We start from the raw sequence: 72,089 nt of genomic DNA on the forward strand, positions 1-72,089 counted from the left end.
CTTTCTGCCATGGTTGTTACAATGGTGTCACTTCTATGCAGTTATTAATTAGCCTAGCAACAAAATATGAGGGCGGGATGAAGACTGACTGGGAGGTTTGAGGGCAGCTACACTGTCCCTCCACTCCTGTGGCTGTGAGCTGTGCTAAAAATGCTTCCCAGTGCCAACACACGCCATTACAGAAAGGGCATCCACAAGGTTCTATGACTCTGAAAGCCTCTCAGGAAACATATGGATTCAATTTGGGAAAGACCACACACGTTACAGTACTTGTGCCACCTGCTACACTTTTCTTGCCAGTCACTGCTTCAATTTGCTTTGCTGGTTCTGGTGAAGAAGGTGATCTTGAAAAATCTTATTTTGATAACAATACCACAGTAATACATATTCTTCTCCTTATTAACATCCAAGAGTGTATTGCAGGAAGAGCACAGGCCACTGAACCACTGAAAGCCAAACAGCTGGTAATCAGTTTCTGCAGCAGGTTAGAAGGTTCCCAGCAGATTAGGGCAGCCACTTGGAGGTTTTGGAGGTTATTTTTGTCCTGGAATATATAACTCATGCTGCAGCAACTGTTGTTTGGTTTTCCCAGCTGCTGCTCTGCTGAGAGCACCCTGCGAACAGAGATGGGGAAGTCGGGGGATCCTCTCTGCAGCACTGGTTGTGCTTCACAGCACTGTGTCTTCTGCTGACGCTGGAAGACCTGCTCGCTGCTGCTGAGCGCCAGGGAAGTGCTCAGAGAGAACGGCAATGCCCACGTGCCACCACAGGTGCCCTGGGAACAGCTTGTGCTGTGTCACTGCTGACAAAAACTGAGCAAATGTCCCAGCCATCCCCTGAAGGAGCCCAACCTACTTAAGTTACAGATAGCAGGGTGTTAATGTAAGGTGGATGCCACTAATGACAACACTAATGCTGCCACATCTAGGATGCCTTGTATCTTGCTTCCCTGGGAAAATTATCTTGCAGATAGAAACTGAGAAACAAGTGCTGTGCTAGCATGGCAGTCCTGGCAGTAAACAGAAACTTGCTGTATTTTGAACAGCAAGGGACCGTGTACTCTACTCATGCTTTGAAAGAAGTACAGGTTTGCTGTTCCTTCGTCTAAGAATGTGCTTGGTTGGGGATTGTGTAACACAGGGCAAAATGTTGTTGGTGGTTCTCCTCTGGATGTGTTCAGACATCCCACATATGCTCTGAAATCTGGTATAATTTTCTGGAAGGTTTGCATGAACGTCTCAGGCATTTCCAAAGTTTTATCAGGCTGGGAGTGGCATACCTGACCTAAGGTGCAACCTCCTATGTGTCCCCTCAGGCAGAGACCAGGATGGTCACCTGCAGTCAGCAGGCCCTTCGAGCATTTCCTAAACTCGTAGGCAAAGTGAACGATAAATGTGGCAGGAAAGTAGGGAAGACTCACTGCAAAAACACCCCTAATAACTAAAAAATGAAGTATCTGAAATAAACTACCCTAAGGTTGTCTTGTTCCATTTGAGTAAAACAGCAGAGCAGCAACGTATCCCACTTCGTGGGGGTGCAGGTGAACAGCTGGACCTGGAGAGCGTGGGACAGGGCTCAGAGCAGGTTGTGTGGGCTGGGTGAGGGCTCAAGTCCCATCGCAGTGGCGTAGCATTCAATGCTGCTGAACAAGACTTAACCCCTGCAGATGAGATTCACGAAGGAACCATCATCTGAGAGAAACTGAGATCTCATGGAAATTAATAGTGGGTTTATCACTGGGGCCAGAATAACCAGGAGTATTCATTCCCCCTTTTTATCTGCTGTTGTCTAATGCAGCACCGTTTATATGCATACATTAGGGCAGGCCAGGAGTTGGGATGACATGAAAGGATTGTGGGTGCCAAATACAAGAACAACCAACCCTGCTTTAACTTTGCTTTAGTCCTACTGAAGCATTTCACCTTTCACGACCCTAACTATTTAGATACACTATAAAATAAACCAAATATCCAAGCTTAAGTGATGTTTATTTTTATTTTCTTCAGCCTCTTATTTCTCTCTATGTAGACGTTTTAACTATTTCTAAAGCCTAAGAGAAAAGAAATCCACAGGCCTCAAAATGTATTACTACTTGATTTCATAATTCAAGAGTAAGCTCTTTACCAATCATTTGGTCTTTATTTAAAGCCTATTTTGTAAAATAGGATTGTAGGCATTAAAAAGCAGACTCTTACATCAGAAAATATGCATGCTGGAGCTAGAATTCTATTGTTTATCTCTAGAGTCATTAATACATGTTTTATGAGTTCCTCAGGAATAATTTGTGCATTGTTGGGTTTATTCAGATAAGTGGACAATTCTTTTATGACTCTGCTGGAAAACAAACAAAGCTCCCTGGTGACTCACAGTCCTTGTTGTAGACTATTGGCTCCATTCTTAATTCCCCCAGTACCTCTTGCCTTTTCTTTTACCAGTCAAACTTAAGAAGCTTTATAGCATTAATAACTTTACTGTCCCAAACCCAGAGATCACCAGTGCCCTCTAAGCTGGCTTCTCTATAGCACCTTTCATGTTGTCTCCCCTCCTTTTAAGTTTGGCCATAATTGCCTACAGCCCCCAGGTTGGGTCAGATATGCTTTATATTTGCACCTCCTCCTCTGCCTCATTTTGCACTCACTGCTCCACACTGATCTTAGCCTCTTTGTCCATGTCTATAGATTAAGACAAATCTTAACCAAATTATAGGTAAGAAAATAGCTATTTTAACAGGGCAGGTTCACTTGCTCATGCTTTCTGGAGAAACCCAGCTTGTGCACCTCAGGGGAAGCCTCAGCGATGCCCTGGCCAGAAAGGGGTACTGAGGGGTGGCACCCTCCATGCCACCCTGTGCCTAACCTTTCCTTGTGGTGACATCCCATTCAACTGATCTCAGGCAGAGAAGACATCATAGATCCACCTCATCTGCTGTGAAGGCAGATGGGAAAGCGACAATTAGGTTTGGTGTAAGGGAGGAATGGACACCGGGAACCACCAGGTCATGGGAGGCTTCCCAGCTTCAGGCCACAGCTGATGCTGTGTCTTGGAGGAAGCAGAGGTGTATTCTGGCAGGCACCTTCACTTTCTAAGATCCTTTCATAGCGTTTAGCAATGCATATTTCTGCCTTACCTTCCTGTAACAAGTTTTTGTGGGAAACACTTTGTTTCACTTCTCCAGCTGTTTTTACTTGGTTGTAGCAACCTGACTTTTAGATTTGCCCTCAGTCCTTCCACAAAACCCCGCCTGTCTGCTGGGTAGGAGGCTGAAGGTGCAGGCTTATGATTGTGGTCATCTGTCTCTGTTTCATCTGTTGTAATTGTAGCATGTATTTTTACACCCCCAGTACTTATTTGCTTATGTTACAGAATAACAGAGACCTTTTCAAAGCAAAATAGCATTTATTTGAGTCAGATGAAGAAAGTAGTGAAATCTTTTGGCTAGTTTTATATATTAATGAAGAAACATGAAATAACTGAGGGGTTTTTTACATGCTCAGAAAGAAAGTCTTACTGTAATTAGCAAGGGAACAAATTGTAATGAAATCAGTCCAGCTCTATTAATTACCGAAGTTTGTTGGGTTGAAGTTAAAGGCTGAAGTAATGCAGAACTCCCAAGGTTTTCCTTTGTGTCTGAAACTTGTTCTCAAAGCAGGATATGTTTTACAGGACTATCAGCTAGCTTTAAGGGACAACTAGTGTCCACACTTAGACCAGATATGGATTTGAAATGCTAATCCTAGGTCTTCTCAAAACCAAATGAGGTAAGCATGCTCAGAGCATCCTACAAACTTACTAGAGCCATCTGAGAATCAAGTTGTCGCCTTTTCTTTTGCCGCATATTGACAACAACCTGGCTAAAATCCAACAAGAGGAGACATCTCTCCCAGGTGGGCCCTTTGTGTGCCAGATTCCAGCCTGTCCCACACAGCTCAGGCGAGAGGTGCCACTCTGCCCACCGACTACCTCTACCCGGGAATGGGGGCACACCACGAGCCCGTGTACTGATTGCCGCTCTCACAAGTATGAAATACCTGCCATCTATTTTTTTATATATATAATATTTGTAACCATATGTTGTATATATGATACATATACTAAATAAAATATATATTATATGTAATATATATCTATGTGGGCAAAAAAAGAGACTATTTAATTATAAGTGTGTGGTCTATTATTACAGTCAGATGGTCAGATATAAACGCATGCATACAGTAACCTACATTTTTGTTTAGCTCAAAGAAGTTGCCTCTGTTTCTTCCAGACAGCGAGCTAGTTTGCTTTCTGTCTGCATGAAACAGAGATGAAACTTCTTAAAAGCTCTATGCTTGTGCAGTGTCAGAGCAAGGGTCCAACCCTTCAGCAACTCCGTCAAGCCAAGGTGTTGCCTCTGCTGAACACAGCAGTATCGCTCTGAGGACAAATTTGCTTCTAGGTAACTATTTTGTCCAAGAGCATTTTAGAAATGGTGATGTCCTGTGGGCAAGGCCAGACAAAGCTACCTCCCAGCCAGACACCAGACAAAACCACTTAGCATAGCCCTTAACTTGACAATAAACAAAGTGAGGCCTCACAGTACATAAAACGCCCTTGCAGACTGTCAAGGCCACAGGCAAACTTCAGTACATTTCACTTTCTACTCTAAAAGTTAAATTCCATACCAACAATTAGCAACTGTATTACAAGTTCTTGTGTTGGAAAGCAATGGATACAGTTTATTACTACTCTGCTTTTGGTACGGGCTGACCACGATGGTAACCAAAACAGCTTTGGACCAATAGCAGGATGAAGGATCAGCATTCTCACATTTTATCTTTTTCTTCTCTAAGTGATACACATCCCATGTGTCTTAGTAAATGTGAGAAATAAGCCTGTGCTGAATGATAACAATGCTGGCTTTTTACTAGAACAAATACTTCTTTGGTTCTTCTTCATCACACTCCCAGCAAGATCTGTCTTGAACATGCAAACACGGAATTTATCTTCTAGTTATTTATTTTTACAGAAGGAATTGTGTACATAGATTCTACCTGTAACACCCTGGATGCTGTACATCAGCAGTGGCATAGACCAGAGGAGATGCTGAGATTTCCCAGAAGCAAAGCTGTTTCTCTCCTGCTCCTGTTAGTACAGTGGAGCGGTCATATTAAGGATCTGAAATACTATATTCCTGTCATCACCATAGATACGTGAAAGCAATATCCCAGTGGGGAAAACTGGGGTTCTAGATGATAAGAACTCTCTGCTTCCCAGCTTTTATCTAAAATACAGTTTATATATAAATATACATATATAAAACTGTTACCTACAGATACCTTGCTCTCAGGACAACAAAATAAAGGTGGTGCTGCCTTCGCTGAGTACTCGACCCAAGCTGAACACATGAATCCAATCCTGTCTTTTTCCTCTAACTTTGAATTTCTTAATTTTTGATGACTCGGTGGAATGTTGTTGGTAATCCTTGCCTGCTTCATTTTCTTTTCAGTTTGGGTGCTTGAAGGACTTACCCATCTGTGTTTAGCATTTTTTGTTCTTGTAGCTTTGCAGAGGCCTGATGGGCACTGAAGACACCGGGAAGTGGCAGCAGATACAGGAGGAGAAGAGGCTCCACACGGTGCAGGGCTCAGAGCAATGAGTGTTTCTGAGGGAGCACTGTCGCAGTGTCAAAGCTGGGTTTGGAGGCTGATTGGTACTAATGCAAACTGGTTTCTCTGATTCTCAAATGCCCGATGCACTTTTTACACAAACTATTTCAGCCTAGGAAAGTGCAGCTGTGCCTTGCCTTGAGAATCCCTTCCCCTCGTTTGGGCGAAGCCACCATGCTTCAATTCTTCCTGCATGCAAGATGTGGACACAACCTGCAAGCTGAAATGAGGCAGACCAAATTCTTTGAAATACACATGCTCTTTTCCTCACGACACAGTAACAGTACCAGTGGTAACTTTTAACCACAATTACTTTCAACCATTTAATGCAACTGTAATTATCCCACAGACTAGGAAAATATGCCAATAAATGTTAAAATGCGAATCTGCAGGAAGTAAGTCAGCTCAAGTGATGAGTAATGACTCTGAAGTCCATTATGGCTATCTATCACTGCATCGCTTCCATGCTGCCTTGCTGAACCATTCCCATGCACATTGCCAGCTCCAGGGATTATCATCAGGACTGAGTTGAGAAGCATGCTTTCTGGTTTTAAAAGTTTAAATGATCTTAATTCTCCCTGTCCTCAATCTCATATGGCTGAATGCAGCTCAATTTGATGTTTCTGTGAGCACCATGGTTGTACTCGGACTGGGCCAGTGGCATTTTGGGGCTTTTAGTCCTTTTTAGTGTGATTGTACTAATGTCAGTGTTACTCCCAGTTTCTCACCCTTCATTTTTCTCCAAGTTACTGGCTGTTTGATCTTTCAATTTTTCTCCATTCCCAGTTTCCCGCTGCTGATTGATTTCAGACTGCAGTCACCTTTCTGGATAAATAAATATTAACAATTCTATTACTCATTTCTGAAATGAGTAGCTTTAAACTTTGCTCTGCTTTCTAAACTGTGATTCCCAATAATGAAATGACATAAAATGCATTGCTCTTCATCACTTGCATTACTTCCCATCCTGACTTCTAAACCAAGTCTTACCATTGCTGAGATTTCTCCCTGCCTGAGCTACTTGTTGAAGCACCTGAAGCACCTTCTCTCGTGATTATTGTGACATTGCCTTTGCTGCATTTCTATAAGGATGCCAACATCTTTACCTGACAGGTTCAGACATGCTTGAGTGGCCTGTGCGCAGACTTACCCTAGCACCAGAAATGTGGTACAGGGACTCACAGGCTCATGGAGCTCTCTTGCACTTCACTTCTTGCTGATTTATACCTTGGCACCAGCTAGTATCTTTATACTGCTTGGAAAATGCTATGTTTAAACAGTACTCTTACTTTTGGTATCAGAGATTTTCTCATATCCTGTGCCATTCTTTATAGCTTTTCAACCATTTCCAAAGGAAAGCTCAGAAAGCTCTCCTGCTGTTCATAACTCCAGGGTAAGGTTTGCTACACTCCTACACTTTCTCTATTCATTACTGATAACATGGGCCTAATTCCTGTCCAGAGTGAGACCCCTTCTGTCAGACAATCAATGTAAAGGTATCTTACAGCTGATGTGTACTATGTTGCAGCCTGAACAATTCCTGACACTGACAAGGTAGGGTAAAAGGACATTAACCTGAAGGAAAACCTGGCTCTGGTTTCTTCTCTTGAGTCCTCCAGCATGGATTAAGGATGTTCTCTCACTTCCTTTTCTTCCTCTCACTACACGTTCTGCTTATGGGCATTTCATCTTACAAAACCAAACCCCAAGCAGTTAGGAGGACCACCACTTTTTTCATACAGATTTCTATTCTCCCTCAATACATGTAGCCCCCAAGGTTTTCAAATCCTTACTGGCTGATTTCAGCAGGAGAGTTCTCCTCTACCCATCCTCTATAATCCAATTTTTCACATTACAGGTTCTTTACGGAGATCTGAAGGGGCAATATTTTGGTGTGAAATGTTTGACGAAGCCACATCTTCAGTATGTTTCAGGTAAGAAAAGGGTCTTTAATAACCAGACCAGTTATCCCCAGGGCATTCAGCCCCCTGAGCTGGAAGACAGGGACGGGGAGCAGAATGGAGCCGCCATAATCCAGGAGGAAGCAGTTAACGGCCTGCTACGCCACCTGGACACTCACAAGTCTATGGGGCCTGATGGGATCCACCTGAGAGTAGAGGGAGGTGGCAGAGGAGCTCACCAAGCCACTCTCCATCATCTATCAGCAGTCCTGGTTAACAGGGGAGGTCCCAGATGACTGGAGGCTTGCCAATGTGACGCCCGTCTACAAGAAGGGCTGGAAAGAGGATCCAGGGAACTACAGGCCTGTCAGCCTGACCTCAGTGCCGGGGAATGTTATGGAGCAGTTCATATTAAGTACGCTCAACAGGCATGTGCAGGTCAACCAGGGGATCAGGCCCAGCCAGCATGGGTTCATGAAAGGCAGGTCCTGCTTGACCAACCTGGTCTCCTTCTACAACCTGGTGACCTGCCTAGTGGATGAAGGAAAGGCTGTGGATGTCATTTACCTGGACTTCAGTAAAGCCTTTGACACTGTCTTCCACAGCATTCTCCTAAGCAAGCTGGCAGCTCATGGCCTAGGCAGGTGTACTCTTCACTGGGTAAAAAACTGGCTGGGTGGCCAAGCATGGAGAGTTGTGGTGATTTGAGTTAAATCCAGTTGGTGACCGGTCACAAGCGGTGTTCACCAGGGCTCAGTCTTGTTTAATATCTTTATCAATGATCTAGATGAGGGGATTGAGTGCACCCTCAGTAAGTTTGCAGTTGACACCAAGTTGGGTGGGAGTGTCGATCTGCTCGAGGGTAGGATGGCCCTGCAGAGGGACCTGGACAGGCTGGATTGATGGGCCATGGCCAACTGTATGAGGTTTAACAAGGCCAAGTGCCGGGTCCTGCACTTGGGTCACAACAACCCCATGCAACGCTACAGGCTTGGGGAAGAGTGGCTGGAAAGCTGCCTGGCCAAAAAGGACCTGGGGGTGTTGGTCGAGAGCTGGCTGAAAATGAACCAGCAGTGTGCCCAGGTAGCCAAGAAGGCCAACAGCGTCCTGGCCTGTATCAGGAATAGTGTGGCCAGCAGGAGCAGGGAGGTGATTGTTCCCCTGTACTCGGTGCTGGTGAGGCCACACCTGGAATACTGTGTCCAGTTTTGGGCCCCTCAATACAAGAAAGACATTGAGGTGCTGGAGCGTATCCAGAGAAGGGCAACAAAGCTGTTGCAGGGTCTGGAGCACAGGTCTTATGAGGAGCGGCAGAGGGAACTGGGGTTATTTAGTCTGGAGAAGAGGAGGCTGAAGGGAGACCTTATCACTCTCTACAACTACCTGAAAGGAGGTTGTAGTGAGGTGCGTGTCAGTCTCTTCCCCCATGTAGTCAGCGATCGGATGAGAGGAAATGGGCTCAAGCTGTGTCAGGGGAGGTTTAGATTGGATATTAGGAAAAATTTCTTCACAGAAAGAGCAGTCAAGCATTGGAACAGGCTGCCCAGGGAAGTGGTAGAGTCACCATCCCTGGAGATATTTAAAAGACATGTAGATGTGGCACTTTGGGACATGGTTTAGTGGGCATGGTGGTGTTGGGTTGATGGTTGGACTGATGATCTTAGAGATCCTTTCCAACCTTAATGATTCCAAGTTTCTATTTTCATTAAAAAATAATCCATCCCCCAAGCCAGGAAACATGAAATTATTACTCTACCCTTAATTGGTTTAGTGGTAGACTTGGTAGTGTTACGTTAATGGTTGGACTGGATGATCTTAAGGGTCTCTTCCAACCTAAAGAATTCTATGATTCTATGATTATACAACAGAGTAAGGAGAATGCAAGGCTATTTCTCTGGAGTCAAAATGAGTCAAAAAATGTTGGAGGCTTACTTACAGAGTGGCTCTGTCTTTGGTCCAGCAGCATAAGATCATATAAAGGAAACAAATATGCACACCAGATAGCTTTAAGCAGGTTATTTCCCACCTACTGGGTATTCCAGCCCTAAAATAGTCTCACTCTAGTCCACTTCAAATGCAGGCACTTCAGGTTTTCTCATAAGGAAGCATTTTATTGCTCCAGCTGATTTTAATTCACTTGGGCAAAGTATTTTGCTCGTCTGTCCTTCTCAGCAAGAATCCAATGTATTCACTAGAAAGCCAGGCCTCTGGATGTTTGGTTTCAGCAAAGGATTGCCAACTTGTTTCAGACTGCTAAATCACACAGTAATAGCATTTCTTGTCTCAGATTGTGACCTTCCTGTGTGTCACACAGGTGAGGCACAAATCAACCCTCCTGGCAAGAACTCTTGGCGATGTCCTGGTTTTGGTGCAAGGAGATGGTACTGTTGCCTGACCCATGCTGCCATTCACTTTGAGGAGCAAACATTGCCAGCACTCCTGAGCAGCAGGAGATGAGCTGGAATATTTACCCTCACTCTCAGAAATATTTAATATACAGTCCTGAGAGACAGAAAAGGTGCCCACGTATGCCTACAGAACTGTCCATATCCCGAATGAAGAGCAGGTGGTATTTCCATACAGATTAAAGGGAAATGGGTGATGAAGACTGGATACAGATATACACCCATCACAGTTTGCAGATACTACGTTCGCAGCCAAAGAATCAATTTCAGCAGTTAAATTTATCCATGTTAACTGCTATGTGTGAATTTAAAAATTCACATGATGACACTTCCAGTTAACATATATGGACGTGTCTAACCAGATTGCTTCTAGAGATGGCTGAAATGGCCCAGCATCTTCACCTCAGTCTACACAATTCTTTTCAAACATAACTGTGATTTTTATTCCAATTGATACTACATGTCTTAAGTTTCTTAAGCTCCATTCTTTTCGTACTTAGACTCTTATTACATATTTCTATCACATGGCAATTAAATAATCAGTCTGATGATTTCCACAGGTTAACTAATTCAATGCTGTGACATTAGCTAATATAAAATACCTTCTATCTGTCTTTCCATATAAAAACTGTTGACCAAAATTGGGTTTTGTTTGCATATTAATGAGCATACAGGTGGATTAACTGTTTTCTATCCACTGTTATTTCTATATCTGCTCAGACCTGCACCTTCATGAAGCTTAAAAGCCAGGCTCTAACCCTGCATCTTTACCTGAAACTGCAGGAAACATCTTTTTTGAATTTCTGTGTTTTCTTCCAGGAACTGGCCAGTTTTGGTTCTGCATAGGACCAAGAGAGTCCTGCTCCATATCCCAACCACCATACAGTTTTCTATCACCCTTGGTTTGCACAGTTCTACTCTCACTACAATGGAAATGACCATTTCTCTGCCAATCTATCCTAATGGCCCTGGTAGCCTGTGAATGCATACCAAACCCAGGAGCAACTACCTAAACCAATGTATCATAGATCCTAGCGTCTATTCAACTACCTATTTGTGTGCAAACTACCCAGTAAATAATGTGTATTTGGTAATTTTTTCCTTAAATCCAGCCAGTTGAAAATATTACAGATCAACTTTAATAATGGCTTTTACATTCTAAAAATGTGAATAATTTAGTTAGTTGTATGGGTGCATTTACCTTTATAAATGGTATTATCACACACCATGGAGTCTGTCAGAAGCGTTTGCATTACCAAAATCACTTCTGTATGCCATGACGTGCATTGGCTTCCTAATAATGTGCCAATACTGGATTTAGATCCACACTGGATATCCAACCTGTCTAGTCACTCTGATTTGTGGAAGACCTGTTGCTAAGAATTTTAACAGGCTGCGAACCTGCTACAGCTAAGTCACAGAAAATGAAGTAAAGCAAAACCACTTAGCAATCTGGAAATTTCTTAAGGCCCACCATGAGATGGTCCTTCATGCAGGCAAACTATGCAATGGCGTTAGGGTCAGCTTTGGATGCGTATGGTTATCTGTATTTTCCACCAGAATGACAGCTGCTAAATGAGTGAAAGAAGGAAAGACTGAGGGGGAAAAAAAAAAGAAAGTTGTAAGTTAAAAGCTCAGGAAAGATTAAATCCCTGTCCTGAGAGGCTGCTGTGTACAAATGTCTCAGAGTTCTGTTTAAAGAGGCTTGAAAGGCTTAAAACTATAAATGCTGACTACTTTGCTTCTGCTGTAAGCGTACTGCTGTTCCTTTTCACTTAAAACTATGCATTTAGGCCCGGTTTACTTGTTAAAAAATGTTATTGCTCACTGCCATCTAGTGTTAATGGTACAGATTGTCAGGAACTTGAAATTACTTTTCTGGCTTTAAGAATTAAAAATTTACATTTTTCAAGTTTGGCCTTATCCTGAGAACCTGCAAATTCCTGTTTCCACTGACAGAGGGAGCTGCAGATGCACAGTAGCTCAGAAAAATCCAAACACCTAGGAATAGATTGGAGTTCAGAGGCCACAAAGCAACTTCAATGACTACAGTTCCCTTCCATGTTACTTCCTTGATTCTGACTCCGCTTACTGGTCCTCTCACTCTGTTTCACTGGGTCACACCAGACTGGGTCCTGAAGCAGAGCCCACAGCTGCTCCTCCTGCAGCCTGCAGGGCAGATGCAGCGTGCTTTGCAGCACATGTTCCTCATCCTTGCCAAGAGAAAACTGGAGATGCTGTTATGCTCCCACTACCTATGCGCCGCATTTCTTTCCACCTGGGTATGTGAGAGCGATGGTACACACCTGATCTCAACAGCACAGTTAGAACGTGATCCAGAGGCAGACTTCAAGATGGGGCCTCTGGGGCACCCAGGAGTACGTTTGTGGACGCAGTCACACAGCAATGCGTATGTCCATGCCCCCAGTTTGTTGTTTGAATGGAGTAGCCAAGTGCTTATTTCGTGCCTCAAAGTATGACTTAATTATTACAGTCACACTTAAATGCAAAATGCCTATGCAGATTCTGGGAGGCAAATCTAGAACAGAACTTCTGTTTTAATAGCAAACATCTTCAGTTACAACTGGCGTGGATTTATGCCACGGGACTCACACGTACCAATGAATCTTGCTAGTGAAGAGAAACAAACTCCAAATGATTCCTGAATCTCTACACATGCCATCCACCATTTGACACTGAGCAACTGTTCACCTCAGCAAGTGTAGGAGAACAGGCAAAGCCAGCGATAACCTCCTCCTTTCTCTATTTTAACAGGCAAGGATTTGAAGTCTCAAAGCTGAGATAAAGCAGTTGGGTGAGAAAGCATTTTCCCTACTGAGCAGCATGTCATCCATGGCAAGTTTAAGGCACAAGTCTCAATAATTTACAGTGCATCTTCCTGAGTTTTCTGAAGATTGGACAAGTTCTGTACAGTGTGAATTACCTTCTGGTGGCTATCTTTTAAATAAACAGGAATCGTAATTGTTCTTTACATGGAGAACTAATATATATTAAGATCTTAAAGAAAATGCCTGAATTCAAAAGCAGACCACAGAGTGTTACAACCACATACAGTCATAATTAGTTTATTAGCGCTGTTTTTGAAACAAATATACTCAGGTACTTAAACACAGTTTAATTCATGTTTATTTCCACATTTGATATAGTACTCTATATTACATAATGCACTGAATATCCAGTAAATAAATAATAAAACCAAAGTGCAGATTAAAGTAGCAAGGTCAGTTTTTAGGTTATTGGGAAGGCCCAAATCACATTAGCAGTATAAGGACAGCAAGTTGTAAATGACTAATATTTACCATGTCATTCTATCGTTGCTATATGCATGCTAGTACAAATGATCCCTCTGAGAACTGCATATAGTTATCTACAAAAGAAAACAGTCCTTCCCTTACATTACATTTTCGTGATCTTTTTATTTCTTACCTTTCAGGCCTGATCCTGCAGTCCTTACTCAGCAAAACTTCCAATGCAATCTGTCAGGTTAGTTTCTTACTTTTTCTTTAAGCTACATAAAGCCCATTGGCTCTCTCAAAACATCTGAATACTAAATGATTAGAGTTTGAATTTCTAAAAATTCAGAAATTCTAAAAACATTCGTAACAGAAAATAACATAATTAAGTACAGACCTAAGAGTATTAGCGCCAAATCCAGAAACAGATCTAGACAGAAGCCTTGGGAACTGTCAGGACAGCAAGGTTGGCATCTGGTGAGTTAGGCACTTTCCTGATTAGCCAGCCACTTTTAGGATCACAGTTTTGGATGTAGACATCTTCAGTCTCTTTAAATACTGTTTTCAGCACCTGCATCCTTTTTTCAGCTCTGGCCTTTTTTTATACTTGAATACATTACGTATCACATTAACGTTATGCACAGACAATAAGAGAAGTGACCCTAAAGTAAACCAAAATGATAATACAACATGATATCACAGCCATGTCTAGAAGAAGCTATTGTTCTTTTCTGTGCTTGGGTTAGGCACATTTGTTTTAACGGCTTTTAACACTGTATCCCATTTACTATTCTTGTGCTCTAACTGCCTTTTCCTAAACTTGTGCTGAAATAAGTCATTGCTGTCTTCATCCTCAGCCTCTGACACTATCTCCATTTTTTGGATGATCAGTTTAATGAGGTCATGTTGCTTTTCCAACAGTGTTGATATATCTTTGAGCCTAAAAAAACAAAAAAGAAAAAAATATGCATACAGCAGGCTTTGTTGTTTGGTTTCAAATGACATTTCAGTCATTAAAATCACAGATGTAAAAGACCTGACAGTCCTCAACTTCACCCTTCTGCTAACAAAGAATATTACCTGGAGTACATGTAATTTTTCAAGCTGTGATAATCCTCCAGGTTTCAGTAAATTGGATTAAACAACAAATTCCTGGTTCTTGAGAAAAGTAACTTACTATATACTTAAGGTAAGAGCAACTTCACTCTCAAAATAAAATTCTAAACAGTTCTATCAAAAGTTTTTCCTATTGACTGAAGTAGTCTGGCAAGAAAAAAGGGCCAGATTTGCAATGGCAATTAAGCATCCACAAGCATTTTTACAACTACTTTAACAACATATGAGAGATACTGATGAGGCACTTAATGATCTCTCTTAAAGTACTATCCAAAGTGCAATTGATAAAGAGTTAACATCAGTTAGCATCATGCCTACAGAGCACATTATCCGTTATCTTTTAAGAAACAATGAAAGAAATTGGAAATGTGTCTAGAAATTGTCTTCATAAAACAGGCTTTTTGAAAATCTACTTTTCAGAATGTCTAGAATCAGAAAATTACAGCATGAAATATACATTGTGACTGAAAAGGTTCTCCGTGAAGGACAGTTTGGGGCTTCTTTAGATGTAGTTGCCTATTTTTTCCCACAAGAATTAAAATAGTGCAGCAATTAGCTAACATGAATACAAAGCAAAAAAATTCCCACCCCAAATCAAAACCCAAAAATATATACACTCAGCACTGATTGCAGCTAGCTTCAGTAGGAACTATTCTGAACTCTGACAATAAAAACATACTGGCAACATAGTAAAACAAAGTTTTCAGCCAGTATTTTCAAAGCAGTAAATATAACTTGCCATAGTGAAATGGCTACAAGTTATTCTATTCCAAATAATTTTATAAAATGATAGTTTTCCTCCCTCTCTGTAGGGAAAAAAAAAGAGTATTGTTCTATGCTGGTTCCTAATGCATTGATGTAGCATGGATTTGAAGACAGACTTGTTAAATTCCATGGTTTGCCTACATTTGTAGGGTGTATTCTCACCCCTTCAACTCTTCCTGACTCCTTCGTGCAAAAAAAAAAAAAAAAAAACAACCAACCAAACGACTTAATCAGAATCTCTGCAGGAAGACAAAAATTTAGTAGATTAAAAAGGGGGGGGGGGGGGGGGGGAGAGAGACCAGGGGAGAGTGAGACAGAGTGAAAAAGAATAGATTTTCCTAGCTGTACATTCACAGAAGGCTTTTCTGAAACAATTCCTACCGATATATTGGTAAGATGAGTAAGAAAACTAAGTACAGAGAATTCCTTCCAAGGCTTTGGGAAACAGATGATTTGTTCAAAGGAGAACCTGGACACCAAATCCATTTCTGGGGAAACAATCTGAAGCAGATTTACCATCGGACCAGTGGAAAGTCAGTTACAGATTGTGTATATTTGGAAACCAATTGGAATTACATCAATTGTGAGTTTAAAATAACCCTTGAAAACCTCCATACATAAACCTCTAATTCTGAAATGAAAATGCGTTTTCCTTATTACTTCAGTTTACTTTAATGAGCAAACAAGCCTGTCCTCTTTCTCTGCCGTGGGATAAAAATATTTCTCTACCACGCAAGTATTTTCGAAGTAAATACATTACCGAATATAAAATAATAAGTTACCATAGTGAGGGGAGCTTACTTAAGGACACTAGATACATTGCATTTTACTTTTTAGGTACAGTATGGCACTTTAGAACACTTTTTAAAATAGGAGTATATTTGTAATATTGGTTCTACTTATTTTTACAGCAATAAAATAACTCAACGAATACCTGTATTTCTGTTTCAGAACTTCCAGTTCTAATGTGGTATCAGTGCTCTGTGCATCTGTGGTAGAGTCCTCACACCCAAAGCAATACTGGAATACGCTCTAAACAAAACATGGAACCAAACTGAAATCAGATATTATAGTCTGACAATAGATTAAAAATCCCAAATAAGTGAATGGTAACAGTCTCCACACAGTGTTAAAGTTGAAAAGAGTTTCTTTTATGAAATTATTTTTGTATATTAAACATTTGTTTTGCAAAATTTGTTTAATCAGAAAATTCAGTCTAGCAACAACAGCTGAAATGGAAACAAATAAAAGAAGAAATACCAAAAGAGAATAATTCTATTTTCTGCCTGAGTAACTTTTGTAGCTTGTCTTGCTTAGTAAAGTCGCAGATCACTGAGAATTCAAACACTAATTATATATGAATAAGTTAGGCTGCACTCAAACTGATTTATCATTTTCACTGAAGACAGTCAAGGTCTAATCACGATTCCACTGATGTCAGTTAATGATTGAGTCTTATTAATGCAATGTTCCTAGCAATCTGTGTACAAAGTCAGTCAATCATATCACATTTTAGTAAGAATTCTTTAGTCTAAGATTCACCATCTTACCATAAACCCACAGTATCTTGGCCTGTTGGGATATACAGTGATTGATTCCTGGTCCACCCGACTTAAGAACCAAAATGGTAGCTTCTTCTCTAAGTTGGTGTGAAGATTAACCTAAACATAGTTTTGCATTTAGAATAAGATACATTCTCTTAAGATAAAGACACTTTGTCATGTGAAAATAACCATCATGTCATTACGTTCAAACCAGTATTACTAGACGTCAAGTCTCAGAGGATACAAACTATGGTATAATATTTGAACAGTCCAGCCCAGACACTAAAACCACCTAGTCATAGCAGTATTGAGTACTTTGGCAAAATAAATTATTCCTCATAGATGCACACTCTTATAATGAAAATTATTCCAAAACTGAGTTAGCTCTTGTGTAATGGCTTGAATAGCTCCTTAGTACATCGTGGGTTGCAGTACAGAGTCACAAGGCAGAAATGTTCAGAAGACAGAATACCTATCATAGCCACGTGTTTTAAGACCAAATAATAATGGGAGAGTGATTCTTTCTCTTTTTAATTGTGCTATATCCTTTTACTAGATTATGACAGAGTCAGTAGAGATTAAGATGCCAGTGCAATGCCTGTGAGAAAAGGAGCTTTCTCTTGGGTAGAAACAAGTATGTTATATATAAGTGTCTTTTCAGGTGATGCTACCTTCCAGTTGTTTTGAAATTGCTACAGAAATGCTGAGCATATCTATCTAAAAGAACAGGATGTACAGTATAAACCTATTGCAGACATCCATAATCCTGTCAAACATACAGAAGGTTACATGCTTAATAAAGATTTCGTAATACTGTCTGAAGTTGCAAGACACCATCCTTCCTGAGCATTCTGTTGGCAAAGAAATACCTAAACAGGTGAAAAGCATTAACTGCTACAAGAACTGCCCTTATACCTCTGCTTTACTCATTTGTATGTCTAGCAAAAGAAATATCTCTTGGAGGGAAATGTTACTCTAAAAGAGAATTCTTCAAATATGCTTGAACTAAGCAAGTACAGCATACAATTTAAAGTTATGTGACTACCAGAAGTAGAGCTGTTCTTGTTCTTGGGTATTCTGCCTGTGCACACTTCTTTATGCTCAGCCACCAGGTAGGCTCTGAAACTTTTTAGAAAATGCAGAACCAGCAGGGAACATAGGCAAAGCTACTCCCTGCATCAATTTTATAAATGGTCAGTTCCTCTCACAATACAGACTTTGAGCAGAACATCAAGGAAGCATGTGGACAGACAGTTTCTAAGAACATGTTACTGAGAAATAAGCTTTATTCTTTATTTGACAGGTGTATACTGTGTGTATTTCCACTTGTGAAAGTCAAGCTTGATACACAGTTCACAAAGAAAAAAAGCTTTTGAAAACTGTATGCCAAATTTATAATTTCTTAGAATGAAAATTTTATGAAGTTGTGCTACTGCTTTAGCCCCAGTATGTAAGCAGTAAGGACTGCATTTGCAAAAACTACTTTGAAAATAGATATCTACGACGCACAGTTTTCAAAAGCATATAGGTTACTGAAATCTTCTGATTTCAACAAAAAATCTGTTAGGTGGCTTTATACATCTTAAGGTACCTAAAAACATTTAGAAATGTGATGTTAAGTTCCTTAGTTATACCTGGTATTGCATAGTATCTTCTCAGTACACAGACCAGCATGAGCCTTCAGTATGCTGCAATGAATTTGGTGTCCTTTTGATTTCCGTGTACCTTAACCTTCTTTCCACTGCATCAATTCTCTCCTTAAAAAGCAACTCTCCATTTTCAAACATTGCATTTACTCATTTTGAGATTCTGTTGTTGGAATAACTCAGAATTCATTGAACTAACTGTTCAAAAGTTCCTTAAAAATGCATTCGCTTATACATTTCCTTGACAGTGAATCACACGACTGAAAATGAGATTCAGAATAGGATGCCCATATTCACCAAGTTGCTTTACAGAGATGCTAAGATATTAGTTAGGGATGTTGATGATAAATCAGCTAATTATCTGAATGGTGTTCTAACAATGATATCTACTTCCTATAGTTGGTACTTCTATGGTATGCTACTTACCTGCATTGCAATCCTTTTGAGTGCAGCATATTTTTGTACTTCAGCTATGTCCCCAACAGCCAAACCAATCTAAAAATACCAGAAAGATTTCATTATCTATTTTTCCATAGTCTGTGATTTCAATTGTATTTCTTATTCACATTTAAATCCAAAATTACTCTAAAGTTAAATTTATTTTGTTTCACTTGAATTTGGAAACATACCCCTTCTGTGCATATTTGGAAAATCCGTATCAAGAAATGTAGTAAGCATTTTTAATGCCAACTATCTGTCTACCAGTAAGGCAATAAAGAGCTACTTCAAAGATTTGTCAAGAACGACATCCCTTTTTTTTGACTCTTCATTACTGCTGTTATGTTAAAAAACTTGTTGGCCTCTTGATTGGACACGATCATGGCAGCAATAAATAATGTACAAAAACTGAATTGATTTTTATTCCTCAGCTCATATAAAAACCTAATTTCCTAAATAAAATTGATGTTCAGTGGAGCATGGCTGAAGATGTATTACATATGTTCCCCCTTTCTCACCATTACCAGGTTTTCTGATTCTTTTGTGCAGGTCAGGCTCATTAGTTAAACACTACTGTTGACCGCTGTTTTGTGTGCAATGAGGATCTGGGTTTTGGCTTTTTAAAATACATGTATTGTTAGTGCTACGTTATGACAGAGCAATGGGTTGAACCATTAAGACTATGTCTAGTCTAGGAGGCACAGATTTTTCAAAGTACTTCTTAAAATCATTGTTCCCCAATATTCTTTATCAAGACCTCATAATAATACATTGCAGCTCCAATTCAAATTCCATCACAGTTACTACCTAAAGATACACAAGATCCCTGCAAGAGTTAACTGTGGAAAAATACTCAGAACAGTAAACTGGAGGGAAAACAAGTCCAGGGAAAGGCAACTTTTTAATACATTACTGAAAATATCAATTTGTTAAATAATGAATGAATGTCATGAATCAGCACTAAAGTAATTCTATATGCTAACTGTGTACAAACCTGTGCTTAACTACTTTTGTATAAGTGGGTTACTTACTAGCAAGTTCATAAGAAGGATTGGAATGAGCAAGGTAAATATAATGAGAACTGTGTAACTCAGGAATGGATATGGTAATTCATTGCTTAGTAGTGGATCAAGGAATGCATCATGGTAATTAATGTCTCCCAGCATCATTGCAAATGTCTTCATTACAGAAAGCAGAGGTGTGCTATATGTTTGCTGCAAAAAAAAAGAAATACCAAAATCAAGAAAAAACTCGAACCAATGAAATCTGTAAATAACCTCTTGAGATTCTTTAGTAAAAAATAATATTTATAATGATAAAAATTAACCATGCCATTCAACTAACCTGTGAACCCAAAAGGACAAAGAAACTTAGTCCAAAGGCCAATATCAGGAAAAAGAAAACGACAGCAATCCGAATCAAAGTCCTCAAAATTTCCCAGAACATCACAACATAGATGCCATAGTTTTCAAATCTAGGCAGTAAGTACACAGAAAAGATATGCAAAATTAAATACTGAAGTTAGAGTCCCTTACAGTTATTTCTGTAAGGCAATAAGTAATCCTGATTTTCATGTGTGAAGAGAGACATTTTGCCTCTCTGAGACATTCTGAGATGGAATGAACATGTTGTACTTTCACATCCAAAAGAAGGCAAGTGGTCTTATTTACAGCAAGCCTAAACTACATAATCTTATATTTTAATGCACTAGAGCAGTACTTCTTCAAGACATTATTCTTAAAGAACAACTTTTACTCTCTCCATAGCCACAGACAGTATAATATTGTACAACTGTTGCATTTGGAATAATAACATTAGGAAACTATCTCATTTTTTGCTGCTTTTTGAAGCAAATTAGCAACCAGAACAAAGGAAAACTGGCACCATGATCCGTCTAGCAGCTACATGCCTGATTTAAAAAGATTTTTCTTTTTATGACACAAAAAGTATGGGAAACAAGCAAACAAAAAGAAACACATTGTTCAGGAAGAGAAGGGGAGTAGCACAATTTTGAGATACCTGTGTTTCCAACAACAGTCTGTCATCTGGCAAGCCTCTCCCATTCTTGGCTTAAACAAAAACTAGATCTCAGAACATAAGTTGACATAAAGCAGATTAAGCTACTTTTCCCCCCAAACCTGAACTTGGGAATTTATGTCTTCTGCCAGATTCAGGGACCAGATGACTCTTTTATGCTACAACAGTACAAACTGAGAAAATCCCGCTACAGGATTTTCCCCCTGAAATATTACGTGCAAGGCTGAAAAGATCAAGCTGGAAGCAAAGCAAACCTGATCTTCTATTTATTAGGCATTTATTAGGCAAAACTCCATTGAAATCAACGGAGCTACAGGTTGCTTTGAGAAAAGATGGCCTGAATGAGTTAGAAAAATGATGTGTAGAGTTCTACTGCTATACAAATGAAAAATGTTCAGGCCAGGGAAGCATTTCATCTAGCAGAAGGAAGGCTGGGCAATCATGAATTTACTTTTTACTCTCTGCGTTCAACCCCTATTCTGCTGACAGCACACAGCAGAGAGGACGCACCCATTCATTATTCATCTAAGGTCAGACACATGCAGGACAAGGTTTGCCAGCAGAGGCAGTACCATAAAGATACCCTCTCTTTATGACAAAGTCTGTTTACAGACCTTGTCCTTAAACATTCCAACAACAGTAAAATGATCCTGAAATTAATCAGCAAATGCCATGTTTGTCTGTCTGCCAGACCTCAAGGGGGTGGTTAGTGCACATATACAGTAAGAATCAGAAGAGCATATATGCAGTGTTATCACATACTGTCATCCTTATTTTCTGAACCGCTCCAAATCACCACTTTTTTGCTCATCAGCCACACCTCATCTTTGTGCCAGGGAGCCCTGCCCAGGCATAAACATGTTTAATTTATTAGTCTTAAGCACTACACTCACACTATTTTTCTCTCCACCCAGCTCTCCTGCAGTACATAGCTCTTGGACACTATTGTACCAGTGACAGCATTAAGATCATTAATGGCAATAAACAGACCTAGTGTCAAGTAAAGAAATAATTTCATCCATTATAATTCTTTTACAGGACCCTATGGTGTAGAAAAGTGGGGTGTGCCTTTTTTTTTTTTAAGTGAAAGTCTATACAGTATAATGAAACATGTTTTTAAAAAGACACATGCAGTGGCTTTGCTTACTTAACATTAAAACAGATCTTGTTATTCTCTAGTTGCCATAACACATGCTGTGATTCTGTACGTGAAAAACACTGAAAACTACTTCACAGTTCATTAGGTTAAAAAATTCCTATGGTCCTAATCTGGAAACTTGTATAGCTTGAAAAAAATAAAAATAAAAAATAGGGCTATCACATTTGATCAGACACAGTTTAGGATATACAAAGTATCTGAAAATATTAAAAGTATTTTATTGTAAAGCATGTAAATAACTTTTACCGTTGAAGGTAAAGCAAGAAGTTCATCCAAGACAAGTATACAGCAATTGCTCCACATTCCCACTGCAAATGAGCTGGTGTATTAATAAATAAAGATGACACAAAAATTATGCTTGTAGTATAAATTGTCCAGTCCAGCAGATTGGAGTAATCCAACAAATATTTCAATTTCTAGGATTTAAGAGAGACAGATACATATTTACAAGTCATGCATTGTTAAAGGACTGAATTCAATACACTATTTAAATCCTCTTCTCACTTTTAATCTTTTATAAATTGGTATTTTGCTTTAATTAGGGAAAAATCAGATTTATTTCAGTATCACACAAACTGCTATGCAAGCATACTGTCTGATTAATGTTATTTCTCTCTGTATTTACCTGCTGAATGAGCTGAAATATTTCTTTGCAGATTCCCAGTAAACTCATAATTAAAACTAAACACATACACACCCTTGTGAAGTATGAGTTCTGAAACAAAAATCAGAGCACAAAACAAATTAGAAATTATTAAATGAATGTTTATTTCAGCTCTACCTACTACATACACATTACATTGCCAAGTTAAGAAACTCCGTTAGCTTGCTTCAAATAAACTTATTACTATCTAGATTCTGTTTCACTAATATTTATTGTGAAATCCATGTCATGCATATTGAGTTTAAGTAATTCAAACCAAAAATGAAAGTTTGAGCATTCCCATGGTAAATAGTTGCTGAGCAGCTTCCTTATTACTACTATTTGAGTTTGTGAACTGAAATTGTAGTATTTATGCCACATTTTCAGTTATGTTTTGCCACCAGATGAACATAAAGACAAATGTTGTCCGTAACTTCATTATCATATTGCAGTATCTGGAATTGCAATAGAAGTCTTTGGACAAATTGGAAGTCCCGGCATCCTTATGTGGGTGCTCCCTTTGATGTCACCCTTCACAACCAGTATAGGCAAAGACAACTTTGTTGTGAAAAGCCTTCTGCTGGCACAGATAATAACAGTGAATTTCATCTTTCAACTTGCAGAGCTAATTCCCCACCTAAGGGGTTCATTAACTCATAGGCAGACCACAAATTCATGGCACTCACTTTTCAGTGGCGCTGCAATACACATCAGCATCTGCCCCATTGTGATGTCCCTCTTTAACCTAGGTTGACCGTATAGCACCATGTTCTGTAACACTGTGCTCCCTACAGAGCTGCCATTCCCCACTCCATTCCCATCACTGGGTCCTTAGGACACGGTCTCCTCCAGTGCGTGACATTTCATAGATACTGCTGTTGCTCTAGTCTCTCAGACAGCACCTTCCCAGCTCCTGTTCACTGCTGCTCCACCAGCTGGCATCATTCTTCATGGAAGGACAGGACTCCCTCTTCCAGCTATGCTTCTTCTACCCCGTCTCTGATGATTCAAGGACCTGGGTCAGTCTGAGTCATTCCTTTGCCTGCTGTATGCAGCTCCTGTCATTCTCCTCTCTTCCACCAGGAAGACTAGTTTGTGGAGCATGAAGTCTTCCAGTTCTGCTAGTTCTGGCTTCTGAATCTTTGAGAATCCCGCACGTACTGGCCTGGGCCATGTATGTGATTCTCCAGACTTTTTTCTGTATCAGGATATCCTCATGAATATATGCCTTGAGTTTATTTTATTTCATATTTCTACTAGCATATCCTTTTTGAGTTCCTACTTCAGTTTTATGTCTTTTCTCTCCCAAAAGAACTGTAAAATATTTCCTTGGCTCTTTTTTTCCTTGACAAAATCTTTGGTTTTAGTGATAAAATCACGTATTTGAAATGGATCATTTGAGAAGTTCGCCACACAACAAAAAGTTGTCTCCATTAACACCAGTATGTTACGTTTCAGGGCTAATGACACAGGTGTCTCTTCTCAGAATATATGACTTCACGTCGTGGAGACAGAGCTCTGCGACTCTCCGGCCTTTCACATGGACACAGGATTGTAACACCATGTATGAGTTGTACTCACAGGTTCAGTAAACAGCAGAACTTGCAGTCCCTTCTCTGGAAGCCTAGTACAATGTTCAGCTTAGGGCCAACAGAGCCGTCTTAAAAGACACAATACTGCTTAGTTTTAACTGCAGGAAGGAAACACTTACAAAAAGGACATCAGCCAGTTGCACCAATGTCTTTCTTTTCTAAAGCCTCATTCTCCTGTAGCAGTGGACCTGGCAAGTCTAACTTCTTCGGTTCACTATGGTGTCCTAATTATTCCAGTTCCAGCTTCTGAAAAAAAGTTTGAGCTTTGTCTCTTAACAACCCCAAAGTATCTATGGAGGACAGGCTTATCCTGAGACTGGGTTCATCCTTGCTTGCTTTCCTTACGGCCCCAACTAATGCATCATTTCCATCCAGTGCACATCATGAATGAGATCAATATTCACAAACTACTAGAGTAGCCCCACACCTACCACAGCTGTGACTGAGAGACAAATATTCAAAAGTCATTATGATGCATATGTACTTTCCTACCTAATCAAGTTTTTCATTTTGAGATATCTTAATTCCAAAATGGAAATATATCATTCACATTTTAGCATAACACAATTCTTTCTATTTTTTTCTTTTAAGTTTCTTAACAGGGATTATAGGAAACATCCAATACACTTAAAAACCTTTCACAGAGTTTTCCATCCATTTAGGACTGAATTCTACTGTTACATTTTTCACTACTGTTGTACATGAAGTGCCTATATACAGACTGGCAAAACTTGTCTTAGCCTCATAGTTTATGAGCCTAGTGAAGAAATACTGGCCCTGCAAGGGAAAGTAATTCATAATATGGGCAACGAAAGATGTATCTGAATACCCAAAAGCACTTTCTTATTGACTACTCTTTCTATGTCAAATTTTAAATGTGCAATATCCAGTTATTTTGGTTGAAAATTCAAAGGACATAGAAAGCTAAAGAATCCACTGTCTTCTGTCTTTTCATAATTAAATACACATTAATCTTTTTTCTTCAACATTAAAGAAATACTCACTTCAGGGAAGAAGTTGAAGTAATCACGTACCAGATGGAAAATTTTCAGAAAAGATTAAAAATAATGAGAACTGAAAATTATCTACAGAAGTTGCTGAATGTTTAAAAATATACACTTCAATTCTATTCCTTAGAGTTGCTAAATCACAAATAACTCTAGAAATTATTTAAATAATCATACCTTTTTGCTATAAAAATCCTAAACATATTGTCACTAGTAAGAAGACTCAGTACCTCATATTCTAATGGTCTTGCTTCATACACCTCTGTTCCATTCAAAGGTCTTCCTGGCTGTATGTGAGTGACCAGAAGAGTAAGTGGGATGAGACCAAGAGAATATATGCCTAAATTCATCAGATGTGCTCGAAACCCATAGGCCATCCTTGAAAATAAGAATGTTAAAGTTAAAACACTTTACAAATTTAGAAGAGCACACATTCAAATGTAACAGCCATCAATGTTTTCAAGATGAGGAAATAAACATTTCTTAAAATGTCCTCTTTTGACGAATGTGTTCATTGAGATTTACATGGACAAAAATGTATTGGCCACTCTGAAATAATGTTCCTCTTCTTTTTAACTCAGCAGTCCTATTATATATTTTTGCACTAAAGTGGGAACAAAGGCAGTGGTTGTTTTTGCTGTAAATATCAAAGAATCATTACTAAATGCTAAGGTACATTTTATATGATAATCGCCAGCATATTCTAAATATACTTATGAGAGGTTATATGGAAAAGACATTTGCTTTAGTCAACACTATGAATATGCACATCTTAGTAAACAACTCTCAAGCACAATAGCCTTCATCCTGACATGCAATATTATATTTTATGTACACTAAAATACACCTACCATTTCATAAGCAAATATTCTTTACACACAGGATGACTGAGTAGCTCCATACGATTGTGGCGTACCATGGCCTACAAAACAAGAAAGCAGAAGGACCAAACTTATCTAATTAAGTAAAGTGCTTACAAAACTGGCTAGGCCACCTTCTTTACTTGAATATTAGCCTAATAAAGAGGAAAATGTCTGTAAGATATTGCAAAGTTCTTTTGTTTATGCACTCTGGCCCAAATCTATTACTATCTTGCCTTCTCTGCCTACTGAGGCAGCCAGCTTCTCTCCTGCGGTTCTGTTATTTCAAACTTTAAAAAATTGCACAGACTATTGCCAACTACACCTACGAGATGACCAAGCTTTTCTAGTTACACTTAATGAGAAAATACTTATTTATTTATTACTAGACAGTATACCAAGTCTAATTGCCAGCAGGAGGCCCAAAAAGTAATCAAATTAAGCCAGAAGGTCTGTTCTGTAAACATTGGTTTTAGGCACAGAAAGTATTTTGCAATTAGCATATGAAAAAATCAGTTTTGTCAGTTTTTTCAGTGCCTTACATTCCAGTGCATGGTCACTACAATGACTGGAGTATGGTTTTCTTTGATGTATTACCTGCACGTACAGCATGTTCTCTGGAAACATTCATAGCTGTTTAAATAAACTAAGAATTTTTATCTAAACCTAAAAGAAATGTTATTTATGACTTAGACTATAAGAACTTTGGCCCGTAATTCATTCCAATATACTTTAAATATACAGAGTTATGGGCTTTGGATAAGAAACATTATGATGAAAAATTCAAACCGCTTCATTTTATCTAAAGCAAGACAACATGGAATGATGTCAGACTAAAACAAAGAACTTACATTTAAAGTGGTAAGTGGTTCATAGAAAATGTCTTCACCATCCTTTAGTTTCTTGTTAAGTGTCAGGGGACACTGAAGATATCTGAAGTTATATTCAATCTGAATAATAAACATACACCAGCATTTAAGTGTGACAAAACTCATAATCTAAGACTGAGATAATGTCCTTAATTTAAACAGGTTATCCTTTAGAGAAAAGAAAGGCATATTGTGTCAAAACAATTAGAACACTGACGTATGTTGATTGTTACTCTGCCAGTGAACACAAGCCATCAAGATACACATCTGTGACTGTAAGGTGATTAAATGAACACCCATTTTGAATTGTAAAATAAAAAGTACACATTTCTTCTTAAAATATTACAGTTTTAAAAAGTCATTTTCATAACTAATTTAATGTTGACTTTGAAGAAAAGCTTGTATTTAAAAGTTATATGGCTTTCATAATATAAAGAAAATGTACAGTGGCAGAAAATTTGCAAGTTTTCTGTTAATGTTGTAGACACAATCCAATGTAATAACTGATAAGGTGGTTTTCAATATGGTTTCAAAGGCAACATAACTGTAGAACATTCATGCCTCCTTAGCATTGTGAAAACAATCTACCGCTTAAGATTTTGGACAAGAATTTACAAAAAAGAAACATGGTGGCCTCCAAATTATTGATGACAATTGTACTACTTATGATAGGCATGCTTTTGATATGCATAAATAGGTATTATGTCTTATACCACTGTTGTTTTGAAATATCCATAACCTCTGATATCCAGCTTGATTGTAAGAATTAACACAGCAAAGATAAAGTCTATAGATTGCTCAAGTTTAATGTTATACTTGCTAAAATGCATAAGCATGAAGATTACAGAAATTGAACTTCAAAGTCATTTACAGCCCAAAGGATAAAATAAAAACAGTCACCAGTGTTTTCTGTTAAGATCTGATATTCATCTACAAGGGTATCTTATCCACATGAATTTGACATAGACATTAAAGTATACCTATTGTGTACTTCCCAAACTTTCAAGTAAAAAATGTGTTCATTTCAGTGTCACAGAGGCAATAAAGATAATTAAATCAGTGGCTTTGTTGAGAAAAAGAAAGAGATTAATAGTTGAAGATTGCTAGTATCTGATGATGTGATTTTTAAAAGTCATCCTAATACTGCGGAGTTTTTTGCCAAATATATATAAAAAGCACAGATTCAAATACAGTTATTGGTGAATAACTACTGAATTATTCATAAATCAAGCTAAAATATTAGTTGATTTCAATTTACCAACTATCAAGCTATAATTGCAACTATAGAAAATATTTAAGAGGTATTAGAATTTAGTCCAGTATTAGCAGCTGAAAGTCAAGCTGATGATTTTCTAACTTTATTATTATCTAAATAATGTACTGCTGCTAACATACAGCTAGGCACATTGTGACATATTCCATCCTAAGACTGTAAAATGTACTGTCTCCATAAATTTTTTCATCCACTTACATAGAAGTCTCGGCTTGTCTTTTCCTCTGAAGACTCAATTATGCAGTTGTCCAAAACCAGCTTTGCAGATGAACAGAAAAGTGAATTAAGGTGATATAATGTTCATCAGAAAGAATGTAATGTTTGTACCTGAAGAAAATGACCTTCAAATACAGCAGTCATCTAACAGAAGTGATGATGCAGTCAGGTTTTATGGTGTGTGTTCTGAAGACATGAAACTCCAGAGTTTACACGTAGGAGTTAAGTAATGAAACTATGCAGTTTACAAGGCTACATGCTAGTTCACAAGTATAAAATGTGAAGTGTTTATTAATATATACATACAAAGTCACTTGCTATTTCAGTAAAAGGCATTTCTGCACCATCATTTAACAGTTAGCTCAGAAGGTGAAAATATCTCAAATGGTTTTGAACCCAATTCTCTTCTGACTTTCTTTACTTTTATACTCCTTTTTATACTACTTTTATATTCTTATAACTCCACTGACCTCAGGAAGCTAAGAACTTTTTCTGATACGAAAGAAATTAAACTGGCCAAACTGAAACTATCAATAAATACAATTAAATCCATTTGTGAACTTGTATAGTTTCTATTTTATAATAACATGTATTAGTGAGGACAGCATTAGAAAAACAATGGCAAATGATGCAACATAACTAAGGGGGGTGTTGTGCAGTCATTTCTTTAATATGTGCAGAAAACTTACTTTAAATGAATCAGGAAGATACTCAACCATTTCCAGCAAAGGACACTTATTGGCACTAGAATAGTGAGAGAATGTCACAACAGCTTCTTCCCATCTGCAAAAATGAGTTGAGAGAATGGAAAACGAATTAGTTGCTTCTCTTTTAAATTAACTACTTTTAGATTATTTGAGTTTTACTTAAGATATTATCTTGCAAATCGCAACATGTAACAAGTTTAAATACCATCAGTTGGAAAATCAGCTATTTGGGGAGTAATTGAGTAACATTCTGGATGCTGCTCTAAGAATGATTCATGTTTAATTCTGTTATCAATTAAACAGAAATGTTTCAACTATGAGAAGACCTTCTAAAAAATATGAAACTTGAACTAAAGCTGGAATCTTGGGTTACAAGATTAGGTGAGTAATAATAAATATAGCAAAATACTGGCAGTGTTCCTGCAGCTCTTACCAAAAGAGGTGATCATTAGGCAACAGTGCAACACTTTTATTCCTGAAGTGGGGCTTCACTATATTATAATATAAAATATTCTAAACTACAGTTGAAGTGCCACATTTTTAAATATTTGCAACATTTAAAACAACAATTTTAAATTTTCTCAAACAGTATCAATTGCACTCACATTTAAAACAACAATTTTAAATCTCTTGAACAGTATCAATTGTACTCACATTTTTATTAAAATTCTGTAGGTATTGAAGCATTATGTGAAAGGCCAAAATTATGTATGTAAGAAGAGGGAAGACATGGGAAGGATTATTTATTTCTAATGGCTTCTAAGTGCTTTTTTTAAACAGAGTCTGAACATACAATCTAATATGGAAAACAACACGCCACATATCTGATGTCCATTACAATTATGCCATTTTTCATTTGCTGTCACTAGAACACAACATAATCTCTGGAGTTTTAAAATACGTACTCAGTCTTACTTATTAAACCAAAGGTTTCCAAAACTTAGTCTCAGTTAAAAAACAAACCAAAACACAACAGAAAGTAAATTCAAAAAGCATTTTCTGTGTACCTTACCTTTTGTGCAAAATGACAGCAGACACTACATCTTTTCTCCTATTGTGTATTGCTTCATGGAAAAAAGAAGCTACTGCTTTGTTGAACAGAATTTTCGCACCATAGTCAAGAAGCAATCTTACTGCTTTTGCATGTCCTTCTCTTGCAGCCAGGTGCAAAGCTGTGTTCTGTGCAGAAAAGTAGTACAGCAATACATCCATGAGAATCATTTTTTAAAAGAGTACACATTTCAGTCCTTTCCCACACTGAAAAGCCACATGTTATTCTCAGTTGCAAGTCCTGAATCCTTTTACTAGCAACATTAAAAAGTAGAATGTTGTCACAAAGATTCTGATAAGAGATTATAGACAAGTTCTTCATTCTATGTCTACAGCTACAGTAATGCTAAATCTGAAGACGAAACTCAGCTGTAGGTAAGAAAGGCCAATTGATTAATATCTTTTATTTTTGTAACTAACAAACTGCAAGTCACAAATAGGTAAAAATTATGGTATCCCCAGATAGAGAACACCTGCATTTGACAATCAGGAAGAGAAGCATCCAATTATATCCAGATGTGATCATACAAACAATCTGCAAGAAAATCTGCAGGCACAGTTTTATAGGAGGAACATTTTCTTCTTTGGTATTTTCATAAAAGCAAGGCAATGAGTGGTTTAGGAATCAAGTCACACTGAAACTGACTTTTAAAAGCCTTCCCAACTCACACAGATTTTTCTGAGGGAAATGAAGAACTAAGCATTGGCTTCTCATTAATTTCTAGGCAAGATTTGTCCTAATCTAATAATTCTAAATGTTTTCAACACCAGTTCGCAGGTAAATTAGCAACACCTTCTGTGTTGGAAACTGAATAGCTCTTTAAAATGCCCACACTATGTTTTCTGATGGGGAACTGTTAGGCAGGTTCAGACAAGAGGTCTCCAATCCAGGAAATGGTTCTGTCTTGACCCAACAGATACTGCATTTGTCCAAACTTCAGAGCAAGATAGGAGCTGTATCTGTTGGACATCGCTGTGCAGAACAGATGAATTTCAAACAATATGTTAATGAGCTATAGTTGATATTGGAATTTTTTTTAAATCGTAAAAACTCTTTACATTTAAATTACTGATGTTTGTACTACATTGTTAAAATACTCTTGCATTGTAAAGGGGGCAAGAGGGACATGTCTAACATACTCGGTATTTTATTTTTTCTATTAGGCTATCTGCATTTTTTTTTTCTCGCACTTATAAGAATTGGATAACAATTTCAGCAATCATATATTAATCTAAGCAATAAACTTTAACAGTGGTGTAATATAAAGACTTTAAATCTGCCACAAGAAATTTAATATCACACATGTAATGTACAGGGGAAAACTACTAAGAGCACACCACCAATGTTCGGTCTAGAAGTAATAGCAGATAAGAAACAAATAATGCTATCTGAACACGTACCCCTTCTTCATCCACTCTGTCAGTACACTTCACATTAGTATCCAAAATGATCTGCATTGTGCGAGTGTATCCTCCGAAGGCAGCATGGTGCAGGGCTGTCCAGCCTTTATAATCACTTACATGTCGTGGTATAAAATTAGTAATTATAAACAGAAAACTTTTTATAAATTTAAAGTAAATGTAAATGCCTCCTCCTCTGACTCAAATGCCTTTTATTTGGCATGACTACTGCAGAGATGTCTGCACCTTCTGTCAACTATTATGTGATTATCAATGCATCATTCAGAAGTAAAACGTTCAACTCAATAATAGTATTTGGGTCTCCCTCTCTCTTTTCTTATCTCTGTATATTTCTATATATATCTGGATTGTGCCCATTTTCTTATATATCCCTTGAAAATGACACAAATGCTTGCAATATTCTGTTACTACTACTCAGTGACAGATGTGGCGTAGATCATGGCCATATTACAGAATTTTGTATTTAAAGACAGTGAATATGCAAAATATTATAAGCACACAAATATTTTCCTATTAATATTACTTCATCTTAGTATTATGAAACTCATTAAGCCTTTTATCAGATATAACCTACCAGGACATTTCTTTAAAAAATGCCAGATTTAAGTCTAAATTAAGCCTAAATACATACACACATACACGTGTACACATAGATATACATACATACATATACATACTTTTATATATGTATGTATATTATCATCTCTATCCTTACTAGGTGTACTAGTCCAGCTAAGAACACTGGAAATAAACAGTTTGATGTTAGTCCATTTAGTGGGTCCTCTGCAGTCACAAATAATGCACATATGACAGGTTTGTTTCCTAAAGGACCTCCTCAGAACACTTAGGCCCCTAGCTCCAAGGTGTAGCTGCAGTGGACTTGGAAGCACAGGACTTGAAAGTTAAAGCTCTAGACTGTACTTTGGAAACAGGACTCAACTTCTGGTAGCTCTGGCTCCTGGCTTTACAGGTGTAAGCCTGGAAGCTTTTGTGGACCTGCCACTGATCTGAGGATCTTTGACCTGCAATCAGGACTTAGAGTGCAAGGCAAGTTGCCTGTGAACCACCAATCCTAAGAATCCCTACTCCAGCCTGTAAGTGAAGCTGACATGATTATAATATTTCCAAACCAGTATTTTTTCCACCAAAAGGTTCAATATTCTTCTCTCAGTTGGATTTAGAGAAACATCAGTATCCCCAGCATTAGAAGCCTTGCTTTACAACTAGCCATGATCCTATGAAGCAAGGCACCATCAGCTTAGTTTTACAAATATTTTATAAATATGCTCTTATAGTGTATATTTATATTTGTATATATTAAATATTTTCATATATTGTATTTATGTTTATATTGTATTAATTTCCCAGCAGGTAGACATAAAATGTAGGTGATAGTTCTTTTTTGCCTTAATGAATGGAAATCTGTATACTTACCAGAGAAAAAGGGCCCCTCTCTTCAGAAGAAACTGAACTACCTTCTCATGACCGTTCTGGGCTGCCAAATGAAGGGGAGTCATCCCCTTCTTATCACCTTCATTCAAAAGTCTTGTGTCTTTCATATCTCTTATAAGTCGTTGACATGTATTGATGCGCCCATAGCTTTGAAAGATGAACACAGAAATTAATGTCAAAAAAATACGGATGGAGAAAATGGCATTTATTCCATTGCCTAGACTTGCACTACTAACCTGGCAGCAAAGTGTAACGGTGACTTCTTGTCCCTGCTCTTAGAGTAGATGGAAACGTTGAGGCTGAGTAAATTATTTACAGACAGGGCCACACCTTGTCTGCATGCATAATGCAATGGAGTACATCCTTCATTATCTTCATCCACTACAAGATTTTTAATATGTTCCATCTGTTACCCCCCCAAAAAAAAACCCAAAAGCACAGAATTACATTTATATCACTAGTGCTCCACAGCTTCTAATAGCTTGTAACAATAGCATTAATACTTTAAAGCGGTATCTAAAAATAAGAAACAAACTTTAGGAAAAGTAAATTTAGCAACAATGAGCATTTAATGTCTGCTGATTTGTGGGTCACCGTTTTTTCAAACGGCTACTCTTTGAAGAACACAGCAGTTTGTCTTTCTCCACCCTCACTGAAATCCATCCACAGTACAAGTATAATACAGGAGACTCTTCTTTTCTGCCATTCAACCATAATACTCATTGCTGTCAGCAGAAGGCTTGTACAGAACGTAAGGGTAGTCTATAGTCTGTATTCAGTACCAAAACTTCTGGCTGTCAAGAACCATCAGTTTGCTGGTTTACAGTGTAATTTTATATCCCCCATTTCTCTTTCTCATCTTCATTTCCCTGTTTTTCCTCCATACCTTGTCTAACTTTATCCTATGTGTAGCCTTTCTTAAAGCAACGAAAAAACTCCTCCCCTGGTCTGCTCCACTCCTTTGTCTGAATTATTAGTATGATCAATAATTAGAAAGTCAATGCAGACAACTGAGAGTTGTCACTCTGGTTTAAAACTGATTCTCTACATCTGCTGAAAAGGGAGGTTAAATCCATTCTACATTACTAACCAAAGTTGTTTACAGATTTCAGCAGATGTTGTAAGATTAGTTATACTTGATTCATATTTAAAAGGTTGTTTCTGGAGGTCTGGAGGCTAGCAAATTTAACTCTTTCAAGTCAGCTTGGGCTCTAGCAATATGAGTGCTTCACCTCAGCATAGCCAAATATAAATCCATGTTTGAAATCCTTTTTAAAACTAAATTCAAGACTTCATTACAGTCCAGTCCACAGAAAGCTCCTGCAGAATATGCTGTAAGCTATTTAAGTCCTAGAGCTTGACTAAATATGAGCATGTCCCCTAGCTTTACTGCATGCAAGCTAGGAAAATAGAAGTGAAAAGTTCTGTATTTTATTGCCTACCTCTTGAGCTATTCAATCCCCCAACAGCAAAATAATTTATGGGATTATGTTATTCCTTTGCCTGGCAATAAGAAAACTGTATTATTGGCTTTGAAATGTTTTCATGAGAGATATGTACCTCTTCAAACTATTTTCTGTGACACTGGGCAACTTAACAAGTACCATGAACTTTTACAAACATTGCAAAATAAAATGGTAGTTGCTTTTTTCTTTACATTTTCTAGTAAGGGTAACAGAAAGACATAAATTGATGCTTACTGTACCTGCAGAAATTTCTCATTCAGATGCTGTAATCCTCCAGGCTGCAATACCGTCAAATGCAAGAAATTCCGACCAAGGTGATCTTTTAATGATACATTTGCTCCTAGATAAATATGGAAATAAATACCAGCAACTTCAAAACTGCTGGCCCCTGGCACTAACTGATGATGTTTAAGACAAAGGAACAAATGTTGAACAAAAGTGTTTATCAATCTATAAAATAACAAATATTATTTCAAGTCAACATTATAACGTAATTTTACTTACAAAAAAACCCCTACTGACACTCAAATTTCATCGTGATCTCATATGTGTATGCATTTTGTATTCCACTGCAGCACTAAGATTTATGTGGGGCCCTTATATTCAGAGATACTGAGCACCCACAAATCAAGAGGTAGTTTAAAGATGCAGATGATCACCTCTTCTCATCTTTTAAAGTTGTAATCTTGTTACGGCTTCAAAATTTATTACAGGGCTTATTAACAAAATCAGTTATATTACTATTAGCAAGAGGAAATATAGTAACAATAATTAGCTTGCACCAAAAGTGTAGTAATTGAAAGATATAGCTCAAACATTTTCAAGATGACTGTCATTATATAAAATCACAGGTGATGCTTGAAATATGGGCTTTAACATTTAAAGATTGATTGCTGGTACCAAACATGAGTCTGTATAAGTGGTGTATTTATTCCACAGTTCTGCTTACTTTGTGAACTCCTAAGGAATGCAGCGATGGAGTGCCAGTGCCACCTCTACCTTGAGAAGCATGACACATGGCATACACATTTTTCTACAGCCTGTTCACTCTGTATATAAAAGGGTGAAATCATCCCACTAATTCTTCCTGTATCTCAGGGGATACCAGCACTGTGCAGCTGTTTAGCTCAGCTGCCCCTGGACTGTACGCTGAAATACTGAATTGAAATTGAGAGGAAAGTTAGATGCAGAGTTTTAACAGGTATGAACCCTGCTCAAAGGAAGTGTATCACATGTATATTCCTTTTTACCTTTTGAGAGCAGTAAATTCACAATTTTCCATGATGCACAAGAAGTGGCCAAGAGAAGCGGGGATCGACCTTCTATGTCAACACTATCAATATTAGCCCCCTGCAATAAAGAATTTCAAGTTTATCATGAATAATGAATAAATGAAATTTTAAAAAGGTGCTGCCCTTTATAAGCACAGTGCAATTACAGGCATTCTTAGTAACTCCAGATGCCCCAGATAATTCAATAAACACATTACATCTCTATATAAAACTACTATGTTTTAAACAGCCCAGTCATCTATATATATAAATTTAGATGCCTAAATAATACCTACTTCTAGGTATACTGAACTCGCAACTCATGATCTTTTGTTAGGGTACCTTTCCATATCATTTAAATACTCAAAATATATAATTCTAACTTGAAAATACTGGGATTGAAGCTCTGGCAAAATACAAAAATTGCAGCCCTTTTGAATGATGTGGTCTTACTTATCAAACAATTAGCACAACAAGACCCTTCTGAACCTCTGTGCTATATAAATACTGTTCAAGAAGTAATGCATCCAGAGATTAGTAAAGTTCAATCTGTATAGCTTGATCTATCTTCATTTTCTATCCTTTATCATAAACTGTACGAGCCAAGTTAATTTTGACTCCAAAGTAGCTTTATCAACAGTGGACACATTTTTATTCTCCAAACTCAAGGTTTTTGATATGACCTTTCTCCTTAGGGGAAGCACAAGGACTGGAATGAGGTATTCTGGCAAAAGCCCAGTTTTGCTGTTTTGTCTATTTTTGCACAAGATGCATATTGCCAGGACAGTATCGTCACTATGGTCACAGTATCACCACGATCGTATCAGCAAAATAGTATGAGTATAAACACACCTATCTAAAAAAATTCTGCCAACATGGGAGTATGAAGATACAAGTAAATGAACCAATGAGATGTACGTTTAGTTTATGATGTTTTAGATATATTTTTTTCTAGATATTGAGTTGCAAGTCAAATTGGATGAGTTGAACAAAGTACACAAAAAAATCTATTTTATTTCACATAATATCCAAAGGTCACTGAAAAAAAAAAAAAATCAATGGAGTTTTTCCATTAACTTGAATCATCTTTGGGTCCAGTCCTAATTCGAGAGAGAATTAATCATAATCATGAGCAATATTTACTTTCTAGGATGGTAAAGCCTGCAATGTAGTAATAAGAAGCATTTAATAAATGTACAGTGATTACTTTACCACAGAGAACAGGAAGCTTCCAGTGTATGCTGATGAAATGTTTGAGAGTAACACATACAGGACCCTTTCCCCAGTTACCTTTCTACAAGGTCAGACAGACAACCTCTTAAAAATGTTCTTATTCATCAAAGAAACAGACCTTTCTTATCCAAGTGGCTCATTCATTTCAGTGAATACAGGGCAGCAATTTCCAGTTAATAACACAGTCTTTAATCACCTTGCCTCCAGGCATTATTTATCACTATAAGGAGGAACTTATATATTGCCACATGTATTTAGCACATTTATGATACAGCTGAATTAAGAGTCTGTAAATTTAGTTTCAGAACTCCTTTTACTTTTGCATTTATACATTAACATATAAGAATTAAACAGAAATATAAAAATAAATATGCAAATAATAGATAATAAAACAATTAGTATTTATACCAATTTAATTCTTCATTTTTCTTTAAGTGAAGACAAAAGAAGCAAAAGAGGAAAAAGGCAGTTCAAAAAAAGAAGCAAGAAAATGTATAAAATTACTGCTTATTTACTTTGAATAAGCATGTTTCAATACAATTACTGAAGTAAACTCGGGAAGCACCAGACACCTCAATGCTAAATGGTCCAGTACACAAGAAAAAAAAAAAAACCACTAAAAGATGCAGGGAAATTGCTAAGATGCTAGCTAAATCATGAGACCTTTCTCATTTTCATGTCGTTATTCTTCTTTAGAGTTGTGTACATAACTTGTAAATACAATCACATCATTTGCACGCACGAACCAGATACTGTGCACCTAATTGTCAAATATGACAACGGCCACTTTGACATTATTGTTAAAGTCATTGTGCTTAAAATGCTTAATTTGCAAACCAATTTATAAGTAGCATTTCTTTAAAGCTATAAAGTTTTGTAATATTTAGAAGTTGGGAACAGTGACCTAGGTTTCTGTCTTTTGCCTTTTTTTAAGGCTTTGGTTAGCTTTCAGTTACAGCAAACAAGCTGTACATCTCACCAAAACAAGAGCACATACTCATTGCCATGTTATGTTGAGGCCAAAGGCAAAATAATGAAAAGCTCTGCAAGAAATATCTGGAGAGTTTGATTCTCTGGTTTTTGTGTAGCACACTGAGCTACACCTCACAAAAATATCAGTGTAATTTAAATGTAAAAAGCATACATAGTGTGCCTGGACAATTCTGTTTAGCATAGCTAATCTTACCTTTTCTATCTAGAAGAGCTAGATGTAACACTGTATCTGTTTACAATGGCTCTTCTTTTCAGACACAAAAAGTACCAAAAATAAGATAAAGGAAGTAATCATTGTAAGTTAATGTGCATGAAATGTGGATATTTAATTATAAAATAACTAAATTTTGTTTATTAAAACCAGAAAGCCATTCTGAACTGGAATTTGCTATTCCTTTTGAGCAGTAACATTGCTCCACCTTTTCTTTTTCACCCTCGTGTACGCCACAGCACAGGCAATACATAGTGATTTTGCCAGGAGTCCAAGAGAGCAGGCAGCACGGGTTGTACATGCTGCATCCCACTAACCCCAACTGGCATATTTTGATCCATTCCCAGACAGGTCAAATGAAAACAGTCCTACAACTTTGAAACACATGCTTTATATGGGAAGCCAAAAAAACCCCTCAGCACAGATTCTATGAAAGAGGCCAAAATAGTCAAAATGACACTCGAGGAATAGAAGTTTATTCTTAGCAAATGCTGTGTTAAAGATATTCCCTCTAATACTTTGTGCACACAAGCCTCCACATGCAAAAACTGGTGCCTGTATTTATCAGGTAATAACTTCTGTAGATAGGCTGTGTTGTCAGACAAGTTTAAGCAGTCAAACCTCACCATTTCACATTTGAATTAAAAATAAGGACAATATCTAGTTCTGACTAAATCCAATCCCTGTAACAGAGTTTCTGAGAAAAGTAAAACTGAATGTAGAGAGAATTTGTCTTAATGTAATTGTCATGAAACTAAGTAAAAAACCTAAACATACATAAAATGGAAAAGTAGTCTGCTGACTTTCAAAAATTTCCTCATCAGAGTGGGGTATATAATGGTTCTATAAGCCTTAGTTTAATTGGTATAAATGGACATTTGGAACATAGCCAGTAGCATCCCTGGTTACATTTCTTCTTTCTCCCTCATAACCATTCAGTGAAGAAATATAATGAAACTACACAGAGTAATAACTATTTCTAGATCATGCACAAACTTCAATACATGGCTATGTGATCCCAGAACACAGGGATCTGTATGTACATACTACTACAATATGTACATACTTCAAAGAAAGGATTTCTTTCTGGAAAAATCAGATTAAGTTCAATGCATATTTAACATTTATTTCATATTTTATATCCTAAAAGTGAGGACGACAGAACCAATTTGTCATAGCTGGTAAAAGATGTTTATGAAACCTTTCTGAGTAAGTAAAATGTAAATAAAAATGCAAGCTTTCGTCATCTGTAACTGTGGGATGCTATTATGGAGCCATAACAACTGCTGTACTGTAACTGTCAATTCTGCATTATGAAATACCTCTCTCTCTCTCTAAAGCACCTATACCTGAGAACGCATTCTCTTTTATGAATTTCTCTATGCAGACCTGCAGTAATAGATAGCAATAATCTCTATAAACATGTTGCTTGATTAAATATTTACCATTGAAATCAAATACTCTGCCAGTTCATAATGATCAAACAATGCTGTCCTGTGGGGAAAAATGAAAAAATACAGTAACATTAGAAAGGACAATGAAGTTTCAAGCCAAAGGGTAGCATTTTTCTGCATTTGCTGCATTTTCTAATATTTTCAAATAAATACATTTTAAAATAGACAGAGAGATACCTTTATTACATAATTCATTTTAATAAATTGTTTCCATTTTTGTAGAGTTTTGTTTTTAAACTAAATTCAGTTCAATTAATACACTGAAAACTCACTGCGGAAAACAAAGACCTCATTGCTAGGTCAACAAGCATTTTACCACTGATTTTTAACAGAACCAGTCATTTCATATGTCAGACCTTTCACTGTGCCAAACAAGGTCAATACAGAATTCCATAAACTTCAGACTCAATTTGTTCCAGGCAGACCTAGAACCTCAAATCCATTTCATTGATCTGATCTTCAAAAATAACTTGCTATATATTATGTGTAATAATGCTACAGTGGGGTTAAAATGCCTATGACTTAGTGAGACATGTATTCTTGTGGCTAGCAAGTCTACTTGAAAAAATATGAAAAGATATACTGATATAAATTGTGATGACATTTATTTAATGAAAATATTTTACAGCTGTCTATACACAAAAAATTCTCAGGTTTTATTCTACAAGCCATTGATATATATATTACAGGAAAAAAATGGTCAAAGCAGAAAGTATAGCACAGTTAATACGCACTGTAAATGTTTGAAGAAGTCAGACCCCTATTAAATATTTTGACTCAATGAGAAACACAGAAGGACAGTTCCAAGGTTGTACTGTATCTCAAAGATAACAGTTCCCTTAGCATTATAAGAGGTAATAACACAGGGTGTACTATAGTTAGAACTAATTACTCAAAAGATGTATTTAAAAAATCATGTCATGGTTCCAAATAAGTAGAGAAGCCTCCATTATCTACAGCAGACCCCTCCAGCCAGGCATAAATACTGAATGCTTCACAGAATTCAAAATAAATTCCAAGGTGCCTGAAGAGAGAGCGAAGACATTTTATAAAATATTTAGAACAAAACATGACAGTAGGAATGTGAATGGACCAAGTCCTGTCTATGCTTCACTGCTCCTTCACTTCTCAACAAGTTAACACTCCTACTCAGTTTATTTACATTCTGAGAGATTTGGGTGATTTTCTACTTTTCTGATGATTCTTGGTAATATATTTTTTTTCCTGTTTCACAGACACAGGGAGTAAAAGAGTGTCATTCTTTTCCCAAGCTTTTTCCAAGGACAATCATTTTCATGGATATGACAGCCAGTTATCTATTAAGTAGTACATTGTGTCTGCACAATTTTCTTTGGCGTTCTGTCATCACTTTGTCTTCAATAGTGTTTTATCGCTGTAGCATTTCCAAGTGTACCCAAACCTTATCTTAACTTTACAACACACTCCCCTTTTAATTTCTTCAACTATCTTTGAATCATTCCACTTTATACTGTGTCCAAAGAACAATCATCTCTACTGTCTCTGACTTTCTACCAATTATTTCATATTGTAAAACTCTTCGTAGAATAACACTGTAAAATTATTACACTTAATGCAGTGAGACATATCTTTCTTGCAAAAATGTACAGATGGGTGTCCTGGTTTTGGCTGGGATAGAATTAATTTTCTTCCTAGTAGCAGGCATAGTGCTGTGTTTTGGATTTAGGATGAGAATAATGCTGATAACACACTGATGTTTGAATTGTTGCTAAGTACTGCTCATGCTAGTCAAGGACTTTTCAGCTTCCCATGCTCTGCCAGGTGCACAAGAAACTGGGAGGGGGCACAGCCAGAATAGTTGATCCAAACTGGCCAAAGGGCTATTCCATACCATATGACATCATGCTCAGTATAGAAACTGGGGGGAGTTGGCTGGGGGGCAGCGATCGCTGCTCGGGAACTGTCTGGGTATCGGTCAGTGGGTGGTGAGCAATTGCATTGTGCATCACTTGCTTTGTATATTATTATTATTGTTATTATTATATTGTTATCATTACTACTACTATTTTACTTTATTTCACTTATTAAACTGTTCTTATCTCAACCCAGGAGTGTTTCTCTCTCTCACTCTTACTCTTCCAATTCTCCCCCACCAGGGCAGGGGGAGTGAGTGAGCGGCTGTATGGTGCTTAGTTGCTGGCTGGGGTTAAACCACGACAATGGGGAAATATACTACCTTCCACAGAGTTGGTAGCCAGCACTTTTAACTAAGAATCTTTCTGCTACAGAAAACTGAGGAAACTTCTGCACAGTCCAGTGCTCTGGTTTCAAACGGACTGTGAAAGACTAGAAGTCTAGAGGATTATTACATACACAAATGCCATCTGCAACTTTGTAGTTATATGCAAGTGTACCAACATCTACTTGTAGCTGATCAGCTATAAGATAATTTTTAGGGGAAAAAAAGAAAATATTTTTTTAAACTGTTTATATTGTTTTTCATTCATTTTCTGGAGAACATAACCCCATCAGACAAGGACATTTGTTCCGCAACCTCAGAAGCTGTTAACAATTCCATAAACTTCTTCACCTACTACTTTACTGGAGTAAATTTTCAATACAAACTGTTACTGACCTTTCCTTAACATGGTTCCAAGGTAACTGGAACTGTTTTGATTTTGGTATCAGCACCAAAATCTTTAACATTCTGACCTAATTACTGACTCTTTCATATTGTACTAAAACCATCCCCCATCCCATAGAGAAGTTCCAACCCATGTGGAAGGGTGTTCCAAAGTATACTATATAAAGTATAATTGGATGCTAAGAATAACTAATATTATGGCTCACAATTTATAGTGAAGTCTGGCAGAGCAGCTTCCTACCTGTGAAGCAATGTTTCCTTATTCCCATCTACGGCATCAATAATGGATTCCTCACCAGCATAGGATGACATCATTAACTTCACAATCTCAGTTGCTCCTTGAGTGGCAGCAAAATGAAGTGCTGTGCATTTTTCATTCTGTAAATGGGAAAATGAAAAAAAATTAATATTTAAACCCCAACAACCTAACCTCCAACCTGTTAAACACACTAGTGATCTAGCCCAAGATTTGTAATTCCTAAATGCTTAAACTTCTATGCAAGTAATGAAACCTTAGTCTTAACTAAAGTAGTGGAACTCTAAAGAGATCTTAAAGACCAGAAAAGACTAAAGATATAGTTTTAAAGGATCACTGCAACACTTCTTATTATTCTAAGCCAAGTCCCTAAGATGTGGGAAACTTACACTCTTAACAATCTTTTGTAGTTGAATTAATAAACAGAGACACAGAGCACCCTTTAATACAAGAGACGAAGCAAACGAAAACTACAGAAAACCATAGGTAGACCAGGACAAATGAATAAGCAAACAAATGTGCCTATATAATACAGAAAATGCATAATTTCAAAATGTTTTTGACTTCCTTAAATGGAATTTTCCTTAGATGTCGTTCTTAAATAAAATTTTCTGCAGGTTAAAAATATGTTGGTCTAATATGTTATTAAACTATTATAAGCTAGACAGTCATGAAATTATTAAGCAATAAATAAATCATTAGAATAAGATTTGCCAAAACAGGATTTCATTTAGCTAGATGGCATAAACTAGCTTTGATACATGCCTGAGGGTTTCGATGTTCTCCTTTTCAGAACAGGAACATTTCAGTGAATGCATTGGAATGGGCTTTTCCACAATGCCATAAGCATTCTCAACAGTCTTACCCATCACAAAATCAGCAGCATAAATCATCTCATTCAAAAGCTGGGTGTTCAAAGAATCAAACCAATAAAAGAAGGCTAAACCATGTTTATCTTTGCTCTCATGAGTTGATTTGAGCCTTGCAAACAATTTGATTAATGATAGGTATCTTCAGAAATGATTATTCATCATGAACCTGAGCACAGGCCCTTACACCAACAGTACCATGGTAGCAGCAGTAATATCACAAATTTGTGCTTGCTTACAAAGAAGATACTGTAAAGGCCAGGGCAAGGCTGAGGATAAACAAGAATGATGCGAAAGTGTCAGATCGAAGATCCCATTTCTGAGAACGGATGATAGCAGGTGCATAGTAAAGAGTTTGTGAAGAAGGCCGTACCATTCTCCCGAGCGCTCTCCCAGACTCCATCTGTTTATGACTCAATGACTTCCTGAGCCAGAGCGAATGTCATTGTATTCAGTAGTTGATGACTGATTTTCTTCTATGGATCTGCCCAAATGGATTTGGTATCCATGCAAACTTTTCACAGCCACAATATCCTATGTAACTTGCGTGAAGAAACCTGCCATTTTGCCTGATTTGAACTAAAGACTTGTTTTCATTTGCTGCTCCCTAGGTTTTGCATTGGAAGAGACAATGAGCAATGATTATCTACTCATCTTCTTTTCATACCACTTAGAGATTTAGAGATATCTAGGTTTTATCAAAATTATATTTCACTCCATTCGAAGTTTTACCTGTTTTAGATCAATTTGAGCTCCAAATTCAATGCACATTTTAATCATTTCAAGGTCCCCACTTTGAACTGCCAAATGAAGTGGACTGCACTTTCCATTATTGGTAAAATTGATGTGGGTTTTAGCAGAGTGACCCAATTCTTCACCTGAGAAACAAAGATAAATGGAATTGTTTTAAGCAAGAAAGATAACAGATGCTATCAAGCCTTTCAAAACAAGTATATTAACTGTGGAATAATATTCTCCCCCTCAAAAAAAGAACGTTTCACATCTATCATTAAACAATGAATGGGTACACATTTAGTAAAGCAGTTAAGCTGCTGCTCCAATCCTACAAAAGTTACTAGCATGAATGGCCCATAGGGATAATTGCATTAACTTCTTGTAAGTTCAATCACAGTTATAAGTGCTTGTTTGCACAGTTCTTTGAGAATTAAAGCAGTAAATTGGTAATGCTACTATAAATAACAAATCTTACTGACTGCTTGGGAACAACGTATTTACCTTTTTTTAAAAGAATTTCCATACATGTTTTTGCACCCGAAAATGCAGCTGCATGGATAGGCATACATCCGGTTTTGTTTGGTTTACATATTTTTCCTCCATTTTCAATCTGAAAAATAATGCCTGGATATAGCTTAATGACATACAGAAAATTCTGACTAATGAACATAACTATTACAGGTATAGTCTCCTGGGTAGCTGTCTCCTTTTTTTTATGTTGTGTATGCTTTGTGAAGTTTATATACAAACACCTTTTGCATGTTATATCCATATATCTATACATACACGTGCTTCATTCTGTGTTCTGATGACCTTCAAAATTAGTTTAAGTTTTTTCTGTTTGCCACTCAGATATATTTATATATGCTCTTAAAAGATTAAAGTTTGTTAGTAACCTATGCAAAGTAACTTGAATATTAGGTCCACGATTAACCTTCCTCCAATGAACAAAGACAGAACACACAGACAGAGTAACACTGCATCAAGGTAAACAGAATCACATCAAAAGATGATAGATAATTACACCTACCAGGATTGTCAGTGCTTCAGGATTATCCTTGTAACATGCTACAATTATAGGTGTGTTCCCTGCTTCACCTTCCAAATTAACATCTGTACTGCTATGCTGGACTAAAATCTAAATGTTTAAGAAAACATTCAGTCAACCATAAGCCAAATACAACAAATTTTGTATTCCATTACTTTTGTTGTTTATCACCCATAGCACTCTTGTGACTTACTCTTTTTGCATGCCAACAGCCCACAATGCATAGGCAGAGGAGGGACAAAATGAGGGAGAATGTAAAAATAAGCAGGTGAAAAATGCAGGTGAGAACAAAGAAAAGTAAAATTCTTTGCAGCAGACAGCTGGGTAACTAGGATAAACACTGCACATGGCTGCAGAGTATCTTAAAGTTTTATTTAACAATTTCCCCAATACTGTGAGAAAATCTTTTCTGTAGCAAATTGCAGACGGTGATTTTCAACTGAAGTTTGTTATAATGTCTTGTAATATTCTGTATTCCCCGGAAAGTTGCAATGCTGTCAATGCTGCTCGATTAGGCATCTATAAGCTCAAGGGAGATGGGACTTGATGAAAAGAGGGACCCTTCCAGTCCTGAATTCCTGCTTCAGTCCCTATGTTAACAGCTAACACTGAGCTATCAGTATCACCAAGTACCTCTGTGACTGCTTCCAGCATTTTCTGAGAGCAAAGGATCTGGAAATAATGACCATACTGCACCGCATACTTATGCTTCTATGTACATATTTATTTATTTGTCTTTCAGTAATTCCAACGAATTTTTCTGTACTGGAGGAACTGGCACTTTTTAATCACTCTCAGGCAATTTGACAATAGAAACCAAAGGAAAATTACTTGAAGAAACAACAAAGTAGGGGAAAAATGAGAGCACATATTTAGTCAAGAGCAGAGCTGTAAAATAAACCAAACCCAGAACTTGATACAAAGCCCATTTTAAAAATGTCATTGCATTTCAGATTTTATGGTTCTTAATCCAAAATAAATAAAGATGTTGTAAAAGATAGAATCATGTGAGGACAGTGAAATATTTCAGCACTGAAAAGCTCTAAAGGAGTTTAAGTCTTGAATACAGGAATATGTTTTTCTTTCTTTTGTTTGGATGAACTAGAAAAAGTGACAACTTTAAAGGGAAAAGCAAGTGATGTGGTGTTAAGGTTGTATTCACCTAGTAAATTTGAGAACTTTACAAATTCTAAAATTCTACCCAAATGCCCCATATGGAGTGAAAACATTCTCATTGCACTTGGACAAATGATGAAAAAATTATGCGGCTTAAAATCTCAATGCTGTTGCTCTTTTACAAGGTTCAAAATGGACACCTTAGTAATTTCTTCACAATATATTTTTGTGATCTTTAATTGCAGCTTTAGTTCTTCTATTATTCAAATGATTATTACAGTGTTGGTTTTAAGAGCTGTGTTTTTTGACTAGTTCTAATCTGCTTTTCATAAAAAAAAAATACAACAGTTTCAAGAAAATTTTGATACTTCTGTGACTCCCTATACAATTGTAAAAAAAATAAACAAACCACAAACATTTGAAATAACACATGACTACATGAAATTTTAGTGTTAAAAAGAACCTTTTTAAAGAAAATTCCTTGTGTTTGGAAGATTTAAAAGAATTCTCCATGAAACATAATGACTACTATCATAGCACAAATACCAATATTTATATAAATCAGTAAGTTACTTTTTACTTGCTGTGTTAAGAAGACATATTTCTGTATGTTACAAATCCTGCTCACTAAACAAAGCGTATGAGGAGATAGGGCATATATAAAACAAGGTCTCGGTGTTCTGCACACAGCTGCTATTGAGCTACTTATCACATCTGTATATTAATGTGGACTTGAGACTTACCTTAACAATTTCATTATGCAGGGACTGCACAGCCATATGCAAAGGTGCCATCATATTGGAGTTGAGAATGTTTGGATTGGCTCCTCTGCTGAGAAGCAAACTAACACTTTCAACCTGGTTTTTCTTTGTGGCCCAGTGCAGTGGGGTATTTCCAGAAGAATCCATCACATTTAATACTAGGTCAAGGGAGAGAAAACAAAACAAAACCAAAACCAAAGCAAAATATCAAATTTTCTGATCGCACTGAAAAAAAAAAAGTGTCTTCAATGGAGGTTTAGGTCTGTGTTACTGCATTTCTTTGAAGAGAAAAAGAGAAAGACTGCATGTCACACATGCAACAAATGTGAATAACTAAAACAAGAGGTAATAAATAAGTGCTTGCAAATTGTAAGAAGATCAAAGACTGTGTCTATTCTGATTCACTTAAAAAAATAAATCAATAAATTTACTTACAAAAGTAAATCAATTCACACCAGTTATAAAACTGGTCTGTTCTACACATATATTCTGAGCTTCAAAAATTGCAAATAAACTTCAACAAATATTCTAAAAAATTAAACCAAAAAGTATATACCGAAAAGAAAAAGAATGGATTTCAGCCAGAATAATCTAAAATTAGATTGGCCATCATTAGGTGAAAAAAATGAGCTTTCCACAGTCTATCAGTGGAGTCCTTCGTAGTTCACAATGCTTATTAGTAACTACTAAACAACACCTTTTACACGGAGTGTTTTTTCATCATTCACGGCCCCATGTTCTCCTACTTACAACTTCTTCCCTAAATTTCTTTAGATGGCCTATCTCATCAAATGTTTATTCTTCCCCACTATTAAGTAAACAAGTTGTGATGACAACTTGAATGACAAGTATAAGAAACCTAATTAATTCTCTTTTACATTTCCAGTATTATAAATGTAACAAAAGACACATAACATAAATAACGAAGACAAGAAGTCAGGCCTACTGTACTTCACTGCAGTTTTCTTTTTCATATCTGAAGACTGTAAATCTGAGTCCCAAACAAAATAAGATATATCAATTCACTGCATTAGAGATAAAACAGTCCTAACGTAACAAGGGCGACCCAAACCACACCCAAGACACTGCAAGCTGTGGCAGACAGTTTCAATTATATTTAAATCTATAAATGTAGATAACACATACCAGTTCTGCTTCAGTTGGGTAACAAACACTTTGACTATTGAACTTTTTTATTCTCTTAAATAAAATAGTCCATGAAATGTGTGTTACCTTCAGAGGAAGAATCGTCTATGATCAGCTGCATTAATTCTATTTGACCTCCTTCTGCAGCATGATGCAGTGGGGTGGCATTTAATTCATCCACTTTGGTAAGCCCAGAACGATTCTTCTTAATGAAGCTCCGTAGCCTACAGGCACTTCCATCTGAAATCACCTATTTTGGACACAAATTTTCGCATTTTCTCATTCTCCTAAGAGGCAAGATGTTAGCAATACTATATTGTGTTACTGTGGGCATGCTACCACTCAATATTCTCTCCCAACTGCTCAGTTTCACACAGAAGTACACAAATCCTGACCAGATTGAGTCAACAGTGAAACTCAGATTGATTTGATTGATTGCAAAATCACACCCAGATGAGAAACAGTGCAAAATTAACAAAAATGGAAATTATCTTGAATACACCATTTTGTCTTCTGTAGTAAGCTCAAGATCCTCCCTCCACCATGGAAAATCTTAAACAAGCAAATTCATCACTTACTGTTTTATACTCTCTCCAGCTGTGGCCATGTCAAATGAATTCAACAGAGAGGAAAAAATAATAATCTTGATAAATTCCTTTTCTATATCTTTCTACAGAGACTGATATTATGTCCCGGGCTTTCAAGTTCAGCTGTTGGGTTTCTGTGATCTTCTTTACATCAGAGCAACCAATAAATTCTTTAATTTCAACAGTATATGGAGAGCATCCCATGGGCTACTATCTCAGTCTGAAAAAACCGAGCATCTTCACAGCGTAATACAATAAAACCCCCACTGACAGCTCAGTCCTCTGACACCTTGATACTTCCCTGGTACTGTGCTCTGCAACCAAAGCCCACTATGGAAAGCCTGCTGATTCTTACTTTACGATGTTCTCCAAATATTTTTGTTAGAGTGTTTCAAAACCCATACTTGTATATGAAGAAAAATGATAGAAAAGAATGATTGCGGTAGAGTGGACAGGACTTCAAAATCAAGCTATTAAAAATTAAAAGGGAATAAAAAACAATTCAAGAGGAAAAAAAAAGATAAAAATGCATATCAGAAGTAATGCAAACCTTTCCAAAGATTTGTTAGCAAGCAAAGGGTAAAAAAAGGATATCCCCTAAAAGCACTGTTCCCTCCTCATCTGCCAAAGAACAGGAAAATTTTGCTCTCCAGGATCCTGAGCCACAAAGACTCAACAAGTTTTGCTGTCAGTAAGCAAATACACATTACGGGGCAGTCCATTCATACACTTAAGCATGTGTTTAACTTCTTCAGCTTAATAGTCCCATTGACCTCAGTGAGGTTACTCGTGAATAGTGTTACAAATGTGTTTAAGGGTTTAGAAGACTGAGGCCAAATACAGGGGTAGCATCTGCTTCAAAAGTGCAATTAGAAAAAGCTAGCAGAAAACAGGTGATACCACTGTGGAAAGGGTATTTAAGACAAGTCAACTGTCATAAAAATAAGAGGTCAATTACATACACAAATATCTATACATCTTACATACATCAAAAAGTTATTTAAGAAAACCTTATTATAAAGCCCAGTATCTTCTATTCCTTCTAATATTCTAACTTCATTTTAATTGTAATGAATTTCAAATCTTTCTATTGATTTAGACCACATTTCACCACTCTTTACACTGGAATTTCTTGTCAATGTAAGACAAAATGTGGCCAAAACATGGCACGACGATAATTTCTGTCAACAAAAGTAAGATTTTCCAGCCAATACTGCAGTGTTTCATTAACAAAATAGGTAAGGAAGAAATCAGTTAGGTGTTCTCAGTACTTCGGTTGGTTCAAAAAGAGCAGAGCAAGCTGTTTTAAGCAACAGCAGCTCCTTTGCACTTTGCCTGAACAGCTCTGTAGTGGCAAATCACCCACCAGAGTGACCAGCGGTGCTATGCTGAAGAGATGTTGCTCAGGACTACAGCTAGCACACAGAAAACAAGTCTGGAAATCATCTCAAGAGGTCTTTAAATCCATCCACATACTTGGTCAAATTTTTCAGCCTACTCTTAAAAATCTCAAAAGTTACCGAAGTCATTTGTCCCGTAAGCAACCTCCTCCTCTGCTGAATTATCCTTACCGTTAAAAAAGGCTTCCCTAAAGTTTGGTCTAGGTCTCCCTAGCAGCAATATAAATACATCACTTCTTGTCCTACTCCCTATGGAAAAGGGAAGAGGTTATATCCTTCCTGACAGCAATTTTGCATTTGTAGGTTGTGCTGCTGGTTGCCTTTCCCTTCAAACAGCTCCAGGGCTTCTAAACTTTCCTTTCGGGACATTTTTGCTGGATGGTTTACTCATTCCCACCACGACCTCTGGACCTCCCTCTAAGAGGGGGACTCATTCTGGGGAGCCGCGCCCAGCGGGGACATGAGCCCTGCAGCAGCTGCCTGCCGCCCACCGCCTGCCCCTGCCACCCCGCATCCCCCTTCGCCTGCTCCCCTCCCGCATTCCCGCTCGCCCCGCTCCAGACTTGGCCACCCAATGCCACGGTCTCCTCCGCCTTCACGCCCCATGGCCAGGGCAGCTCCCAGCCCGTCTCCCACCCCTCACAGCTCTTCCCTTACGGCTCTGCTGATGAGGGAGGGGAAAGGGCCTCCTGGAGGAAAGGGTCTTTGGGATGCAACCAACGCTCAGCCCGCACAGCTGCCTCCAGAGCCCCCACCTCTCCCTCACCTACCTCACCCTCCGCCTTCACCCCTCCTTGTCCCAGCGCCCTCACAGGCGCCCCCGTCCTGGGCACCATCTTGTCCCGCGCCGCCTCGGTGCCTCCGGCAGCTCGGCTGCCCGCGGCTGTCCCCTCACACTCACAGCCACCACCCAGCCCTCGGGACCCCCACCTCCTCCAGCCCCTCCCCACGCACCTTGAAGACATCCTGCGAGGCGACGGAGGCGGCATCCGCCTCGCAGACGACGCCCTGGTAGGAGCTGGAGACGGCCGCCTTCTGCCGCGACTGGCAGAGCCGCAGCAGAGAGCGCTTCATGGCGCCCGCCCGCCCGGCTCCGCGCAGCGCCCGAGACCTGCGAGGCGAGAGACCGAGTGAGGGCCGGCGCCGGTGCCGGGGCCGCGCCCGGCCACCCCGCCGAAGCGGCGGCGGCAGGAGGCGGGGAAAGCGGGCGGGGGCGCCGCCGCCGCTGCCCCCGGGAGGGCGAGCCGCTCCCCGCCGGGGCGGTGCCCGGGGGCGCGAAACCCCGGCGCCCGCAGGGGCCACCGCCGGTGGGTGCTGGGTGGGCGCCTGGCGGGTGGGCGGCCGGCCCCGCGGCCGGCGGGGGAGCTGCGGCGGGCAGAGGCGCCCGTGGCAGCGTTAATTGCGGGAGAGGGCTAAGCGATCCCCCTTGGCTTTTGGGTGGGGGTTTTTTTTTTCATTCCCTGGTTGAGCAGCTGGCAGTGGCGGAGGTCCCTGGCGATGTGCGCATCTGTACGTGAAAGAACTGCAGGGCGGAGAGCGCGATGTGCAAAACGGAAAATAAATAAAGGCGATGCGAAACAGGAGCAGCGATGTCGGACTCTTCGTAGGGCCCGTGGTGCAACCTGTGAGGAGAAAAGCTGTCCTGCCCGGGCTAGCTGCCGTAGGGCGGTCGGGCTGCGGAGCGATGGGGCTGGTCTACACTGGCCTCGCAACTTTAAAATAGCTGAGTGTCGTACGATTAACGATTGTACGATTGCGCGATTAACGATTGTACCATTAACTTCTCAGCATTTACTTTGTAGCCATAAAGTTTTCTTGCAGAACTTGTTGTACCAGCGGATTTGGAGCAGCGTAGGAAAGCTGTGGGAAGAGTAGAGAGAGAAGCAGCACAAAGTGTTTCAAAGGGTTAATGACTAAAGTGGCTTTGACCAAGTCCTTCTGTAACGGAAACAGCTGTAACTGCAAGAACTAACAGTTTACTTAATGTGATAAGAACAGTCCTACTACCAAAGGTCAGGTAGCGGCCGGGGCAGAGGCTTAGGAAAAGCAGTAGGAAGCATATGGGATGACTTTTTGCCTTTATGTTCGTGGTTTATGGCAGTCGGCAGCGTAAGGACTGCCAGAACCAGGTGTCGCATCCAGTCCAGCCTGTTTAATAGCTGTCAACTGGCAATTCTCCATTACTTCGCTCGTGCCCTTTCTGAACCCTTTTTATACTGTCTGTGCCACAATGTCCTGTGGAACTAAGTGCCGTAAGTTCATTATGTGTCTGTGAAAAATGCTTTCTTTTACCACAAGCTTCACTTGGTGCTCCCTAGTGTTTTTATTTTGAGAAACCGAGAGCTGTTCCCCATTTTTTTATCCCTGTTAGTTCTCATAATTTCACAAAGTTCTTCCAGCTCTTTGCTCACTGATGGGGCTTGGTTTATATGGTTTTCCTTCTTAGGGATGCAATTCTGTATCTCTGAACATCCTCATCCTGCTACTCTGCATCTTTTCCATGTTCCTTTTGAAATGGGATGGCAAGACCTACATGCTGAAGTCAAGTTATATCCGAGCAATAGTACTAATGGTTCGTTCATTTTTTTCTTCATTCCTCTCCTAAATGCTCACAAAGGTATTTGCTTTTTGTGAATGCCACTGAGCTAAGCTTCCTGAGAATTTTTGCTGCTCCACCACAATCCCTTTTCTGAGCAGCAATAGTGTACATAAATAGCACTCGTGTGCTGTACTCACTCATATGAGGGTAGTTAGGGTTATATTTCCTCTGTGTATCCACCTACAACACTGAATTTCATCAGACATTTCATTTCTGTACCACCAAATCTTGTGGGATCTCCCACAATCATCTGCAATTTTGGTTGTTCTGAAAAATTCAATAGCACCTTCCAGATCACCAGAATATCTTTGCACCATTGATCCCAACACTGACTTTAAGGGGTCCTAAGGAACCTCCCCGCTTTGTGAAGATGTATTCCTATTCCATATTTTTTAACTCTTAACCAGATTCAGGAAATCCTTCCTGCCTGTCCTATGACAATTTAGTTTCGTTAAGAGACTATGAGGAGGAACCTTGTTGAAGAACTTTCCCAAATCCACTTATCACTGTCATCATTTGTCCCTCTATGCTTGCCAATTCCTTCAGAGAGTTTCACTCGTGTGTGTAACGCCAGACGTCTCTCTATGAATGCTGTTTGTTGTTTTGATCCTAGAGCCTATAACTCCAGAACTGTTTATAGTGAGTTGCTTAAGTTACACAACCTTAACTAAGTAGTTCTAAGATCATAAGACTAAATAGTCCTAAGACTAACTGGGTGCTTTTAAGTGCTTGTGGTGTAGAGCTTTGATCCTATTAATTATCAGGCATCACTAAAAAATGGAACAAAACAAGTTTCTTCAGCCCGCATTCTGCCGTAGCCATTGGTATTGCATACATTCAACAGCAGTGTATTAAGGTACATTTTTATTGTTATGTCATTATTAATTGTGACCAAAAGAAACAGGGTCATTTATGCTATAGCAAGAAAGCTATACTCAAGAAAGCTAGCCATTAGTGCCTGCAGAGATTCTAATTATGTGACTTGGGATTAAGTCACTGGAGGAGACCTCTGTATTTCTAAACCCTTTTCCTGGTACTTCCATTAGGAGCAGCCTCAGCTGGTGAGATTGTTCACCTTCCCATGGTAAGGTCCCTTTGAATTCCCTGTCTGACCTTGGCTTTTCTGTTGCCCATAGTCCTCTTCATAAGAAATTAAACTCAACAAACTAGATATCACATAAAGAAAATAAATGCTATTTTCTGCAAGAATCATTATCTGGAAATAGAGGTATCACTGAAAGATTGGTAAGCATTAGTAAATCTATCACCCATATTTTCTTAAAATCCCCTACATTGCAGTCAGAGTAATGCTGTGAAACAATAGAAGTCACGATCCTCGAACAACCATAGTTTTACTTATTTTCTTGTATCTGATAATACTGCCCCCTTCTTTTAAAATTACTGTTAGTTTTCAGTCTTCTAGTAAATGTTTAGAAGAATGTTGAGAACATGAAAAATAATCAAAGGTTTTCCATTCCCAGGAGGAATCAAATGGAATTTTAAGTGGGCTGACCAAAGCTTTTATTTCTGCATAATGATTTGACATAAGGAACTAATTCACATAAGCAGTCAAAGAGTAACCTTTCTTACAGCTGCTTTTCCCAAGAGGGGATTAAAATACATTTATACCATTTTATTTCAAACATGATCTTGCTAATGGTAGAATAGTGGATCCATTAGTACAAGCAAAATCCACTAAAGGTAGTCATAGAGCAGCATTTCATTAAAAATATGATTGTTTAATAATTAAATTATATATACAATAAATATGCACTGTTCCGGTCCTGTAGCCTTAGTAATACAGTATGGCAATTTTGTTAATTTTGCAGGCCTAGGAACCTTAAATTCAAGCAAATATCAGTAATGAAAAGGATGTCCTGTATGGTTTTTTGCTTTGGAAATTATTTATTTGGGAACATTGTTATATAAATTATGATGTGTAAAATTATATTTAGGATTTTGTTTTGTCAGCTTAATTCAGTAAGCCAAATTAATCCACGGTGCTACTTTAAATATTGCTTACAGTCATCCAGAAATTAATCCGAGCTACTGCCTAAACAAGCAAGAATGCATTGTCTCCTACAAGTTTTCAGAAATATGCTTGTACTTACCATGGAGAAAAATCCTACTGTGTTTTTAAACCAGCAAGGAGATTTTAACTCATATTTTACACTTATGTCTAATGGATTTTTCATTGCATTTTTTCTTCTTGAGATTTTGCTGTAGTAAGGAACATGCTGCTACGCTCAGCAGAAGAATTGAAGTTATTGACAGGTTTATTACATGCCTCATTTTAGAAAAAGAGGATTTAGAAAACAGTAACTCATTCCACTACACCGCAGAGCCTTTTTTTTTTCCCCCTGATGATAATCAGATACGAAGTAATATCTTACAGATTTTGAGTCCTACTCTTAACGATGGTAGCAAAAGTGCATGCAATCCCTGTCCCTGTGAGAATTGGTACTTGAGTGGAGTGTGTACAGGTGAGGCGTGACTTAGGTACCCATTTCAGACAGTAATCCTCCTGAGAAGCTGGAAGCTAAGACATCTGTTGCAAACTATCTTTTAAACAAGTGGAGGGCCTCTTACATACCAGGCATCGTATGCCTCCTGCAAACTAAAGAGATTAAAACATACTCTGTCCACTTCTTAATAAAAGCAATCAGGGCCACAAAATGATGGCTTGTTTTCCGCTAGTGATGCTCTTTCTCTTCTTCCTCTTGAAGCTGTGCCAATGAATAGCCAGAGACTGCCAGGGTCAAAGTGCTGAGGTCTGGTTCCCTACTACACTGGAAAACTTACCTTCTTGTTCCTGCCTCCAGGACTGGTTTTGTGGTTTTACATACAGCTACCACTGACCAAACGAAGAAACCATCTGTGAAGCAGGGACCTTAATCCTGGGCTTCCCCTAACTATGGAATTTAGAAAAAGCTGAATTATCTGGCTTCAGAAATTTTCTGGTACAGAAGTCCAATCAGACTGAGGCATTGTATATATGGATTATGCTGCTTATTATGGACAAGTTTATTTCAGTTCTGGATATTGTGAAGTTATACCTCCAGTTGCACCAACTCTAAAAAACTGGAGAATCTTAGTAATGAAATACATAGAATCATAGAATAGGCTGGGTTGGAAGGGACCTTTAAAGGTCATCTAGTCCAACCCTCCTGCAATGAGCAGGGACATCTTCAACTAGATCAGGTTGAAGATACAGGTGCCTCAGGATATTCATACTATAAGGGTTAGGCAAGGGTTTGTTTTAGGCAAGACACTCCTTGATTTCAGAAGCCTAAATCCTACCTGCATTTTAATTTAGGCACTTTCTTGCTGACCAATAATACATTCAGGAAGAATTGTTTCTTAGTTCTACTTGGTCTTTCCTCATCAGCTTTGTATTTTACATCACCATTGCTGCCCTAACATGCATCCACAGATTTCTAAACAGTATATATGCTGGCATGCCTGTCAGGGAACCTCATTGAAAAGGTGCTTTCCATTCATTAGCCTGCCTACTTAGAAATCCCTTTCTCTTCTGGACATCCTATCCAGCAAAATCTGTCCTCTATAAAGACGTCTTAATCAAACTACTCCTACTCTCTCTTCTTCTCTGAAAAGCTGGAAAGAGCCTTTTGATAACTTTCATTCTTTCAGAGATATAGTCTGGTTGGTTATTGGTTATTATTGGTGGTTATTGATACTGACCTGTCATTGATAAATGTCTTTAAAGATGGAAGTTCTTAAAAATTACTGTATGAAGGAAAACCTGTCAGAATGTGTCCTAGTAATCCATAACAGTCTTTAGGAATATAATTGAGTTTACCATCTAAGGTAACAGAAAGGCAAAATAAGTAGGAATAATTTCTTATTACAACTATATTAACTGCTTTATTTATCATTGTGTTGAATGTTTCCATGCATTCATTATTTCCTAATGAAAACACAGAGTAAATTTTAAGCTCACTGTCTTGCAGTTTCCCTATTGTGTAGGATGTCTGATATACTTTTTTAGATAGAATGTAAGATGCTTTCCAAAAGAAATTTCATCATTAAAGGATTAAAATAGTGATGGAAATATGTTACAAATTGCTAGATGAGTGTGAATCTAGCCATACTTATTCAGGTTTGTAGAAAATAACTGTTATATCAAAGATGATTTGTGCCAGAAAGTGCTTGAAATCAGAATGAAATAGAAAAGTTTCAATTTGGAGGGGGAGCGGGGCAGGGAACCCAAATAAACAGAGTGTGGTGTGCATCTCACCACTAAACCAGAATGATCAAACTTTTTCATGCTCGTAGATGTTCTGGGGAACCACTGATGAAAAATTTCATGGATGTTTCCCCTGTCGCCAGTTTGCAAGAACAGAAAATGAAGGGTGGCAACCTCAAGAATGGAAAAGTAGCATTAGTAAAATGATAGTGCACATTATTTCCAATTGTCTTCATGTTGGCATTTTGAACTTATTTTTATGACTGTATCTTTATCCTTCCTACTATCTCCTCTCTTGCCTGTTCTCCCTTGGCTTCTCTGTTTATACTTCAAGGCCACTTAATCCTCTTTCTTCTCTTTCCCTGACATTATTTTCTTTCTGTACATATTATCCAGCCAAAGACTGTTTTCCCCTTAGCTTCTGCTGACTATACTTTCATTTTTTGAACTAAGAGGATTCACTTAACTCTCTAACTTTCTTATATACAAGCATTTTCTGAAAACACTTCCATCATTTCTAATATCCAAGAGAGACATGGATACTACTTTTCCAGTGGTTAACCTGAACCTCTTGTATAAGTAACTGGGAATAAAGAATTGAATCTATATTGCAGAAGCAGCCAGCACTGGAAGTCTTCAATAAATGCTTTCTATGGATCATCACAGACTGGCATAACTTCAACAAAATAAAAATTTTTCAAAATAGAATGCATTTCCTGTTATCTATGTCAGATTGCACCTCGGGTTTTCACTTCTTTCAAATATCAATAATTTATTTTGCAGGATGTCTATATCACTTTTATTTCTTCTCAATAAATTGCCCATGCAATTGCGCTGAAATCGTGAAGCAGAACTTTTGGTACTTCAAACTATATTTCTATAAGGTTAGGAAAAAAAAAGACTTGTTAAAAACTAGAATTATTAAAATGTAAGTTATATAGTGCAAATAAACTATACATGTTATTTTAAAATGAAAGAAAACATTATCTTGAAAGTGGTTACATATATAATTGAGTGAAAATGATGCTTACATACCTGAATTTGTAAAATATGGAAATACATAATTTCTTTTTAAATTAGTCAGTTTAAACAAATATAATTCAGGAAAGAAGAAAAAGGCCAAAATATCTTAATGAAATTACTTTAAGTACAGTATTGCATATTTTAGCTAGTCTTCTGACTCTTGATTTCGCCAAGTCCTGGACATTCCTGTCCTAACTGAAGGACGGTAGTCATATCAAAGTCATTCAGATTTTGTGTTTCATTGACTAAGATTAAGTTCTGTATGTTTATTAGATGGAATAGATATGGGTATTTGTTTGAAATACATTTTCTGGTTCATATTTAGTATATATGAAACTATGACCAGACCCTCAGTAATAATAGTCTATTTTATTCTAAGCAAATATAATTAAATATTTCATTTTTACAAACATTACTTAGAAATAGAGTTAATATCTACCAGTAAGGAAGGTGCGATACCTAGAATGTTTTTTCATATGGATCTACTGGGGAAAATAAACAACGTCTGGTGGCCAAAAGAAAAACTAGATTGTGAAAAAGTTTTGCCAATAAAAAGAAATGTAAAGTCATACTGAACATGAAAGGATGTCATATTATTTGTATATTACTTGCATTTTCCTGCTTGGAAAAAGTAGATTTTATTAAAATTCGCTAAGATATGTATCATACAGTTCTTCAATTAGCTGAAATTATGCCAAATTTACATTTAAATATGAATTCCAAATATTCTACCTCGTCTTTTTAAAACAGAAAGCTCCCTAAAAGCAAAAGAAAAACAGGCCCAACAAAAATTTGAGCGACAGAATCTGAGCTACAGGAAAACTATATTACGCTTACCATTCAAGAAGTTTGCAGGTGATTTCTCTCTGAAGCAACACATATATAAAGAACACAAAGATATGACTATTTGAATCCTTATCTGATGCTTATATCAGTAAGTTCTTGTGACGTGTCAAGCCACCAGTTGTGTCATCTGGTGGCACACTCTATGTAGACAGACGCTTATTTAAAAGAGGTAGGTATGTGTTGGTCAGTGTGGGAGGAGCACCCATACTCATCAAGTGGTCCTTGAAACTTTCTTTTTTTAATATGTCTGATCTAACCCCATCCATTTTAATTTCTGGCTGCAAATGTACCTTCTGTACCAGAAGTTTTTTCCTAATGCAATATCTTAGAGTAGTTTCAGTTTTGTTAGGTAGTCACTGGAGGGTACTTGTTTACCTATTTGCAGTGAACTAATTGCTTTTAATGGAAAATCTAAACATCACGGAAGAGGAATACTGTCTACTTATGAAGACTCACTTTACTAATAAATGTTTCAAAAATTAGAATTGCCGTATAAAAAGTAGTGGACTGTGATCAATACCTAATGCAATATGGGGCAGCATAAGAGTTGCATGTGCTTTCTTTTTGAAATATAAATCATACTTTGTTTTCTGCCCTTTATTTTCAAAGTGCCACAAAATTGCTCAGTTCATTTGAACTAATTCTCAAATGACTCTTTGGCCCCATCTGCATTAGACTGAAAGTCAGACTACAGGGTTCTCTGATGCTGGAACAGTTACTGTGGTCAGCATTTTGATACAAAACAGCGTTTCCTTGTGCTAGCATGTATCAATCAAATTGTGTTACCACATATACTAAAATACATAATTGTGCAATCTGGGGAAAGTAGCTCATATACTCCAAGCAGTATCACAAATTCAAGTTTTGTGTGCTTTCATCTTCTTGCTTTAGAATCTATGAGCCTTACTGATTTTCAAAGAAGGGATTCAATTTGTGGTTCAGAGGCACATTTTCAAGCTTTTCTATTGTTTTGATCACATAGAAGGTGGACAACACAAGATATTCAGAATAAAATACTTATTCTAATAAATTTTTACCTAAATTTATTTTTAGATAAAGAAATTTAGATAAAATCTCCTAAGTAGACATTTGACAAGGATGGAGCTTCTGATTCTGCAGTTCATTTTTCCCCAGCCTGTTGAAACACACCAAGCATTGTAACTCAGCCATGCTAGCTCTGTTCATGAACAGGATAGCTTAGTGACTCAAGGAGACAGATGAAGAACAGCTTTCTAACCTCTGAACAATCAAGCAACTTAGACGTTTCTCCCTACAAAGGTTGTCTACCATCACTACATAATTCTATTTATCTGTCTCTTTGGATATGGAGTCTCTATCTAAGTAAATACAAAGTAGGTGCACACACAAAATTAGTCTAAATGATAGTTGAAGCTTTACAGTACAACACAATTATCTTTAAAAAATATGGAACCTGTCAAAGAGTGGTCTTGATAGACTTTGTGGACTTACCAGTGTACTTTGAGTTATTTTCCAGGGCCACCATATAGTGCTTGAACCATGAAATGTGTTGTGTTCACAGACTCTTCTTACAGCAGGTAACTAGATGATACAGTGCACTGGTTCATGAATATGGACGTGGCTGGAATTTTATGGACATTGAATAGTGGTTCTCAGTCACAAAACCTAATTTCCTTAAAATCGAAAGTTCAAATCACCATGACATTTTCGGTGGGGAGACTTCAAGGAGAATCATTTTTAAAAAGGGATTTCTGCAGTCACTAAATGCAGTCATCTGATAACCCAAGTGGTCACACCATGTCATTCATCAGGTGAACACATGCTGCCTTAAAGCCAGTTATGTTTCTTGCCCCTGTTGCTCCTGCTAAAAGGCTTCTCCAATACCTTACTGCTTTCATAGTTTGGAATGTTCCTGTAATTTCCCAACTAAATTTATTCATGATCTAGGGATGACCATTTTCTCTTGGTTAACATTGTATTCTGTTTTAAGCTATTCTTCCCTCACCATGGTATCCATCCTTCTGATTTACTTTGAAAAGGACAATAGTAGCCCTTTTATAGCCTTAATTTTGTCAGACTCAGCAAACAAGACTACTCTTTCACATTCTTCCCAAAAATCCCAACAGCCTCCTGGGACCTGTTCCTGTTTGTTCTTACTGTTTCTGATTTGTAGGTTTTTTCTTCTGTAAATATTAAAACTGGCAGCTACACAAGTAACAGCACTTTCAAGAATTCCAGGTGTACATTAGGACTTAATTTCAGGACATTTAATGGGACTAATGGACTCATTGTAACCCTTTCTGTTGCCCTGAGAGTGAAGTCATGCTTTTGGCTACTCAAACATAGACTACCAGTGTTCCAAAGATGTCTTCCTCTCTCTTTTCCTGATGGTTAGATTGCATTTTTTTTCTCATATCCCTCTGGGGTTAGGGATTTACAAATCAAGCATGAGGGCTGAGAACCACTGGGACCCATGCTTCAAGGATATTGAGGTCCCTAACTCCTAGATAGCCCACTAAAGGAAAAAGCAAGGAAGAGGCAGTGTAACATGCTGAAGGAAGACCCCCGGGATGTGTCAGCTAGAGTGCCTAGGCTGCATACAGTGTGGAAACAAACTTTGCAGCATCTTTTATAGACCTCGTCACATAAGTATTGAAAACATTCTTTAATATTTAAAAGTCATTAAGTACCAAATTAAAAATAGGCCCTGATCAAATGAATGCGAATTAGATGCTTAAGTACCACAAGGATCTGAACCCAAATCATTTATCCATTTTAATAATTCATTTTTTAAGACTGACACTAAAGGATTAGGAATACTACTTGTGAAAAGTTTATTGTTCCATTGCAGGAGTGATACAAGTCAGAGAGTGTTTGGGGAGGAAACGGCAGTGCTCCCTAAGTCATGTGGCAACTGGTGATAACATATAGAGAGAAAAGCGGAAAAGGACAGCAAAGTACACCATATCAGAGAAAAAGATTAGATCGTATTACAGAATCAAAAGCAGCAGAGAAAGCAAAGATAATGAAAGTTAAAAAAGAAGAAAAAGATAAATGAAAAGATATTTTAGTGAAAATACCTTCCATAGAATGGAGAAAGTGTGAAGGACTAGAAGTGGTAAAGTCAAAGTAAAGATTTTACATATCAAATCTAATGAGTCCAGAGCTGAGTTTGATTAAAAAAAAAAAAAAAAAAAAAGTTAAAAAGTGATAAATGGGGAGGTAGGAGAAGGGGCTTTTAGAAGGTATCTTCATATGGTGGTACTGTGAGGAAGGGAGAGTGGAGAGTAGTTGAGAAACTAGTAAAATACTATTCAAGTGTTTTCTTTCTTGAAGGCAAGTTCTGCTTTAATAAGATTCATTATAAACTGAAGATGAGAAACATATGCATAGCTCATGCATAATGTCAAAACACACCAGGTACTCAGCACCGTAAAAGATGAAACCATTTGCCAGGTTCACAATTAGAAGATTTTAATCAGAAATATTGTCCAAATGCATCCAGTTGAATATACCCTGGTTAATTTGTTGATTTGTCTTCAACATTTTCTCTGCCTAATGACTCAATTTCTGTTCTCTGGAATAGAGATACTGCACTAGATTTCAAAGCAAGAAGAAAGGTTAAGGCAGCTAAAATAATGTAGGATATATATCTAAAGATAAAACCTGTATTAAGTTCAAGTTTAGTGTTTGCACTGTGCTAACTTCTCAATGAATGTGTGGCTTTCATGAAAAGAAAGATTTTTTTTTCATATATCATTTCATTATCACTTCATTTACTTAAAATATAGAAGTTAATGTCACATTGCAAACAAGGCATTACACCCTTGCTTCTTGGATAGATATTTATTTTTACTTAGTGAAAATTCTGATAACTATGGATACAGCTGACTTCAGTGGGATGACAGTGTGTGGTATTATCCACTATATTTAAAGCATTAGTATGTGATTTAAAGAATTTTAATACTTTGAGAGAACTACTTCAGTACAAATCCTTATGAATCACCTAATCTACTTGTGCCAAATCAGAAGATATCTTTCAAACAAGTTCAGAAATCCTTCATTTCTTCTCCACTGTGATTTCTGGTGTTTATTAGAAGAACCTCAAAATTGTTCCAGTAATACACTGGCTGTACCAGTCTTTGAGTTACTGGTTCAACACCAAGAACATAAGCATGCTTTGCAACTGCCCTGGGAAAGAGAGATGGCATCGAGCCACTCCTTTCCTGGCATAGGATTCTCAAATACTGGGTACATAAAAGCTATGTCAGCTGTATTTTTGCAGTTTCACAAAACCAGAAAGGCATAATGGGATGCCTTCAATGGAATATGTGTCCCTTTGATATCAAAACTAAAGAGATTCAAGCAGCTAGGTGGGACTCATTCCTCAGTTCTGTAATTGTCTTAGTACTTGACAAATAGTTGAATTTTTCAAACATCCTATATTCAGTGCTAAACAAGTATGAGCTATTGTGAATTTCTTTTCCTCTTAGGTCTAACCAGCTCATATGCTTTCCCTGAGTATATTATATTGAGTCTCAGACAGATACTGTGTTTCTACTCAGGAATTAAAGATAACAATCAACGTATTTTATCTGGTCTTCTTTACAAATGTGCTCAGTTTGATGTAAGAACTTGTAGAAACTTATATGTCAAAATATATGTATGCATTAATCTGCCTGAAATATGATGTGAAAATAGAACTTCAGAAAAGCTTCAGTTATACTTTATCTTGAGACGAAGGAGGTACTGTTTCCAATATTATTAGCCATTATATTTGCTGTTATTAAAACCTGTAGATTTTATGGGAATGCTTATAATGCAAAAGAAAATATTAACATTAAGTAATTATTTAATAAATATTTATTAAAACTCCTCATATCTTGCCAACAGTCACTGTTTAGTTGCTGGAAAAACTAGTAGGTCCTGTTATAGTGCATCCTAGTAGTCATTGTCACTGAAATGGCATTGGATTTTTAGATAAAATAGTTTACTGAAATAGCTATGAATAATCTTTTTCGTTTTATCAGAAACTCCATGGAATGACACGTGAATTACACAAAACTAATAGGGAGTTAATCTTCTGTCTTTCACAAATTTGTATGGTCCCTGGGTTTATATGTATAATACCAGGCATTTCTACAATGAGAAGAAAAAATAGCCCAAACCTTAATTCAGGAAGAGGAGGGAAGAAAGGGGGGAAAGAAGGGCTGGGAGGCCAAGGGAGAGGGAGGCAGGCAGAAGGCAGGAAGGAGAGGGAGGCAGGCAGCGGGGGAAAGGAGAATTCTTGGCCATTACTGCTTCTATACTGTCTCTTCCTCTTCAGTAATAAACACATTGATTGGTATGTACAAATCATTTTTTATAAATAGTCCAACTGGATTGACCTTTTGTGGTATTTTTGCATCCATGACAGTAGCCAATTTATTTTATTTCCTATTAGGACATTTCAGAGATCCCCACAGCAGTAAATACGCCATTAAAATGTGGTTCGTAACTCTCTCAGACCCTCTGAAATGATTTACACTTTTACAATATTTGTCAGCTTTGCCTACTGCATTCAACTTCCAAACGTGTGTTTGGAGTGGCCATAGTGATTGTGTTACTTAAATAGAGCAACGAATAGGATGACAGCCATATGGCAATCAGTTAGATTGCATAGGAAGTCACAAGATAGCAGTATGCTTACATCTGGTAACAGGCAATACCACATGTTAATATGACTCATTCTGTTTATTGAGAGTCATAAGCCATTCAAAAAATAATTGTTTCCCAAAAAGTATTGTTAAAACTACACCAAAATAATCAGTCACTCCTGATAAAAATATCTTGCTATGAAAAATGAAAATACAACTGAGAGCTGCTGAAAAATAGGAATGTGTTAGAAAGATTTGTAAGATGTTTGTGTCTAAAACAGTCTCGGATATACAAGCTGAAAGTCTGAAAATGCTGTGAGCCTTTCAACTGGCTCATAGTAACTAAGACATCAGATGATGGAAAAATGGGCTGTGTGACTTCTCCATCAGAGCTAGGTCATGCCTTGCCTGTGTCAGAAGCTGGCTAAAGGACTTGAAATACTGCCTGCAGCTGCCACCTCCATATCCCCTAGCCTAGGCTGGATAAGGATCTCTGGTTTAAATATTTACACTGGGTCCCTTTTTTGTGTTTATAATGTTAGCAGAAACTTCATTACATGGATTGTGTTAGGACTGTAAATATTAGCTTGATATTAATAGCGTTCTTGCAAACACAGTAAAATGTGACTTTGTTTACTTTCTTATTCAGTCTAAATTAAAAAATATATTGTTGGAAACAACACAAGAAGAAGCAGATAGCAGCTGATGAACTGTTCAGTATATACACACAGTTTGTTTCTGCACTTCTTTAAGTGACAGAAGAGAAAACCTGACATGCAATTGCACAAAGCCATCAGTCTGCTTATGCCACTTACATTGAACTGATCTAAACCAATTATCAACTTTAGGGCAATAAAGCTGATGAACCTGAGTTCAGTGGAATGTTTTATTAGTTAGTGAAAGCAGCATAGTCATTATAGATGATGCTTATGGGTTTGACAAACTGAAGGAAAAAGGGGAAATAGAGCAAGGTAATTAGAAAGTAATAGCAGGAGTAATAGAAGAAAATAACTTCAATTATGCAGTCCAGTTTCAAGAGTAAAACCTTGGTTGTTGTGAAGTAACCACTTAGAAAACACTATATAACGTGACAGTCTCTTCATAGTATTCCTTAAAAATAGGTCCTGGCAGCCCACCTACCAGGTGAATCTAATAAATTCTCGCTTAGTAGTATTTGCCCTAGCAAATGGGCTCAGTCTTTCCATTTTAAAACCATTTTGAACCTCTTGATTTTGTGCTATATGTTGTCAATAGATGCATTCTATGGCTGTTACTTGTTCAGAAGAGAACAAAGTCAGAATCAGTGGCTGAAATTCTCACCAGATAATGAGAACTATATTCACTATCATGGATTAACAAAAAATGTATTGACATATGTGTGTTGACCAAAGATTAAAATGGCTCAAGATTTAGCATCCAAAGCAGAATAGTCATACATATGCATTTAGAAGTTTGTATTTAGCTACACAGTTTTGCTTTAAAAGATGGGGTTGAGATGTATAGTGTGTTATACAGCTGTATATACTTGACAGTACTCAGCTCCAAACTGTGAGATAAGATCTTCTAAGAAAATAAAAAAGTCTATTCTTAAAGTTGTCCAGAAAGGTAGAAGAAGAAAAGAAGGGAAATATACAATCCAGATGGCAGAGGTTTTAATTTTGTAAGAAGAAAGCAGCAGAAAACTGTAGCTGAAACACTGCTATGATTTCATAGCCCAACAGCTGACCAAGGCCTGTGGCTACAAAAATGATTGGCTTGAGAAATTTCACCATCAGCTGTGTTGCTGCATGTTAGGGAAGATAGCGGCACATTATGTCAGAAAAAAAAAAATCAAGATAAAATGTGGTAATTATATGCTGAGTTGTGAATCAATTGGTTCAGGCTAATAATGAGTAGATGCTTGAGCACAGGGGAACCCGAGACTGGACAATGCAAGTACAATGTGATTCAGTGTAGGCAATATTCAATTCTAGTGTAAACAGATTCAACAAGCAATTGGTCTTTGTTCAGAGGTAGCACCCAGATGTTACAATCAGGGTTCCCTGGCCCTGTGCACAGTCTAGAGCTACAGATCTCACTTCACCTGCCTTACAATCCGGGTCACAGTAGGATGTAACAGGTAGCAGGACAAAGGGAGAATACAGCTAACCTGCGTCCTTGTGGGTAGTGCCCAATCCATTTTAAGGTTAGCGATTTTTACTGTCCTCTGACATAGCAGTATTCTCAGTTTCTAGTTTAGAAATATAAATAGCTATATAATTACTAGATAATTTTACATAGAATTCATATTTATAAAATTTATAATTATATTTATAAAATATATAATTATATTTTATATAATATTTTTAAGTGACTAATTGAAGTTCTCAGCATTAACTCACAATGCTTTACTCAGTTCACTCAGTGTGTGTGGCATAGCAGTGGAAAATAGGCAAGATTTTACTGGCTTATTCTATCTAGAACTGTTTTTTTTTTATCTAAAACTAGGGTTGTTTGTTTGTTTGTTTGTTTTCTATCTAAAACTGTTATATTTTTGTTTTCAAGCTAAAACCATAATACAGTTTTCTACAGTGAATTACCTTCCCATGGCTGGTTTAGTTTTGTGAAACTGAAAGTCCTGTGCAGGTTTACAACTTTTCCATGGGTTCACAACATCACTATGTCCTGGACAGCATGTTAAAACCTTCTAAACTCTTCTAAATATCAGAATTTTAAACAGGTGACTTAAGATAGCAAAACTGACCTGTTGATTTGGACACATGCCTGTCATTGAAGGGGTCTGAGTTCATTCATCTGTTCTTCCAGAGACTCCCTAGCTTCCAAGCTCTCAGGGTTTTTAAAATTGCCATTGTTTTCTCTTGCTAATTCTAGAGTATGACATCGGCATATCACAAGATCCCCAAGACACCTAGGCCTGAAAGATTTAACCCCAGGGGAGTTTTAAACATCTCTCACCTGTGATTGATGTCCCCAGCTTGCTGATCTTTCTGGGTACTTCTTCAGTGTGTATGTTGTGACTCCTGGCTACACAACGATTTTGGTTGGTAGCTCTTAGGATCAGGAATATTGTCTCCCTCAGGTACCTGAGTCCATCAAATAGAGAGAGAGCTAGTTTTGCCAAAAATAACTGGTTTCAGAAGATTCTGCAAATGCTTTTTTCCTTCCCTGCTCTTTTAACTGTGCCATATTGGCCTGAGAGTCAACTGCCATTGCCTGCATGAGAAACTTGTAGGGATCTATCAAAATCCATGACAGCTCCCAAGAGACTTGTTCAGGTGCTGTATGTTCCCATCTCCTAACTTAAGCACAGCTGCTGTATGTTCCCATCTCCTCACTTAAGCACACAACAACAATCTGTGTGTGTTATAGCCTTAGAGATGTATAGTTGTCAGATAATATGATACAAATTGTGGTTATGTGTAGATCTAACAGTACACTGGCTATTTGAAAATCACATGTAGCACATCATGGAGCCCAGAACAGTGGTGTTCTGGTGGTGCCTATTGATACCACTGCAGGCAGCGATGCCCAGCAAAAAGGTTAGGAAACCTTGGTGTAACTGAGTTTGAGGACAGAAAGGACACTTAGAGACACCACACATTCTTGTTTGCATAAAAATAGAATGATAGCAGCTCTGTATTCAGGCCATTCTGGCTGTGAGAGTGGGGATCAGAATTACCTAGCCATGTAAATGAAAGGTGTAATGTAGATATGATAAGGAGATCCTCAGGTGATGAAAACAGTCATAGATTGGCTAAAATAGAATCAGAGTGCTTGCCTGTGGCATTGTCATAATATATTGTCTTTTTATTCTTCTCCAGAGGTCTTTGTGCCCTTTTATGTATTAGTAGAATCATAGAATGGTTTGGGTTGGAAGGGACGTTTAAAGGTCATCTACTCCAACCACCCTGCCACGGGCAGGGACATCTTTCAGTAGACCAAGTTGCTTAAAGTCCTGTCCAACCTGACCTTGAACACTTCCAGTGATGGGGCATCCACAACTTCTCCTGGCAACATGTTCCAGTGTCTTACTACTCTTACTGTAAAAAATTTCTTCCTTATACACAACCTAAATCTACCCTCTTTCAGTTTAAAACCATTGCCCCTTTTCCTGTCACTACAGGCCTTGGTAAAAAGTCTCTCTCTGTCTTTCTTATAAGCTCCCTTATAAGACTGTGTCAAAGTCTAGGTAGATGACATTTGTAGCTCTTCTCTTGTCCACTGATGCAGTCACTCCACCGTAGAAGGCCACTAGATTAGTCAGGCATGATTTGCCTTTGGTGAAGCTGTGTTGGCTGCCTCTAATCACCTCCTTATCTTCCATATGTTTCGACATGTCTTCCAGGAGGATCTGTTCCATGATCTTACCAGGCACTGACGTAGGGCTGACTAGTGGGTAGTTCCCATGGTCCTCCTTTTTACCCTTTTTAAAAATGGGTGTGATGTTTCTCTTTTTCCAGTCACTGGGGACTTCACCTGACTGCCATGACTTTTCAAATATGATTGAGAGTGGCTTGGCAACTCTTATTAATCAATATTAACTGATTCTGAATCAATATGAACTGATATTAATCAATATTAACTGATTCCCTCAGGACTCTGGTATGCATCTCATCAGGTCCCATGGACTTATGTATGTCCTCAGATGATCTTGAACCTGATCTTCTCCTACAGTGGGAGGGAATTCATTGCCCCCGTCCCTGCCCGGAGGTTCAGGGGCTTGAAAGGTATAAGAAGAGAGACCACCACTGAAAACTGAGGCAAAAAAATTGTTGAGTTCCTCAACCTTCTCCATGTTGGTTGTCACCAGTTCTCCCTTATTTATCATTTCCTTTAATCTTAATTTTTTGGCCAACGTACCTGTAGAAGCCTTTATTATTCTTTGCATCCCTTTCCAAATTCAGCTTATGACTCACAAATGGCAAAAAGTTTGAAGCCCAAATCCATGAAGATGCTTTGCACCTAACATCATACTAGCTTCAAAGTGAGGTCACTGGAGTTAGGAATGGCCTTAGGTTCCTAATATTTGGTACAGCTGGGTCTTTGTCTCATACATTATTCAGTCAACATAATAAAGAATAAACCACAGAACTTTAGCTATTAACTTTTTTTTATCACTATTTTGTATTGTCTGGAAAAACATTTTAGCATTCAGCATTAGTAGATTCAAAAGATAAAGTAGTTGAGAATTTAGTTTTATGTTGCAGTAGTTTTCCCACTAGGTATTCCAAGTAATTTTAGCAATTTAAATGCTGATCCTGAGGTATTGACGTGGGCAAATGTAACATTCATTATACTTTCTGCAGTAATTTGAAAGTAGCTCTGGCCATTAAATCTTGTTTTATTGAAAATTTGAATACAACCAAGGACACCATGGCTTCTTATCTTTTGTGCATGTTCTAAGATTTAGAAGAGAGTGTCTTCTTCCAGCACTATCAAGCCTGGCATTACTGAGACCGAGTTCACGTAGACTTTGGATGGAAAAATACCACACATGTTTTGCAACTAGGATGAACAGGTATTTGTGCAAGCTGCTGGTGTGTTTAGATAATGGTCATGAACGACAGATTATTAATGCAACTGAAAATGTTTTAGCTGCAGCGATTATGAAATCGTGAAGCTCCCCACTATCACCAACTGTCTACTTACCCACCATCACAAAACTGTCTTGTCTGTTATGATTTGGGCAGAAAATACATGCATTTCTCATGGGGTCATATGAGAAATATCATGTAAGTTATGTAAGTGCTACTTTCTTCTCCATATATTCTGAAAAGGTGGTTTGGGGTTTTTTTTCCCCTCAATTTGACTTTCTAATATAAAGCAAAAAGTAACAAATCTATCCAATAATGGTTTGGTGTTCAACATCATGACCCAGGTTCAATAAAGTGCAAAACTAAACACAGAGTTAAGTAATTTGCAGAACTGGGGTAGAAAAGATTAATTAAAATTAATGAAAAATATGTATTGGGCTAGCAATATGTAAGTACTCAATACATGGCACTAGCATTATATAAGTACATTTAGAATGTTGTGAAAACAAAACAGTCTGCCACTAGTACAGGCTCTTTCCAGTGCTGTTAGAATTTCTGGGACAGTTGGTCCAGTTACGATCGCGCATGGATCCTTCTTTTTGGCCAGAACCTCTGGTGATGCTGACATGCCATCCCTTACCATTAGAAGGTGTGATGTACCCAGCTAACATAAGCTTTCTGTCTTTGATACACTCCACAGTGTCTAGCACAGCCCAGATTGTTTCCTACATTTTGCTATCTCTGCAAAACTGTTAATAGTACAAAAGTCCTATCATGCAGATAACCAACTGGTTGTGAATTCCATAGGTATGAGTTGCTCTAAACCATCACACCCTGACCTTGATCTCCACTGTGGGAAAGGCACTACGTTACTGGAGTTACAGGCACTTGAGCAGCCTGCGATGACTTATAGTCACTGGCTTTCTGACAACTGCCCTCCACAGATAAGCCTCAGTCTGGCACAACTGCTTGTTCTATGATCATAAGGATACATATATTCAAAAGTCAGTACTCACATCAGGAAACCCCACAGCAGTAAAGATAAGGTAGAGCACTTTTGTCCTGCGGTATTCATTCTGCAAGTAAAACATACCTCAGATACTTCAGTTTCTTGAATCTCCATCATGTCAGTGTTGAAATCTGGGTAACAGTCCATCTGAGTATAGAGAGCACTCCTACTTCAAAATGGAAAATATACTGTTTTGATCTTCTAAAAAAATCGAGCTTTGTGATTATAAACAAAATGTTTTCTGAATTTCTTATTATTTCTTTCAAAAAAAATTAACAGATGTAGATGGCAAAATTGAAAAAAATGCTTTCTATTGTAAGATTAAAATTGGATTTGAATTACCTGTTGACAAAAATAGTTATTACTGTTTTTCTCCATTTGAAATTGGAAAATAAATATTAGTTAAATACTTATTTAACAGGAAAAAAAAAATGTCTGAAGTAGCTGGATTCATCGTTCTATTGTAGATGAGATGTAAAGGAACTTGGGAAATGTCACTGTTCCCAAACCAAAGAGACCAGAAGTGAGTGAGTGAATGAATGAATGAATGAATGAATGAATGAAAAGAGAAAATGACAACTCTGTTAGGAGCGTGAGTGGAAGCAGGACACAGATTCACCCCAGAAATTGCAGCAGTGGAAGGCTACTATCTTCTGTCCCTTATGGGGATTTGTATTCATGTTTGACTGATCTCTAATTCGAAGTAATCTACAAACATCGAGTAATTCAAATATCGTAGTGAAGTAGGGAGCTGTTATTCCCCCTGTAGGCTTTACAGATTGCCTGTCAGAGGGCAGAGAGGTCAAACAGCTTGCATAAGGCTATGGAAGGAAAGTGTGTTTCACCTCAGTATTAGCTCTCAGTCCAGTGCTCAGACAATTAAGCTATTCTTTTATCAACTTAATTTACTTTTTTTTTTAACATACCTATAAAAAACAAACAGGGAAAACACCTGTTGTTTGAGAGTCAGCCTCTGAATGAGAGAAATAAGTCACTGCTTTACACATCTGGTTACATATTTTCTCTCTTCTCGTATTTATACTGCAAAATGTCTGTTTAAATACAGCGAGACTATAATATTTACATTGG

At 37.8% G+C, this 72,089-nt stretch overlaps 1 protein-coding gene across 1 annotated transcript; it reads right to left on the bottom strand.

Annotated features, from left to right (window-relative positions):
- Positions 1-13,910: 13,910 nt before the first annotated feature.
- Positions 13,911-51,301, bottom strand: TRPA1 (transient receptor potential cation channel subfamily A member 1). The gene is made up of 27 exons (XM_075705865.1): positions 51,122-51,301; positions 48,268-48,430; positions 47,017-47,192; positions 45,140-45,247; positions 44,611-44,719; positions 44,107-44,252; positions 42,491-42,627; positions 39,618-39,666; positions 35,715-35,814; positions 34,704-34,804; positions 33,235-33,404; positions 32,981-33,145; positions 31,526-31,640; positions 30,087-30,253; positions 29,057-29,150; positions 28,350-28,409; positions 26,861-26,959; positions 26,001-26,071; positions 25,380-25,527; positions 22,533-22,622; positions 22,154-22,323; positions 20,056-20,185; positions 19,743-19,925; positions 18,700-18,768; positions 16,634-16,744; positions 16,018-16,115; positions 13,911-14,142 (listed from the first exon to the last, which is right to left on the bottom strand). Exons 1-27 carry the CDS (start codon positions 51,239-51,241, stop codon positions 13,911-13,913), a joined length of 3,381 nt encoding a protein of 1,126 aa, XP_075561980.1. The 5' UTR covers positions 51,242-51,301.
- Positions 51,302-72,089: the final 20,788 nt, after the last annotated feature.

This window comes from Pelecanus crispus, chromosome 2, assembly GCF_030463565.1.
Source record: "Pelecanus crispus isolate bPelCri1 chromosome 2, bPelCri1.pri, whole genome shotgun sequence".
Taxonomy (NCBI): domain Eukaryota; kingdom Metazoa; phylum Chordata; class Aves; order Pelecaniformes; family Pelecanidae; genus Pelecanus; species Pelecanus crispus.

What these genes read in the sequence shown, in the direction of transcription:
- TRPA1 (XM_075705865.1), bottom strand. Translation starts at nt 51,241, where the DNA reads ATGAAGCGCTCTCTGCTGCGGCTCTGCCAGTCGCGGCAGAAGGCGGCC. An exon ending in AAGGAAACATTGCTTCACAG is followed by an intron (nt 39,667 to 42,490) that starts GTAGGAAGCTGC and finishes TTTTCCCCACAG; the next exon opens with GACAGCATTGTTTGATCATT. An exon ending in ATCTTCCTGATTCATTTAAA is followed by an intron (nt 28,410 to 29,056) that starts GTAAGTTTTCTG and finishes TCATCTGCAAAG; the next exon opens with CTGGTTTTGGACAACTGCAT.